The following is a 72,089-nucleotide window of genomic DNA, read 5'->3' as shown; positions in this document are numbered from 1 at the left end:
ATTTCAAGGCGAGGAAATCAACACAAAGAACAAAGCACGTTTGGGTCGCAAAGAGTTTGTGGCAAGCACAAGCGAAGCGGAAGCAGATTTGGATTGTGAAAAAGAACAACAAGGTAAAGAAGAATCCATCTACTGATTCTACTATCGAAGTGCCAGAACCAACCCAAAACCCGACCACCAATCCTTCAATCAAACAAAGAGCAGCTTTATTGGAAAGACTGTTGTATCATCGCTCTACAATTGCATTGGGAACTTATGACCAAAACAACTACAATGCTTCGCCCCCAGACACTTCATAGTCTTCCGGGAGGACTCAGACTAGGAGGGGGGGAGGTATACAGGTATACAGGAGCTACAAAGCAGCTACAAGCGACAAAAACAAAGAAAAACAAAAATTATATTACAAGGGCAGTGTCTTACATGATTTTGCAATTTTTATGTTTGATTGTGGATATTGATAATATTTATGCCCTTATATACCTTGTTTTGCAACAAGAATAGATCAAATGATGAATTTGGGTCTCTAGACATGTAAATATCACGAAATAAGAGTGTTTTTGGAGCTAAAAAGTGGTAATCCAAGTCCAAAAATCACAAAAAAGTGTATATTCATATACACAGGGTTACCAACTATTTATTGTGTATGTTTGGAATTTTTTGGTTTCAATTTGCTGTTTTTATTTATTTTTTATGATTTTCTTAATAAAAGTAAAAGAAAAACAAAAAAAAAGCAGGTGAAATGAGATCGAAAAAAAGAAAAGAATAGACGGTGATGGTCCTAATGACAAGGGCAACCCATGGTAAAAATTGGGTACAATTCTGAAAAAGTTGCGGAAAGTCCGAAACGGCAGAATTTTGGCAAGTGGACGGAATTCTAAGAAAACAGGTCAAACGGAGTCCGATTTGAAAAATTTCAGATCCTAAAGCACATCTCACAACAAGATAGGAGCACATGACAAATTTGGTGGCAAGTGAACTAGGAAGTCCGAAGTCAAGTCTTTTTCACATCACTTTCAAACTCATTCACGCTATTACCTTCTTGGAGAAGAGCAGAGAGCCACAAGAGCACAGATCTTCTACGACCTTCTACGACTTCCACGAGAGCTCAGAGGACACCAGACAAGAGAGGTAGACTCGTTGCCATAAGCTTTTGATGCTTATCATTAACTTTTGTCGCGAAAACTGACCAAAACTAAGAAACAAGAGCAGACGGGGAATGGGGTAGAATGCTAGGTAGTGGCACAACCGCCTAACCAAACCTTGCAAGAACTTATAGGTGGGTTACCCTAGTATAGAAGATGGGTTTCTAACACTCAAAGCTCGAGAAAGAACGACTGGAAAAACCCTAGGTCAACAGAGCCTGCAAGAGGCAAACAGGAAAAAGTTGTCGAAACAACACGAAACTTCACAGAAGTTCAACCACATCAAGGACAATGCAACCATAGAATATCTCCAAGTTTGAATCACAAAAAGTAGGTCGGAACAACCGATTTGACTGTGGACACACAAAGCGTCATTTTGACATAACGGCTGAAATTGACGATCGAATGAAATGAAACTTCACAAGCAGCTTCAAGTAACTATCGATGACTTATGTTTGCAAGAAAAACCCAAAAGAAAGCTGATTCACTTACCGATGGTGAAAAAGACGCTTTCGGGAAACCAAAGGGAGAAAGATGGAGAACGGGGAGCCAAAGTCAAGTTCAACCAAATAGATGGCTTCACAACATATCCAATGAGCTGGAAATGCAACTCTCGAGAAAAAAAGTTGAAGAAATTCAACTCCAAGGCAAAAAGACGACTTCGGAGAGTGAAATGCCTATAAGGGGGCTTTTTAGCTAAACTGATGACTTTTTAAGTTGAAAACTAGTTAGCAGGGCTTAGGGCACTAGCACAAAGCATTCTTTGCACAAAAAGACCAACATTTCAAGAAAAAACATCATACGCGTATGATGTCTCACAGCATGAATTTCACATCCATTTCAACATTTGAGTGCATAGCCTCATTCCACATGTTAATCACATCCTATGAATCAAGTATCATGAGAATTGGAGTTAGAAAACCCAAGGAAAACCAAAAATACGCAAAGTAGGCCATAAAATTAATTTTTGGTTCTACTTTTGTCAAAATAACTCCAAACTCATTGAAACTTTGTAGGATTGTTGTTAAACACATCTACAAGCTATCTGGAACCAAAAAGCACCATTTTGACACAAAAGACATCATACGCGTATGATGTCTATTTGCACTTACAGAGCCAAAACTGCTCATTTGTCATCATACATCCATTATATATATCTAATACATGCTACATATGAAATTTGGAACCATTTGGTCAAGAGGATCACCCCATTAGCCCAATTGAGGGAAAATCCTTCACCTAAAGCCTATTTTTGGCCCAAATCCAACATACTCAAGTCCAAACCAAGATTTGAGTAGGAACAGTCCTTCACTAGTACATGGGGAGTCCACAGAACCAATCCCGTGCAAAATTGATGAAAAATACATCATACGCGTATGATGTCTCCAGAGCCATTTTTAGCCCAAAATCTATCCAAACTTCATAAATCCACTGAATAAGCCTATCTAAAGCCAAATCCAAGCTTATAGAGAAATTTGGTCCAAAAATACACTAAAAGACATCATACGCGTATGATGTCTCACTATGTGATTTTGGCACTTCAGGGCTTCAACCACCAAACAGAAGTGATCTACATGCCATTTGAAAGTGAACCACCAAGTTTTATCCAATTTGGATCATAAAATCCAATTCCCTTTCAAAAATTTTCCAAGAGCCGGAACTGGACTAAATTGGCCAAAACTTGACCAAATGGGATCCAAACTCAAATCCAAGCATATGATAATCATGTATACACTATCAGCTACAAGCACAACCAATATGAATTCATTTTGACACAAAAGACATCATACGCGTATGATGTCTCCAGCATGATTTTGAGCCCATTTTGCATATTTTTTCACCTACCTTGCATCCTTAGGCCCTGAATAGCTCATGTTTCAATTTTCAAGTCATTTGGATAGTTAAAAGCTTCATTTCGGCTTTCAGTACTAAAAAGACGCTAACTTCTGAAATTGGAGTTACAGGATCCATGGATTCCACCAAGTCATCGGCAACGAAGAGAAAAAGACCGACAATCAAAGATGCTATTGCAGAAGCGGAACCATTTGGCATTCCAGCAGAAACCCTCAAGCCAACCAAAACTTGGGTGGAGGAAGCAGTATTGGAGAAAGAGGGAATAAAGATCTACCAGGGGACTTTCAGAGATCCTCAAGGGCAAGCGGTGGATGTACCGATGATCCCACAGGAATTGGTAGATTATAGCAGGTCAGAAGACATCAGCAAGTACCTCGAAAGGACAGACTTGCACAGTTTCTTCACCTCGAGACCATCAGGTGTGGATACAAGAAGAGTGTACGAGTTGGCAACATCCATTCAGAAGGATGGAAAAGCCACATTGACAGCCATGGATGGAGGGAAGGTAGAAGTATAGATCACTCCACAGCTAATTGCAGACGCATTGAAGCTACACAACAAAGGGAGCTCGGTCAGGGAAAGAAGGGAGGCCATAGAGGTCTATGGGCCCAAGAAACAGAATGCAACCTATGGAGATATGAAGGACCCAAGAGCGGCAACCCTTTGCCGATTGTACAACCAATTTCTTCATGTTTGCAGTAAAAGACCGCAAAAGTATATGACACCACCCCATGCCATTGCGACCACCATCACATGGGCATTAAAGAGCAATATGCCAAAAGAGGTGAATTACGCTCAACACATCCACGAGCAAGTAATTGCCATGCACAACGAGAAGCGAAAATACATAGGAGGAGCGGAAATTCTGACAAGAATAGCTTATGAAGCTATTGGAGCTAGAGATCAGTGGCCAAAGGCTCCCTCCCAGAATGAGTGGCTTAGAGAAGCCGACGAGGAGGAAGAACAGCCCGAAGTATCCAAGAGGGCATCCACAAGAGCACGCCGGAAACTAGAAGTAGTTTCAGAGCCTGAAGAGGATGTGGATGAGCCACTTAAGAAGAAAGTAAAGAAGAAGGTTGCTCCCAAGCAAACCAAAAGTCAGAAAGCGGCAAGAATGAAAAGATTAGTGGAGCAGTTTAGAGCGGAAAGAGCTCTAAAGGGTGACTTTGAAGAAAAGTGGTTGCCAGACCCCACTAAAGTCGGAACTAGCTCGGCCAGGCCACACATTGATGAATACGATCAATATATTAAAGCTTATGAGGAGTCAGAGGCTATTTTGGAGCAGCAACCTGTCGAGCCATACACTGAAGAGGAGGTACAGCAATTAAAAGCTGAGCTGAAAAAGGACAACAAGGGGAAAAGGAAATTAGATGGGTCTACTAAGCCTCAAGAGAAAGATGGGCAAGCCGACAAAGGGAAAGCCAAGGAAGCTGAGGAAAAAGGGAAAGCCAAGGAAGCTGAGGACAAACATCCCTCTATGGCTGATGTACCAAGCCCGAAGAAGACGGAAAAAATTGTGGAAGAGACCACAGTAGAGGTGGACACAGATGTTTTGGAAAAGCCAGAAGCCGAGACCAAAGAAAAGAAGATAGATCCAGTTCAGCTAAAGAGAAATGATTATGAGGATCTGGTAGAGATAGGATACACCGAAGAAGAGGCCCTTGAGGCAGTTTATGGGATCACCTTACAAAAACAAGATGAACGGAGAGGGACGGAGAAAAAGACAAAGAGTAAAAAAGAAAGTGAAGAGAAACTGGACGAACCGAAAATACTAGAAGAGCCAAAGCCAGTGGAGGTGGTGGCGGAAAGAGCTTTAGAGTTGACAGATGATGATGAAAAAGACATGCACATGGTGCATGAACTGCTCAACAAGATAAAAGAAAGGTCCAAGGCAAAGGAAGTAGAGATTGAGACAGCCAAACAAAGGGAAGCGGAGTTGCAGAGAAATTTAGAGAATGCTATGACTGAATCTGAAAGTCATAAATCATCACTCTATGACGCGGAAAACGAGAGAGACGGCTTGATACTCCAACTAGCGGAGGCTTCAAGAGAAGTAACAAGTGCACAGGAAGCAAGGGAGTGGATAGAGGATGAGTTGGAGGCGGCTAAGGATGAGCTCATTGAGCTAAGGGAAAGAGTCGAGCTCCAAGAAAGAACAATCACTAGACTCAGGTCTACCCCTAGAGCTAGCAAAGCAGGAACCGAACAAGAGGGAGCTATCGTACAAGTTTTGGAAGACCAGGTCTGAACCTTACAAAGAGAGATAAGATTAGAGCAAGTGCAAAGGTTGCACATTGCGGAGGGATCATTGGCCACAGAAGAGAGGCTCACATTAGAAAATCAAACACTACGGACAGAGAATGAGGCCCTCCGCAAACAGCTCCAAGATCTACAAGAGCAACAAAGAAGAGAGACAGAGACACCACACGAAGAATCAGGTGGAGCAGCCATAGAAACTGGCGACGCAACCACAATTGAAGATCCAGCCCCAGCTCAAGAGGTGGCATCGACTTCAAGAATCTCTGAAGAAGAAGAACAAAGGCTCCATGACCAAATAGAAAAGTCAGCAGAGGAGAGTGCCAAGGCGGAAATGGAATGGGAGAGGAGACTCCTAATCTCCATTAGACTTCAGGGACTAGACACAAAAGTGCTCCATGAACAGTGGATGCAACCCAGCCTGCCTTTCCCTTTGATGAAATTTGAACGAAAAAGAGACTAGAAGGAGAGCAGTATGTCGCTCTTTACGAAGGCGACATCACAAAGGAGGAACAATCAAAGAAGATAGTAGATTCACAACCTAGATGGAGGAAAGGTTGGCTGAACAAATACCCAAACTACCTCATCTACTTGGTGGAGGCACCAAAGGAGATCTGGGAGGATGCAACCTTCTGTCCGGTGCCAAGAGTCAGAAACTGGAAAGAGCATGGCAGGATTGCAGAAAAGAAGCCAAATTGGCTTAATTGTCCCAGGATGCCAGGACCAAAGGAAGGAGAGAGAATAGGTAAAGCCTACATGGTGAAAACCCTAACAGGCACCATCAAGCTCTTTACTGGCTCTCCTGACCTTTCATGTCAGATGCTCAAGAAAATCTGTAGGACTCTCTTAGCTTGCATTGAAGTGTTCGCGCCAGATAAAGCCACGACCTCGAGTCTACTATCGACGGCCGACACGGTGTCTGATATGATGTACGATCTTTCATTGCAGCCTTCTCCAAAAGTGTTACACCTCCTATACCAAAGGATTATGTTTTTGCCTAGCTTCCACATGCAAACATTCGAAGAAGCTTTCTACACCGGCTTTTTCACCCACGAAAGCAAAATATTCAGCCCAACCTTGACCATCGGCAACCTACGATACAAATCACATTTGAAGATGCTCAAGACGATAGGACTGTATTGACGAAGCATAAAAGTCATGTCAGGGACGACATGAACGCGGGGGGAGGAGTGTTGAGCCAGCAGAGGATCACACCCACATTTTTGCTCACACTCATCATTTTGTAACCATTGATTATAATAAATGTCTTTCCGACATTAATTTTGATTTGAGCCATTCATTAAGTAACGGGACTCAATTGAGTTTCCAGCTTGTAATCCCGAAGTAATTTCACTTGCTGATGTAATTAGTTAGAGATGTTCTCACCTCCAAGGCTGAGGTATATAAGCCAAAGTTTTTGTAACCTAAAGGGGGAGATTATTAATCAAAGTGAGTTTTTGAGCGCCGTGACTGTGTCTGAGAGAGAGAGAGAGAGAGAGAGAGAGAGAGAGTCTTATCTACTTGCTACGTGAGCTACGGAGCCGCCATTGGAGAAGCGACACCGCCATTGTGTTAGCAACGGTGAGAGCTACGCACAGATACCAAGAGTGCGCGCTATCGGCTTCTATGTGTGGTAAGTTCCTACGAGCTTCGGTGTGAGTTTTCTTCCAGCTCGTGTGTCGGAATTGAGCATGCAGCATATCTATAGAACCACAACGAGTAGAGCTACACATTAGTACCATCGGGGTCAAGTTTCGGTCACCTGTATATTTCGGCCTGTCTTCATACGCGTTTACCGCACGGAGTGGTTATAGGTTGAGTTTGCAGTTCAAGTCTTTAGGGTGTTGTTCTTACCTAGTGTATAGACTTCCCCTTGAGTTTGAGACTGATTCAATGATTCTAGATCTTGTTTCGTATAGCATTCGTTTGTAGTACGGATTTCACTCACTTGCGTATTTTAGAACTTAGATTTGATTTCCTTAGTAGTGATTGTCATTAGAAGGTCGAGTAGGTGATTTGACACCCACCTAGTTGTTTCCATGTGCCTGCGGGTCAAGCTCCGTCCTCGTCTGACAAATTCTGTTGTTGGTTGAGTTCTCGCTATTTAGCTTCCGCTAGCGGCGTAACCGCCTTAACAGGAGGGGCCATTTGTCATTAGAAATTGCTACAACAATGGTAGTTATCGATTGATGGATGCAAGTGGTAGGCTCCACCAAAACACGTGTCAATGGATGGAGGTTGAGGCAGTACTGTTTTAGGTTTGATCAAGCACCTATGATGGAAATTCCTGAGGAGGGAGACTCCTCCACCTCAACTGAAGAAGAATCAAGTACAAAGCTAGAGACATGAAAGCCTCTAGCTTTAGGGGGAGGGCTAATGAGGGCCGTTTTTTAAATTTTGCTCCACCTCTCTCTTGGTATGCACTTGATGCATGAATATCACAAAAAAACTATGTATTTATTTTGTACATAGCTATGGTTTGGACACATCTGGATCTTGAAATAAGAAGAGGTAGGAACACTGAAAACAAAAAAATCATTGGATGTTGATTCTACCCGACGGTCACTACCTGACAATCACTATAGGTGAAGAGAAAAAGTTAATAGTGGAAGGGAGGAGAATATTATGCATTATGGAGTTGAGGCAACAAAATATTATCAAATTCAAGCATAATTCACTTGTGGACACAAGGCTTGCACATGAAGTCAAGAGGGGACCACCTGGAAGACTTTTGGAAGGAAAAAGACGGACACATATTTTTGTGGGATTTTTCTCTATTTTTTCCATTCCGAACTCGAAAAAGTTTTCAACAACAAAATTGTATCCATTCAGCTGATCTTTTGGACTATATTCGTTTTATAATTTTTGGAGCTACCGTTTGGGTGGTATGACCGAAATAGTGAAGCGTATTTGTCTACATGGGAAGACGTCGTGATTATCCAACTCCACACACACACTTTCCTATAGGTTTCTCACCATTATTGCTCTATTTTCTCTTATTTTATCAAGATTCTCTCAAATGTTATAAACAAGCTCTTGACTCCCCGGAGGATTCACTGTGTTTTTTCGTACGGTACCACGTGAGTGTACAATAGGGGGGTTTTTGGATTTTGTGCATAAGCGTATACAATAGGGGTAGCCCCTCATTATTTCATACTCATACTGTACACATAAGGAAGAGGGAGGGGGAGGGAGGGGGGTTACATTGGGGCTACATTCAACTACCTGAGCCACCTTAAATACATTAATAAGTCTGTGTGTGTGTGTGTGTGTGTGTGTGTGTGCATCGAAAAGTACTTTCATGGCATGGTAAAAATAAGGGCAAACTTGAAATTGTCTTGGTTTTTGGGTCAAAATTAGAAGCTTCTGTTGCTAAATACACTAAAACTTATGTAAGTATCCTCATTTACTTAAAGCCAAGCTCAAACCCCTCTAACTTGTCGAAATTCCCAAAATACCCTTCACATTTTTAAAATTCCCAAAGTACCCATGTATTTACTTTGGTCAGATTGTTCAAGATTTTCTACTTTTTATTCCTTTTTGACAATTGAGATGCATTTTTGAGTGCTTGGCATGTAATTTGTCACATATTACCTCACAAAAAAGGCGATTATGTCCAAAATAGTGTTAGAAAAAACCCGGGGTCCAATGTATTTTAACCAGCTGAAATCCTAAAATCCCTGTTAGATTTTGACCTTGCCTTGAAGAAAACCAAGAAGTTTTCACAAATTTTAGTGTAATTACCGGCAAAAGATTTAAATTTTGACCTAAAATCCAGGACAATGTCAAGCTTGCCCTTATTTTCTTCGGTTAGGAAAATTGCATTTTTCTAGCCTTGGTCCAAAAATAATGAAGTGATTCATCTCCAAAGCCTACATAACCAATTCAAATTATGGTTTGAGCATCTTGTATTGATAGACAATCATTCTTCTTATGAAAAGAAAGAAACTTTTTTATCTTTACAGAAATTTAATCTCACGACCAGCGATATTTGGGGAATTTTGGGAAATTGAAAGGCATTTAATCTCATGACCAAGGTATTTTAAATTTTGGGAATTTTTGAAAATTTAATCTCACGATCAGGGGTATTGGGGATATTTTGAGAATTTTTGAAATTTGAGAGGTATTTACTTGTTTGCTTATCGCGATTCAAGATTGATGTTTGAAGTGTGGGGCACTGTGGGCGTTTGTCCAAACTCTATAGCCGTGTGAGGTTTGAAGTTCCAGAGTTAGAAAAAAACCGGGGTCCAATGTATTTTAACCAAATAAAATCCTACAATCCCGGTTAGATTTTGAGCTTGCCTTGAAGAAAATCGGGAAGTTTTCACAAATTTTAGTGTAATTATCGACAAAAGCTTTAAATTTTGACCTAAAAACTGGGAGAATATAAAGCTTGTCCTTATTTTCTTTGATTAGGAAAAATGTATTTTTCTAGCCCATTGAACGCATATACCCTAAAAAGTTATCACTGCCCTTCCTCAGTGCTCAACTCCCGCCTACGTGCATCTCTTTCACTGCTTTTTGCTATGGAGCCGCAATCTGTTGGAGCCGACCTTGGATGGTTTCGAATGCTATGGCAGTGGGAGTGACTGGAAATCCTTTTTCACGAGCCTTGCTGCTCTACCCTTTGGTGATGATGGCGCCTTACGCCACATGATTGAGGCAGAATTGCATCGGGTTGCTGTGCCAGTTACGTTGCAGCCTGCTGCGCCTACTGCAAGAGCTCCTGAGTCGGTTCTGAGCTGCTCGATGCTGCATCTTGGAGGCTTGGATCTTGTTGCACGTGCTGCAGCCAAAGACACAAGAGATTTCAAGCTCTGCCCGAATCCCGAAGAGTGATATATAATAGCATTGTGAGTAATTAAATTATATCATGCCTTTGAGCTTCTCCATTCTAATCAATCATCTTGGTCTTCGTGAATTCACCGAGTGATTCATCTAGCATCAATGAAATTGTCATTTGTGAGCAGCATGCTACCATGACAAATGCTAATCCTAATGGCTTTTTCAAAAAAAAAAAGCTAATCCTAATGGATTAAAAAAAAAAAGCCTCATTGGAGATAGGAGATGCTCTATTGCCCAACTTACGACCTCAAAAAATTGCACGAGCATCCTATGCTGACTCAACATGATTAATGCTCCCTCACTCCGGCCTGCACAAACTTGGCAGGAGTCGCGCAGCTTGGTTGGTTGTTCAAAGGGAGGTTGGGCTTGGAGGTGGAGTGAATCCCTTGGTCTGAATAGAGAGTGACTTCAATTGCAACAAATGGTGTGGCATTGGTGTCATGGTGGAAAGGGTTGGGGATGGCTGGCACCTGGTAGGAGCAAACAACAATAATGAGAAAGCAAGGATCGCTTGATTTCGCCCTACGAGCTTCCCCTTCAATAGCCTAAAAATCTCTCCTCCCATGCTTCCTACAAAACTGCCAGCAACCGACCACTACCTCGATCATAGCCATTACAACCTCTTGGTCATTAGGGATGATTGGTCAGGAAAGAGTTGGGGCTACCTCATTGGTGGGGGAGTGAGAGAGAAAGAGAGAGAAGCGAGAGAAAATAAAGACTTAAAATCGCTCCAACCTTTTAGATTTTAGACTTTTCAATTTCACCTCTCATTGTTTCTTCCCATCATTTAGATTTCATTTGGAATCTCAATAATTATGCACGAATATTTTCCTTTTTCTGAGATCGGGGGAACCTACTCCCATGATTGTGTGGAATTTGGTAGAGCAAGCAACACTTGCATTGATCAATAGTGCCCTTTGCCAATTGAGCTTCAAGTAGACAAGTAGGAAAGCTATGTGTAAGGACTGATAGGACAAAAGACACCCTAGATTTATAAAAGCCTGGTACTCTTCAATCTTATCTTCAATCTTATCACACTGACAACTCAAATTTATTTTAAACAAATTAACCTAGAATGATGCATTATGCAACTGAATTGAGTCTAATCTTCAAACTTCTCAATTTGCAACCTTTCCTCCTCCCCAATGGATGCTTCGCAAGAGCTAGTTGAATAGGATTGCGCCCACAAGCCCACCCACATCTACATTTTGTAGGGGTTGAACCATAACCCCTTGTCATTACCACAACCTAAACAATTGGTTTTCCAAAGAGGAACAATAAGATGCAACTTAGAAAAGTTTGCCATTGGGGAAAAGTTTATCTCAGCTTAGCCTTGAGTACATTACGTAGCGACAGAGAGAAACGCAAAGAGGGGAAGGCGGACAAAGATCAACAGGGGTATTCCTTCAGCCCTTCAAAGGCATTTAAAAGTTTCGGATGTGTAGTATGCGTTTTTATCATAATGCATGATGGCCCAAAGTAAGCCACATCCGCATCCTAGATATTTCAAGCATCGACAAGTGTGGGCATGAGATGTTGGTTCGATGCTCATATTGGAGGTTAACTCACCTAAGAAGGTTGCCAACATGAAAGCCTTGAGCTAGGCCTTAATGGATTAACATTCAATACCCACACATACTAGATCACATGCTTTACCTAGCCATTTGGCTAGGCCTTCAGCTCGACCACCTTAGTCGGTCTCGTAATTTCATGACCACTTTATCGTGAGATTGATTTCTTGATAGGGCATGCAAGAGATAGTCACATTAGCTTCAACATCGTACTATATATATATTAATAATCCTTTAAATAATTTATAAGAGGAAAGATAATTGTAGCTAAACTATTTGTGATGCGCTCTAACTAAGATACACTTTTAGCAATCTCCAAAATGGTATAATGGTAGGTACTTCAAAGAAGCCAGCACTTATTTTCTCTTGTGTGTTACATCACCGACGTACCTATGCGTTTGATCTACGTCTTGATTATGGCCCCAATGCAGGTGTCACGCCCTAGGGGTTTTGAAGGATCAGACCTCGGGGGGTTCATTATGTGTAAAACTACCATATCACGTCGGAGAGGGGGAATGGGGAACACACCCGACACATAAACAGCTGCCCCTATATAGCTCAGGGTATTCACAGCACCCCTAACCTCTTGAAAACACCTTCAAAAAAAGAAACTCACACTAGCCAGGCCTCGTCTGCACTTTGCCCAATGCACAAACACTTTGCACAATCCTCAGACAGGTACCACACCGATCTTTCCCGCTTCCAGCTCTTCCACAACTTGACACCTCTCTCTCTTTCTCTCTCACACACACAGGGGGGCCGGGGGATGCACACGCTCACACACACCGGCACCACACACCTTGAAGACGAGCAAAGAAGAAAGAGGGGAAGGGGGAAAAAGACAACACCAAAAAATCGGCAATGACTGCTTCTTTATACACCATGTACAAAACTCATGTGGCCTGCTCTAGGTCGCAACAAATCCATCACCTGCTTCATACAGAGGGGCACACATCTCCCTCGACCAAACCAAAACCTGTCGGCACACACATCGACGAGAAAAATTCATCACTCGCTTCGCATCTAACGACAACTCCTCCTCTGGGTAGCCTTCCTTGGCTACTTCGTCTGTTAGGCCCTCACCCTTTCGATCGCTTCATGGACAAATCCTACGTGCTAGCTTTGGTCACCAAGCGCACGAAACTTCTTTTTCTTTCCAAGCCTAAAAAAAATTCCTCCCTCCTCCCTAGAAAACGGCTGCCCCTTGGCTCACCTCTTTCTCTTCTTTTTTTTAAGGCCAAGAAAGAGTTTCTTTTTTTGGCAATGGCGCCTCTCCTCAAGCCTTCCCTTCCTTTTTTTTTTTTTGCCCCTCCTCCTTATGTTCTTGTGAGGTTACCCTCTTTGCCCTTTTCCCAAGTCCAGCCAAGCTTTTTCTTTTCCTTTTCAATTCGCAACCAAAGGCTTTTTAGCCCTCATTTCCCATGCAATGGGTGCTCCATGAGTTCGAGTTCAGCGAGTCTCCTTCTCCCCAGCCACACCAAGGACAGCTCCAAACCTCGAAAACTTTTTCTCTTTCAATCAATTCACACCCTCAAACATCAAGCCGCCAAACTGGACAAAAAAACTAATTCACCTCCATTCCGATTGTTCACCAATCTAAATTGGGCGTACCATGATGCGTTCGACTCTGATCGACGATCCACAGATTTCAGCTAACTCCCCACATTGCATGCAATCTTCCAGAATCTTGGTGAGCTCAAAAATATCCTTGTCAACATACCTATCAATGCGGCCCGGTGAGCACGTATCCGACCCCCTGCAAATATTCCACGGGCCATAATTTGTTCGTTTGAGTCCCAAATGGCAAATCGAAAAGACCGGCATGATCGACAGCTTGAGCTTTACATGCATATCCACTGATCCCAGTTTTGGGCACCGCACCTTTGGCATCACCAAAATCATCGCTTTGTCTTCAAACAGGAGCATCAGTGTGCTCCTCAGTGGGGGCACCAGAAGATGGAGAGGGGGAATGGGGAACACACCCGACACACAAACAGCTGCCCCTATATAGCTCAGGGTTTTCACAACACCCCTAACCTCTCGAAAACACCTTCAAAAAAAGCAACTCACACTAGCCAAGCCTCGCCTGCACTTTGCCCAACGCACAAACACTCTGCACCATGCTGAGACAGCTACCACAGCGATCTTTCCCGCTTCCAGCTCTTCCACAACTCGACACCTCTCTCTCTTTCTCTCTCACACACACAGGGGGCCCGGGGGACGCACACGCTCACACACACCGGCACCACAAACCTTGGAGACGAGCAAAGAAGAAAGGGGGGAAGGGGAGGAAAGACAACACCAAAAAATTTGGCAATGATAGCTTCTTTACACACCATGTACCAAACTCATGTGGCCTGCTCTAGGTTGCAACAAGTCGATAACCTGCTTCATACAGAGGGGCACACACCTCCCTCGACCAAACCGAAACCCGTCGACACACACATCGACGAAAAAAATTCATCACTCGCTTCGCATCGGCAACAACTCCTCCTCTAGGTAGCCTTCGCTAGCTACTTCATCTGTCAAGCCCTCGCCCTTTCGATCGCTTCACGAACAAACCCTCCGTGCTGGCTTCGGTCGCTAAGCACACGAAACTTCTTTTCCAAGCCTAAGAAAAATTCCTCCCTCCTCCCTCGTCGAAAACGGCTGCCCCTTGCCTCACCTCTTTCTCTTCTTTTCTTTGAGGCCAAGAAAGAGTTTCTTTTTTCTGGCAATAGCGCCTCTCCTCAAGCCTTCCCTTCCTTTTTTTTTTTTTTCTTTGGCTCTCCTCCTTATGTTCTTGTGAGGTTACCCTCTTTGCCCTTTTTCGAAGTCCAGCCAAGCTTTTTCTTTTCCTTTTCAATTCACAACCAAAGGCTTTTTAGCCCTCATTTCCCATGCAATGGCTGCTCCATGAGTTCGAGTTCAACGAGCCCCCTTCTCCACAGCCACACCAAGGCCAACTCCAAACCTTGGAAACTTTTTCGCTTTCGATCAATTCACACCCTCAAACATCAAGCCGGCAAACTGGATAAAAAAACTGATTCACCTCCATTTCGATTGTTCGCCAATCTAAATTGGGCGTACCATGATGCGTTCGACTCTGATCGACGATCCATAGATTTTGGCTAACTCCAAACATCGCACGCAATCTTTCAGAATCTTGGTGAGCTCAAAAATATCCTTATCAACATACCTATCAACGAAGCCCGGTGAGCACGTATCCGAGCCCCTGCAAATATTCCACAGGCCATAACTTGTCCGTATGAGCTCCGAATGGCAAACCGAAAAGACCAGCATGATCGACATCTTGAGCTTTACATGCGTATCCACTGATTCTAGTTTTGGCCACCTGTCTGTACCTGCCCTGTCGGTCGGGACCTGCTAGGCCTTCTAACTTCTGACTGGCATATCTTTCACACCGAAGCCCGTTTGACGAACCGTCTGGACGGACTTCTAGCATCTCGAATACCACACTTCGGGGCACATTCCCAGTATCTCGGACAGTTTGACCTATTGTCCCTATTGACCCACTTTGGAGGCCCCCTTGGCCTAAAAAACCACTTCAAGCACGCATTTTCGTTGCCACTGTCCTGCTGAGGTCTCCCACACTGGCTTTAGCCCTTTGCCATGTACCTACCAGCATACAAATCATTGCATTGCAAACTTCCTAGCACATACCAACTTTTGTTGCACCAACGTGCGTTCAAGAAAGGTTTGTAAAATCCCTTATCTGTGAATTTTGTTAAGAATATAATGTACCCTTTTCTTTTACAATCTGTGAGTTTTTTGAAAATTTGAAAAGGTAATGCCCTTCTGTATATATATTTCTATAAGTTTCAAGAACTTTAAATACCCTTCTATTGAACTCACGTGATAGGTTACATTTTTATTAGGTGACCCCTCCGGGGATCAGACTAGCATCTCCTTACCTGCCAAGGTAGCAAGTGCAGGTTTTGGATCACCTTGAAGTAGCTATGGTGAAGCCTACGAGCCATGATGACACTCTGATGGAGGAAAAATACGTGCAAGGGGTTCTCCACATGACGTCCTATTCAAGGTCTTATGTGAGTTCATGCGTCCAGGCAATTTCCAAGCGTCTGAGTAAGACTCATGACTGGATTGTCGCCATCAAAGCCCTAATGCTTTCCCATCGCCTGTTGAGAGATGGAGATTCTGCTTTTGAACAAGAGCTTACACTCTCTGGAAACGGGGTCTGCGTGTCTTGAATGCTTCATATTTTTTAGATGAGGCTCATTCAAATGGTTGGGATTTTTTTGCATTTCTTCATGCTTATGGCCTCTACTTAGATGAATGTCTGGATTGCAACTCGATTGTTTCATTTTCATCTTGGCAAAAGACACGTCTAGCATACCTTGGGTCTATGTGTCACACATACACAATGTCTTTAGTTTGTTTTATAATTACAAATATAGTCTCAATTTGTCACATCGTCATATGGCTTGACCGGGTGTGCCATCTTGAGCTATGGATTTTTACCTTCAGCTCTTCTAGCTATCCATATGGCTTGACCGAGTCTCTTGAGCTATCCATTCTTACCAAATGTGTAGTTGTGTCTCTTTTTACAATAAAAAGATTTAAAGTTTTTAAGACTGTTAGCTTTTTTCCCATGTAGTTACAAATTCTATAGTCTCAATTTCCCACATGGTCATATGGCTTGATTGGGTGTGTTATCTTGAGCTATAGTTTCTTGCCAAGACACGTCTAGCATACCTTGGGTCTATGTGTCACAAATACACAATGTCTTTATTTTGTATATAATTACAAATATAGTCTCAATTTGTCACATGGTCATATGGCTTGACCGGGTGTGCCATCTTGAGCTATGGATTTTTACCTTCAGTTCTTCTAGTTTTCAAAGTGAAATATGGTACACCAATGTGTCACATTAGGTTCATGCAGGAGCTTTGATGCAGATATAGTCTCAATTTGTCACATGGTCGTATGGCTTGACCGCGTGTGCCATCTTGAGCTATCGATTTCACCTTTAGTTCTTCTAGTTTTTAAAGTAAAATATGGTATACCAATGTGTCACATTAGATTAATGCAGGAGCTTTGATGCAAATATAGTCTCAATTTGTCACATGGTCATATGGCTTGACCGGGTGTGCCATCTTGAGCTATCGATTTTCACCTTCAGTTCTTCTAGTTTTCAAAGTGAAATATGGTATACCAATGTCTCACATTAGGTTAATGCAGGAGCTTTGATGCAAATATAGTCCCAATTTGTCACATGGTCATATGGCTTGACCGGGTGTGCCATCTTGAGCTATCGATTTTCACCTTTAGTTCTTCTAGTTTTCAAAGTGAAATATGGTATACCAATGTGTCACATTAGGTTAATGCAAGAGCTTTCATGTGATAGTTTGACGTTAGTGGGGATGTCTTGGTATTTAGTCAATGCTATGCATGATGGAGTTGATGGTTATATTGTCTTGTGGGTGACCACTATGGGTCTATACTTTGCACTTTCCTTTAAGGGTGAATTTGGGCTTATCCTGAATTCATTTACGTATATTTTTTAGTCGCATAGCAGACATGAAGACTTCACATTGTGAAGTTTTCATCCGAGTTACGACCAATTGATATTGTGCTAATTCTATCTATCTTTTGTGGTGTGTATGTTCTATCAACTACCTCATTTTTGTGCTAATTTTTTTGATTTAATGCTTCTTTTAGTGCTATGCTTCATTATGATTGAGTCTACCCTTGATCTCCGGAGTCATGACAGAAAGTCAGTACGCTGAACTTTGTGTTTATGTATGCTCATGTGCGTCTGCGTGTGGTGTATGTTGTGTTTGGGAGCATTTGTTAGTACCTAGTTCTACACCCACTATTGGGCACTGACGACGTTAGTGGGGATGTCATGGTATTTAGTCAATACTATGCATGATGGAGTTGATGGCTATATTGTCTTGTGGTTGATTATTATGGGTCTATACCTTGCACTTTCCTTTAAGGGTGAATTTGGGCTTGTCCGGGATTCATCTAGGTATATATGTATATGTAGGTTGACTTGAATGCTTCTTCTTTGTAATAGTATATCTATATAGTCATTATGGCAGAGGGTAAGAAGAAGGCATTTCTTTAGTCTCTAAGGTCAACTCTCTCCAAGGTGATTCGTGAATTACCGAAGAAGCAGGTACAAAGTATTGTGCAAAATGAGACGCTCATAGACAAAATGCACATCCAACCAAAGGGGATATCGATCAAGCTGCGGCACTAGCCAACAATGCAAGTATGATTTGGGGGGAACATGGTTTTTGCACCCTACATGAGTGTGCATCCTTCGAATAACACATGGAGGCTTGGGTAGAAGTGTGGATGGCACACATTGTTGGGTATGGAATAGCCAAAGTATCCAACAATAACAACAACTAGATCTCACCTTTCCTCACTAATGTTGGAGAAATAACGCCTTGACACCATATTAGCATATTGTGCTGCTTTTTTCTCCATATCTATCTCCCCAAGTCTCTTTGGCCCAGCCTAAGAACCTCAACACACAATTGCAAGCGAGCAAGCCAATAAGAGAGATTGACGTAGGAAAGAAATATCTTCAACTAGTGATGGAGTGACAAGTTGCATGGAGCACACAAGAGACTAGAGAGGGGAAGAAGGCCGTTGCATTTACGGGGGGGGAGAGAGAGAGAGAGAGAGAGAGAGAGAGAGAGAGAGAGAGAGAGAGAGAGAGATAGAGACATCCATCATACACCTTTTGGGATTGCTCTAGCCATGAAGTGCTATGGGAATACTCTCTCCCTCTATGAGATGATGATCACACACTTCCATGAGGCATCCATGACAACATGAAATACATCCATGACAAATGAAAACTGTATTAAATAAAGTCCAAAGACTGCACTTAATAATATCCATGATCTCTAGTGTAAGGGGGCCAATAAAAAACCAGGGCCCTTTAATGGGACACACATGGTGAACTCAATATATGTTACAATATTGTCTATTAAAAGGAAAACCATAATTCACAACCAACCCATGATGGGCTCCTAAATGCATGCGGACGGTGATATTTTGGTACTCATCCCTTCTACTCAAGGTCCACAATCTGCTCCATGATTGCACACCCTGTAGATCAATACACATGCTCATTAGCAATGATGGTCTCAACAATATAAAATAGAAACGAATAGATAAATGATTTATAGAATCCATCACGTTCACAAAACATAAGCAGTTAAGCCACCCAAACTCAAGACAAGTCCATCAAACCTACATAGCTCTCTACACATCCAACTCTCTACACATCACCCTAAAGAGAGCTTACTTCCTCTTTCTCAATGATACAGATCATATAGCTAGTTTTTAATAAGCTATCATACACACTGAATCAACAACACTCCAAAAGATTTGTCCATGGATTCAAGTGCGCCATGTGAATGCAAAGCTTGTCTCATAGGCAAGCATCCAAAATTAGAAGGACTTATATGCACATCTCTACTTTTGCATAAGAATGATAGAAGAGTTTGTTGTTGTGTTAAAGTGCATAACTTGCTTGTGTTTATGTGCAAGCACCCTCTGTTAGGACAACAACAAGTCCGGACTAGATAAGGGCAAGGCCGGGCTAGACACTTTGGAAAGGGAGCCCAACTAGGACAAAGGGCTAAGAGCCATGCTATATAGTGGGTGGTTGGGAGGTGGACTCTTAGGTTTCTAGTTCCCCTTGTTTAACATTGGTATAAAGACCAAGGTTCCTTTTTCGGGAAAGGCACAGCCGTGGAGAAGGGGGAGGCACACAATTTTGCATGCTTTTTTTCATGTCGGGATCAAGGGGGTGTGGAGCTCACCCCCTGTGAGGAGGACGACAAGCCAGAAGGCGTGGGCAACAGCCCTTGCAAGGAGAAGCTGCCTGTCGACGACCTGCACCAAATTATACCCTTGCGGGCTCTACGGCATTGCGTCAGCGTGGGGACCTTTTCTTGTGCTTGTAGTAGGCAGATAAGAACATCCTACGAGGTGGGGGGAGCTTTGCTCAACCCCTCGCACTATCTGCAGGCGCCATAGCCGGTGAGAAACTCCAAGTACACACCCGACGGCGCCCAACCCCTTAGGGGTTAGTGGCGAAAGTTTTTTTTCAGCAAACTAGGGACGGTACCCATAGTGGGGTACGCCCCCTCCCTCTTGTGAAGCTTCGGCAAGGCTTGGCATATCGACACGGCCGACAAGTACTGCGTATTATCAACAGAGAAGTTTAGAAATTTAATAAAAGCATCTCAAGGGGAGTTCAAAGCTAATGGCTTTAAAAAAACAAAAATGCCTCATTGGAGATAGAAGATGCTCTGGCTAAATCCTACTGCCCAACTTACGACCTCAAAAAATTGCACGAGCATCCTATGTTGACTGAGAATGATTAATGCTCCCTCACTCCGGCCTGCACAAACTTGGCAGGAGTCGCACAGCTTCGTTGGTTGTTCAAAGGGAGGTTGGACTTGGAGGTGGAGTGAAGCCCTTGGTCTGAATAGAGAGTGACTTCAATTGCAACAAATGGTGCAGCATTGGTGTCATGGTGGAAAGGGTTGGGGCCCTGGCTGGCACCTGGTAGGAACAAACAACCTTAATGAGAAAGCAAGGATCGCTTGATTTTGCCCGACGAGCTTCCCCTTCAATAGCCTAAAAAGCTCTCCTCCCATGCTTCCTACAGAACCGCCAACAACCGACCACTACCTTGATCATAGCCATTACAACCTCTTGGTCATTAGGGATGATTGGTCGGGAAAGAGTTGGGGCTACCTCATTGGTGGGGGAGAGAGAGAGAGAGAGATAAAGGGAGAGAAGTGAGAGAAAATGAAGACTTAAAATTTCTCCAACCTTTCAGATTTTAGACTTTTCAATTCCACCTCTCATTGTTTCTTCCCATCATTTAGATTTCATTTGGAGTCTCAATAATTATGCACGAAGATTTTCCTTTTTCTGAGATTGGGGGAACCTACTCCCATGATTGTGTGGAATTTGGTAGAGCAAGAAGCACTTGCATTGATCAATAGTCCCGGGGGATTCAATCTATATATAAAACAGGATGCCACCTACGAGCAGACAACTTTTATAAACCCCTCTATATGACTCATCCTAGGGAATATGACCCCCCTTTCTACGCTTATACAACAATCAATGCAAAAAATTATCATACCCCTATCTTACATATAAAATTTAGGTCTCACATGATCTAACTGAGTAAAATTATTCAAAGAGAGTTTAGCATAGTGACTGGCAACGTACTAAGGAACCACTTATGTTGATAACTAGTTGTACCCTCAATGTGTTTTAGTTTGACTTTAAAACTATGTACCCGCTCAGCTTGAACTCTAGCTACTCGTCCAATTCTACCCCATATAAGTTACTCAAAAAATGTGGTCATATATTGTGATAGGTTCTTTGTGTTAGCTTTTATCCCTCAACAAATGAACTGTAATCACAAAACAAGCAATTGATACAAAGAAGTGTTAGTTCTTGCATGGATATTTGTAGCTATTTACTCAAAAGTTCAAGGGGAAACTCTCTTGGGAAGCCATGATTTTGAAACACAAAATCTTCCTCTCATTTTTCCCTTTTCTCACTTCTCCCCTACCCTCGCCCCAACCAATAAATATTATACCCCCTCCCTTATTTTTTGGCTTGAGAGATAACTTATTGCGGGCCTTCCCCTAACTTATACGCTTATGTAACTTGTAAAAAAAAACCCTTCCCTTGCACTTACGTGGTACGGTAAGTTTTCCATGGTGAATCCCCCGGGTCAATAGTGCCCTTTGCCAATTGAGCTTCCAATAGACAAGTAGGAAAGCTATGTGTAAGGACTGATAGGACAAAAGACACCCTAGATTTATAAAAGCCGGGTACTCTTCAATCTTATCACACTAACGACTCAAATTTATTTTAAACAAATTAACCTAGAATGATGCATTATGCAACTGAATTGAGTCTAATCTTCAAACTTCTCAATTTGCAACCTTTTCCCCCCCCCAAAGGATGCTTCGCAACAGCTAGTTGAATAGGATTGCGCCCACAAGCCCACCCACATCTACATTTTGTAGGGGTTGAACCATAACCCCTTGTCATTACCACAACCTAAACAATTGGTTTTCCAAAGAGGAACAATAAGATGCAACTTAGAAAAGTTTGCCATTGGGAAAAAGTTTGTCTCAGCGTAGCCTTGAGTACATTACGTAGCGAGCGAGAGAAACGCAAAGAGGGGAAGGCGGACAAAGATCAACAGGGGTAGCCCTTCAGCCCTTCAAAGGCATTTAAAAGTTTCGGGTGTGTATCATGCATTTTTATCATAATGCATGATGGCCCAAAGTAAGCCACATCCGCATCCTATATATTTCAAGCATCCACAAGTGTGGGCATGCAATGTTGGTTTGATGCTCATATTGGAGGTTAACTCACCTAAGAAGGTTGCCAACATGAAACCCTTGAGCTAGGCCTTAATGGATTAACATTCGATACCCACACATACTAGATCAGATGCTTTACCTAGCCATTTGGCCAGGCCTTCAGCTTGACCACCTTAGTCGGTCTCGTAATTTCATGACCACTTAATCGTGAGATTGATTTCTCGATAGGGCATGCAAGAGATAGTCACATTAGCTTCAACATTGTACTATATATAGATTAATAATCCTTTAAATAGTTTATACGAGGAAAGATAATTGTAGCTAAACTATTTGTGATGCGCTCTAACTAAGATACAGTTTTAGCAATCTCCAAAATGGTATAATGGTAGGTACTTGAAAGAAGCCAGCACTTATTTTCTCTTGTGTGTTACATCACCGGTGCACCTGTGCGTTTGATCTACGTCTTGATGATGGCGCCAATGCAGGTGTCACTTTGCAGTGCCTTGGGGGTTTTGAAGGATCAGACTAGCATTTCCTTAGCCAAGGTAGCAAGTGCTGGTTTTGGTTGACCTTGAAGTAGCTATTGTGAACGCTACGAGCCATGATGACACTCCCATGGAGGAAAAGTACGTGCAAGAGCTTCTCCACTTGATGTCCTATTCAAGGTATTATGTGAGTTCATGCGTCCAGGCTATTTCCAGGTGTCTGAGTAAGACTCATGGCTGGATTGTCGCCATCAAAGCCCTAATGCTTTCCCATCGCCTGTTGAGAGATGGAGATTCTGCTTTTCAACAAGAGCTTACACTCTCTGGAAACGGGGTCTGCGTGTCCTGAATGCTTTAGATTTTTGAGATGAGGCTCATTCAAATGGTTGGGATTGTTTTGCATTTATTCATGCTTATGGCCTCTACTTACATGAACGTCTTGATTGCAACTCGATCGGTTCATTTTCATCTTGGCAAAAGACACGTCTAGCATACCTTGGGTCTATCTGTCACACAAACACAATGTATTTATTTTGTATATAATTACAAATATAGTCTCAATTTGTCACATTGTCATATGGCTTGACCAGGTGTGCCATCTTGAGCTATCAATTTTTACCTTCAGCTCTTCTAGCTATCCATATGGCTTGACCGGGTCTCTTGAGCTATCCATTCTTACCAAATGTGTAGTTGTGTCTCTTTTTACGATAAAAAGAGTTAAAGTTTTTAAGACTGTTAGCTTTTTTCCCATGTAGTTACAAATTCTATAGTCTCAATTTCCCACATGGTCATATGGCCTGATTGGCTGTGTTATCATGAGCTATACTTTCTTGCCAAGACACGTCTAGCATACCTTAGGTCTATGTGTCGCAGATACACAATGTCTTTATTTTGTATATAGTTACAAATATAGTCTCAATTTGTCACATGGTCATATGGCTTGACCGGGTGTTCCATCTTGAGCTATCGATTTTCACCTTCAGTTCTTCTAGTTTTTAAAGTGAAATATGGTATACCAATGTGTCACATTAGGTTAATGCAGGAGCTTTGATGCAAATATACTCTCAATTTGTCACATGGTCATATGGCTTGACCGGTTGTGCCATCTTGAGCTATCGATTTTCACCTTCAGTTCTTCTAGTTTTTAAAGTGAAATATGGTATACCAATGTGTCACATTAGGTTAATGCAGGAGCTTTGATGAAAATATAGTCTCAATTTGTCACATGGTCATATGGCTTGACCGGGTGTGCCATCTTGAGCTATCGATTTTCACCTTCAGTTCTTCTAGTTTTCAAAGTGAAATATGGTATGCCAATGTGTCACATTAGGTTAATGTAGGAGCTTTGATGCAAATATAGTCTCAATTTGTCACATGGTCATATGGCTTGACCGGGTGTGCCATCTTGAGCTATCAATTTCACCTTTAGTTCTTCTAGTTTTCAAAGTGAAATATGGTATACTAATGTGTCACATTAGGTTAATGCAGGAGCTTTCATGTGATAGTTTGATGTTAGTGGGGATGTCATGGTATTTAGTCAATACTATGCATGATGGAGTTGATGGTTATATTGTCTTGTGGGTGACTAATATGGGTCTATACCTTGCACTTTCCTTTAAGGGTGAATTTGGGCTTATTATGGATTCATCTAGGTATATTTTTTAGTCGTATAGCGGACATGCAGACTTCACATTGTGAAGTTTTTGTCCGAGTTAAAACCAGGTAATATTGTGCTAATTCTTTCTATCTCTTGTGGTGCGTATGTCCTATCAACTACCTCCTTTTTGTGCTATTTTTCTTAATTTATTGCTTCTTTTAGTGCTAGGCTTAACTATGGCTGAGTCTACCCTTGATCTCCGGAGTCATGACAGAAACTCACTACACTGAACTTTGTGTTTATGTATGCTCATGTGTGTGTGCGTGTGGTGCGTGTTGTGTTTGGGAGCATTTGTTAGTACCTAGTTCTACACCCACTGTTGGGCACTGAAGACGTTAGTGGGGATGTCGTGGTATTTAGTCAATACTATGCATGATGGAGTTGATGGTTATATTGTCTTGTGGGTGACTACCATGGGTCTATACCTTGCACTTTCCTTTAAGGGTGAATCTGGGCTTATCTTGGATTCATCTAGGTATATATATATATATATATATATATATATATATATATATATATATATATATATATATATATATGTAGGTTGACTTGAATGCTTCTTCTTTTTAATAGTATATCTATATAGTCATTATGGCAGAGGGTAAAAAGAAGGCATTTCTTTAGTCTCTAAGGTCAACTCTCTGCAATGTGATTAGTGAATTAACAGAGAAGCAAGTACAAAGTATTGTGCAAAATGAGACGCTCATAGACAAAATGCTTGAAAAAGAAATTGTAAGTGCAGTCTCCAAGGAAAGCTTTGCTATAAGCAAAGAAAAATCTTGTCAGTCTGCTTATAGTAAGATTGATAACATGGATAAGTAAGTCCATGATTTATATGAGGCTCTTTATGAAGGTGTTCAGTCGATAAATCTCAAAGGCTTGGGATTTGGCTTGGTGTGTCGAAAGAGAGAAGAGTAAGCATGCCAAAGATATAGATACACAATATGTATTATCTGGAAAGCTACAAAGGGAGCAAGTAAACCAATCAAGTGGCAAAGATGAGCGATGACTACGCTTTGAAAATATTGACTTAGAATTGTGCTCAGTGTCTAGATAAAAGTAATTGCATAAAAATATGATGTGCTATATGAAAGATGTTTGTCCGACATGGCATGTGGACCAGTGAAATGTTGATTAAGGGATGCGCACTTCTTTTAGGAAACTCTATTTAGACATTTCATTTTGATGTTTTGCTTTATGTATTTTATGTACACGGTAGCCATATGACATGGACATACCATTTGTTGATTGTGTAGTATGAGAAGCATGAAATACTAATAGTTGGAATGTAGTTTGATTTTGAGGGTTCTTAAGTTAATTTGGTAGGCTACTTTTATGTTTTCATTTTGTGTTTGTTTTGTACATGATCGCCTATCGATGTGGACATGGTCTTTTGGTAATCATGTGATTAGACTTTTGATTGGAGGTTTCCTATGTACTATGATATGCAGGTCATACCACCACTTTGAAGTTAGATTACTTTGACTCTATTGAAAATGTGCTTGATTTTAATGTGTAAAATAATCCTTAAATCCCACGTGGGAGCCCCATATGAGGTGGGAGCCCAAGAAAAGGGTGTACTGGTTTTTTTTGAGAAATAGGTCTCCATACAAAGAAGACTCAGGCAAAATTTTTAAGATTTATATTTTATGTACAAACTCAAAATTAAATACAGATGGTGCTTTTTTAAAAGTTTCACTTTGCTTAAGCATAGACATGCATTCATATCGCATATAAATTTTTTTGTTCAAAAAGATTAATCTTTTAATGGGTTGTTTTGTAATGTGTTTTGATTTGATGAGTGAAGTTTTTCATGGTTGTTTAAGAGTATGCATTATTTGTTATTTAAAGAACAATCCATTTCATATGTGTGCCTTAAATCCCATGTGGGAAGCCTACTAAGTTGGTGGCTACTATCATATGTTTTGAGATTGAGATTTGTATCAATTTACAAGGTAAATGCTATTCGTTTTTTGACAAATTACATTGAAACGATTGGTTTATTTTAATTTAGTATTCATTATATTTGTTGCTTTTCATGGTTTGTTCTCTTAACATCTATTGCAAATGAAAACACACTACACTGTACACTTGCTGTTCATTTGTAGTTCATCATGTATTTTTACACGAGCATGTGCTTCTAGATTGTTATGTTACTAGTATACATAAAATAGTGGGTCATTACATTCTGTACAAAATCCGTATGAGGGGGGATGGCTCATTGCGAGAACGTTCGTATCTTGTATGTATGTAGGGGGGTAGGTTAGCATGTAAGATACCGTACATAGGGGGGTTTCTCTAATTTTGATGCACGCAAGTGACATCCCCCCATTACTAATAGTGAATCCCCCGGGTTTGACTCAAGCTATGGAAGGTGACATGGAGACAAAGCTCGCCATGATGAAGACGTTTAGGTGGAAATTGGTCAATAATCAGGGCACACGGAGCTCTCTCATTGAGTGAATGCCTCTAACTGAGGTTACTCTGTAATAAATTGTCTTGCTCATAATCTCTTTCTTAGTCAATCTCTTGGCCTATAAAATGAGGCCTTCTCTTTTGTAAACGACGACTACAGTCTACACACACACACACACACACACACACACTACCGCATATGCACACTATCCCATACCCACATACACACCCTTGTGCTACATGCTAGTAGCATGAACCCTAATCACATAACCACAACACCATCACCATCACCATGCACAAAATGACCATTTTATCTCCACACACTTTTATGAAGGATTGAAGACACAATTTCAAGAAGAAGAATGATGGCTACACTCATGATATACCTCGCCAGCAACTCCCATCCCTCCATTATGCTTCATATGGTCTTGTCCCCTTCTCATCTTCTTTCCCTATGCTACCTATTGTATTCATATTTTGCAAGCAATCAACACACTCCATCTTAGTGCCATACCTTGTGTCGTTTGGGATACACTTCATTGTGAATAGTAGAGCACAGTCACATCCACCCGTCTCCTTTACGACATTGACAAGAGTCGGTTGTGCCATCTACTTCTCCTCCAAGTAGACCTCCAACCATAGTTCCTCGTTGGCCAAAGCTATGCTCAACTACTCTATCGGCCACTATTTCCCACACTGCCCATGGGGGCCCCACCTGCACACGCACTAGTAGCGCAACCACCATAGGATTTGAGGCCATCAAGAACCTAATTTGCGACTTGTATTGATTACTCTATATTAACTTATTTCTATGGAACGACACATTTGAACTTAGTGGTTGGTCATACTATATTTTAATTTTTGCACAATCTAATATGTGTTTGCTCTATGTTGATTTTTATTTTTGTAACTATGTTTAATTTTTGAAGGCAAGTCAATTGATGGTAGTTAATCTTTCAAAGTCTTCATAATATTTTAACTGAAAATATTACGAAGGACATGGTGTGAATGACCCTTGAAGTAGAGACACTTGGATTTTTTCTATAAATAGCCAGAAGAACACAATGTTTCATTCATTCATTCATGCACAAGTCTCTCCACTAAGTATCTATTTTCTAAAGTTATTCCTTGAGTTTTCTCTCATTCACATATTTACCATGCCTAGGAGAAATCGCAGACAACGTGATCAACATGGTCAACCCCCTCCCCGTGTTAAGCCCATCAAAAATGTACATGCCACTTATATTCTCAATAGTGTATATGATATGAATGCAATATGCACAACATAGAGTGCACACAACTACATGGACTCTCTTCGTGTAGTCAACGAGGCCACAAGATCTATATTCAATGCCATGCAAAACCTTGTTTTCAAAGCACATCCAGCAAAAGGGAATATCGACCAAACAATGCAAGTATGATTTCGGGGGAACATGGTTTTTGCACCCTACAGGAGTGTGCATCCTTCGAATGACACATGGAGGCTTGGGTAGAAGTGTGGATGGCATACATTGTCGGGCATGGAATAGTCAAAGGATCCAACAATAACAACAACTAGATCTCACCTTTCCTCACTAATGTTGGATAAATAACGCCTTGACACCATATTAGCATATTGTACTGTTTTTTTCTCCATATCTATCTCCCCAAGTCTCTTCGGCCCAGCCTAACAACCTCAACACACAATTGCAAGAGAGCAAGCCAGTAAGAGAGATTGACGTAGGGAAGAAATATCTTCAACTAATGATGGAGTGACAAGTTGCATGGAGCACACAAGAAACTAGAGAGGGGAAGAAGGACGTTGCATTTGGGGAGGGGGCAGAGAGAGAGAGAGAGAGAGAGAGAGAGAGAGAGAGAGAGAGAGAGAGAGAGAGAGAGAGACAGCATACACCTTTTGGGATTGCTCTAGCCATGAAGTGCTATGGGAATACTCTCTCCCTCTATGAGATGATGATCACACACTTCCATGAGGCATCCATGACAACATGAAATACATCCATGACAAATGAAAACTGCATTAAATAAAGTCCAAAGACTGCACTAAATAATATCCATGATCTCTAGTGTAAGGGGGCCAATAAAACACTAGGGCCCTTTAATGGGACACACATGGTGAACACAATTGGCCAAAAAGGAGACAATGTTTACCATTCATAAGACTCCTTTGAAACATGGGCAAAAAATAAACCTACACATACTTTTGTCGCAATATAGGTTACAATATTGTCCATTAAAAGGAAAACCATAATTCACAACCAACCCACGATGGGCTCCTAAATGCATGCGGACGGTGATATTTTGTCGCTCGTCTCTTCTACTCAAGGTCCACAATCTGCTCCATGATTGCACACCCTGCACATCAATACACATGCTCATCAGCAATGATGGTCTCAACAATACAGAATAGAAACGAATAGATAAATGATTTATAGAATCCATCACATTCACAAAACATAAGCAGTTAAGCCACCCAAACTCAAGACAAGTCCAACAAACCTGCATAGCTCTCTACACATCCAACTCTCTACCCATCACCCTAAAGAGAGCTTACTTCCTCTTTCTCAATGATACATATCATATAGCTAGTTTTCAATAATGCAATCATACACACTGAATCAAAAACGCTCCAAAAGACCATGGATTCAAGTGCGCCATGTGAATGCAAAGCTTGTCTCATAGGCAGGCATCCAAAATTAGAAGGACTTATATGCACATCTCTACTTTTGTGTAAGAATGACAAAAGAATTTGTTGCTGTGGTAAAGTGCACGTCTTGCCTGTGTTTATGTGCAAGAACCCTCTGTTAGGACAATGGCAAGGCCCAACTAGACAAGGGCAAGGCCAGGCTAGATAGTGTGGAAAGGGAGTCCAACTAGGGCAAAGGGCTAGGAGCCATGCTATATAGTGGGTGGTTGGGAGGTGGACTCCTAGGTTCTAGTTCCCCTTGTCTAACATTGGTATGAAGAGCAAGGTTCCTTTTTTGGGAAAGGTAGAGCCGTGGAGGGGAGGCACACAATTTTGCATGATTTTTTGCATGTAGGGATCAAGGAGGTGTGGAGCACACCCCCTGTGAGGAGGAGGACAAGCTCGAAGGCGTGGGCAACAACCCTTGCAAGGAGAAGCCGCCTGTCGGTGACCTACACCAAACTACACCCTTGCGGGCTCTACGGCATCACGTCGGCGTGGGGACCTTTTACCGTGCTTGGAGCAGGCAGAGGCAAACATCCTACGAGGCAGGGGGAGCTTTGCTCAACCCCTCGCGCTTTCTGCAGGCGGCCATAGCTAGTGAGCAACTCCAAGTACACACCCGACGGTGCCCAACCCCTTAGGGGTTAGTGGCCAAAGTTTTTTTCAACAAACTAGGGACGGTACCCACAGTGGGTTACGCCCCCTCCCTCTTGTGAAGCTTCGGCGAGGCTTGGCATATCGACACGGCCGTCAAGTACTTCAACACACACATTCTCTCCGTATTATCGACAGATAATCAAAAATTTAATAAAAGCATCTCAAGGGGAGTTCAAAGTGATGTTTTTTTTCAGAATCAATTACGGTTGAACGCATAATCGATTTGGCTATAAGGGATTAAAGAATTCCCTACATGGAGGACATTTTGGATCGATTTCCACTTGGATAATATTGACTTTGACAGGATTAGCAAGGCTAATTAAACTTTGCAAGTGCTCTCAATCTCAAATATTTTTTTGACTATTCCTTGCACCGCACTTTGTTGCCATGGGTTCAGATATCAATATGACTTTTGATTTTGAGCAAAGTACACCTGATCGTGCCCCTGATGGCTCACGTCGGTCGGATACTCTCAAGGAGAGTACCCGCGATGCTACGGCAGGTGATGACACTTATGAATTGCTTGACATTCAAGAATTTCGTGCACTTCAGACACGCATATTAGTTATGAAAGGAAATTAGTGATTCAATTAATGCAACAATAATCCAAGGGTCCTGGTGACACGCACATGCATGAGCACGTTGCTACACAGGGGAAGGCCAGACTAGACAAGGACAAGGTCCAACTGCCGATACTTTGCACACTCTCACTACAAAAGAGGTGTATGAGTTGTTAAAAAATACCAAACCACCGACTTTTAAGGGCGAAGGCCGAGCCCGCAATAAGGATGCAGTGAATATCTTTCTCAGCAAGTGGGATGGAATTCACACCTTACGGTGTACTCCGGACGCAGCCAGAGCACTGCAAACGAGCCTTACTCTAGAAGGCAAGGCCTACAAATGGTGGATGTCTCTCAAGGAGAAGAATATTATACCACAAAGTTGGCCAGCTTTTTTCGCAAAGAATTTTTGCCTACAAATGAGGCAAATCGGAATTGGACGGCTTGGGACACATGTTCCATGGACCAATACCCATCATTACTTAAATATATATCTCACTATCGGGATGGTATCCTCAAGTTGGAAGGCTTAGATAACTTTCAACAAGTATGGGGATTTATACGAGGTCCCACACAAGAGCTTAAGAAGCACGTCAAGACCCAAGACCCTAAAACACTTGAGGAATCCATAGTGAAAGCACATATTCACGATGATCTAGATGAAAAGAAAGCACATAATACTCACATGTCTGCTAATACACATGGTAATACATGCACACAGTATGGGCCTAATAAAAGGAATTTATAATAGCCAATTCAGAAGCATCTAAAAAACCCAAGGGGTCTAGAGATCCTCTCTCTCCTGAGGACTTTAATAAAGCTAAGAAAGAGAAATTATGTTTTCAATGTTTAGGAAGTGGTCATGGCAAAAAGGATTGTCCCCTGGGGAGGTCACCTAATAAAAATGTAACCTATCACATGAGTTCAACAGAAGGGTATTTAAAGTTCTTGAAACTTATAAAAATATATATACAGAAGGACATTATTTTTTCAAATTTGAAAAAAACTTATAGATTTTAAAAGAAAAGGGTACACTATATTCCTAACAAAATTCATAGATAAGGGGTTTTACAAACATGTCTTGAACGCACGTGATATGGTAGTTTTACACATAGTGAACCCCCCGAGGATTGTCCTGAGGGAAAATCTGATGCACATGGCAAGGAGAAAGTAGTGCACATGGTGCAACTGCTGCCTCTTGAGTCTTCTGTTGGGGTAGAAACCCCAATGTGGTCGCCCAGGTAAGTGGGCGGGCCGCCAGGTATGTACACATATTCTTTTGTTAAAACATAATACGAACTCACTATGCTCTACACATTACAGTAGAGCGAGTTCACCATATCGTCGTGCTCTTCTTCTCGCACTCTCTCTCGCATCGCACTTCTGCTCGTACTCCTTCAACTGGTATCAGAGCTCAGATCGAGGCTCGGGGCAGCACTGCAGGAGGCTAGAGTCACCAGCTCAGATTGGAGTGAAATTCGACAGGCGAAGACACTGCCCTAAATCCTGTGGGTAGGCCCGAAGGACTTGGTGTTCTCAGAATTTCATTCTGAGGTCATCTCGGTCACCGTTTGGCTTCGATAAAGGTCTGCGCAGGCCATTTTCGACTACGTGGTCTCGGCGAGTGCAGATCCGACTGCAAATTTGGGGTTTTCGGCCTACGACTGCAGGTGCTGAGGATATCGACACTCCCAGAGTGTTGATTTGTGGCTGTCTACACATCGAAGGACGGCTCACAGTTCTTGGAGGCGTGTCACATACGACACGGGCGCATCTACACACAGTCTGTAGGCGACATCCACTAGTTCATCAGGTAGCTTGTGTTTGCTGCTTGATATTCTAGATTTCATCCTGACATTGCAGGTACTTCCACATGGGATGTATTGTCAGAGATGATGTATGTCTGTTGAGGGTTTGCTGGCTGTGAGTCACGCAGTAAACAACCGCCGCAGCGGTTACAGCATACAGTGGGAAATTTGTGGAAGTATGACTTTGTGGGAAGTCTATGTACTGTCAGATTTACTGCAGCCTTTGTTGAGGGTCGAGTGAGGTTTTATTGAGCTGGGGGATTCTCGAATGTTGAGATCATTTCGGTGATACAAGTCTTGGAGCGATCCCTCGAGTACCCTTAGATAGGCAGCTAGGATGTATTGACTGTGAGTTAGACAGTTGGGATTGCATCTTTGCTTTACTGCCGTTGAGGCATTGTCGCAGTCTATGCTTATAGGACAGTGACAAGATAGTGAGAGACAGTACAGGTGCAGGACAGGTTTACCCGCATCTTACAGTGTCAGAGAGATAGTGTTTTTTGAGCTGTTTTTTGGTCTGTTTTTGAGTACACCAGAGCCATTTTACAAAGGAGACTCTGCCGAAATTTATGCAGAATCTGAAGCTTTTTTGGTTCATTTGACAGGTTGATATTGGTTCAGAGGTCAGTTTACAGGGGAAACTCTGCCGAATTTTTCCCAAGAAAGTAAACCATTGTGAAGCGTAGCTATGGCTGGATATCATAGGACACTGCTCTTTACAATATCAAGAAGTTGGATGGAACCAGTTTCCCATTGTGGAAGAAGCAGATTTGGCACGTGTTGGTACAAAAGAAGCAGATAAAACCTATAAAGCTCAAGGGGATAAAACCAGAAGATATGGACGAAGATGAATGGAGCGAAATGGATGAATTGGCACTTTCTACCATTATGCTGACTTTGGAAGAAAGCGTTTACTTCAATGTAGCAGACGAGATGTTGGCTTATCAAGCATGGTTAAAGCTCAGTGATCTTTATGAGAAACAGAGTGCAGCTTCACAGGTATACTGGCTTAAGAAGCTTGTTGACTTGAAGATGAAAGAAGGGACCCCTATGTCCAATCATCTAAATGAATTCAACACAATCTATAGTCAGTTGTCAGCTCAAGGTGTCAAGTTTGATGAGCCTGTTAGAGCTATGTTCCTGTTGATCACATTGCCGAAAAGTTGGGACACTTTTCGCACAGCTTTGAGTAATTATGCACCTCCAGATGGTTTGAACATAACAGGTGTAGAAGGAAGTCTGCTTACTGAAGAAACCAATAGAAAGACAATGGACAAAGGCAAAGGAACAGCTTTAGTTGTCAGGGGAAGGACCAAAGAAAAGTACAAAGGTGGAAAGAGGAATCAGTCTCGTAGCAATTCCCGCAGTGCTAAAGGCAAGAGTGACATAGAATGCTACCATTGTGGCAAGAAGGGTCACATGAAAAGAGACTGCAGAGAATGGAAAGCAGAAAAAGGCAAAGAGAAAGCTGAAGACCATGGTGAGAAGAACAAGTCCTCAGTGAATATTCAAGAAATAAATGTGACAAACACTGTTGCAGAGGATGACAGTCTAGTGTCAAGAGACATCTACTTCTTGAAGAATACAATGGACTCAGCTCTTCTTACGGCATCTGATGGAAATGCACTGAGTGACTGGATTATAGACTGAGGGGCATCACTTCATGTGTCTCCAAACAAGGAGTGGTTTACCTATTATGTGACCAATAAAGATCATGTTCGGCTTGGCAATGGGTAGACATGTGAGATCTTAGGTGTTGAAGATGTTCAATTGAAGTTTCAGAATGGCTCTTCTTTCACGCTGAAGAATGTGAGACATGTTCCCGCAATTACAAAGAGCTTGATCAGCACAGGTTTACTTGATGATGCTGGCTACGCCATCAATTTTGGACAAAACATGTGGAAGATATCCAAGGGTTCTATGACAGTAGCACATGGAGTAAAGTCTGGAGGACTTTACATGATTTATGTATCAAATGTCTCTAAAAATGTAATCAATGTAACCGAGCAACCGAACGTTTCTTTGTGGCATAGCCGGTTAGGACATATGTCCAAGAAGGGAATGGAAATCTTGTCTCGTTCTGGTTATTTTCCTGGCTTTTCATTTAATGATTTTGAATTATGTGAACATTGTCTGTATGGTAAGCAAACACAGCATCCACATAAGCATAGAAGCAGTAGAAGAGATACACAGTTGGCACTTGTTCATAGTGATTTTTGTGGACCTATGCCTAACCTATCTCTAGGGGGAGCTTCTTACTTTATGACATTTATAGATGATTACTCGAGGAAAGTATGGGTTTACTTTCTCAAGCACAAGGATGAAGCGTTTAGTGTTTTCAAAACGTTTGTGACACTTGTGGAGAATCAGAGTGGCAAGAAGCTTAAATGCTTACGCACTGACAATGGTGGAGAGTACGTTTCAAAGGCCTTTCAGGACTTTTGTGAGTCAAAAGGTATAAAACGTGAACTTAAGGCTCCTTGCAATCCTCCTCAAAATGGTGTTGCTGAGAGGATGAATAGGACCATACAAGACAAGGTTAGAAGTATGTTGTCTAATGCACAACTGCCAAATGGGTTTTGGGCTGAAGCTGTATCAATAGCCGTTCATCTTGTAAATAGATCTCCTAGCAAGGTTTTGCAGAAGGATTCAGTGCCAGAGATGGTATGGTCAGGCAAAATGCCCTCATACAAGCATCTCAAAGTCTTTGGCTGTGAGGCATATACTCATGTTCCAAAGGAATTTAGGAACAAACTTGAGCCAAAGAGTAGAAAGTGCATCTTTCTAGGCTATGGTAATTCTGGTGAGATGGGGTACAGACTTTGGGATCCCGAATCCAGAAAGGTTGTCCGCAGCAATGATGTTCACTTTAATGAATCCAAATATCATTCTAAACCAAAGAGGGTTGAGGAGATTAGAAGATTTGTATTCCAAGAAGATGGACCTGCACGTGCAAGACAAAATGCCAGGGCTCAAGAGGAGCAAGGACACGATAGAGTGGAACCACAGGTTGTGGCTGAGCCTGAGCCACCTATTGTGCGTAGATCTGGACGTGTCACGCGACCTCCTGATAGGTTTGTTCCATCTATGAACTACGTCATGTTGACTGATTGCAATGAGCCTTCATGTTACAAGGAAGCAATGCAAATGAAGGACTCCGGGAATTGGCAATTGGCCATGCAGTCAGAGATGACGGCTCTGCATAAAAAGCAGACATGGAAGCTAGTTAAATTACCACGGGGCAAAAAGGCTCTACCTTGTAAATGGGTTTACAGGTATAAGATCACCGCTCATGATAGTCAGCCAAAGTACAAAGCAAGGCTTGTTGCCAAGGGCTTTAAGCAAGAACAAGTCATTGACTTTGATGAAGTCTTCTCTTCGGTGGTCAAGATGACTACATTGAGATGCTTTCTTGCATTGGTTGCCATATTAGATTTGGTGTTGCACCAAATAGATGTCAAGACAGCGTTCTTGCATGGTGATTTAGATGTGGAAATTTACATGCAGCAGCCAAAAGGGTTTGTTGAGAAAGGCAAGGAAGATTGGGTATGCCAGTTGTTAAAGAGTCTTTATGGCTTAAAACAATCACCGAGGGCATGGTACCATAAATTCCACAAGTTTATGCTTTCTCAAGGCTACAAACGTAGTGAGTTCGATCACTGTCTATATACAAAGAAGGCTAAGGATGGCAGTTGGCTGATCCTTATTTTGTATGTGGATGACATGTTGATTGCTGGCAAGCACTTGGAAGAAATTTCAGCTTTGAAGTCAAAGATGGCAAAATCGTTTGACAGGAAAGACATGGGTGAGGCAAGTCATATACTTGGTATGCGCATTGAGAGAGACACATCAAAGAAGTTGATTTGGTTATCTCAAACAGAGTATATTGTCAAGGTTTTGCAATGTTTCAATATGGAGAAGGGAAAGGCACTGAGTGTTCCATTGCCACCATATGTGAAACTTAGCAAAAAAGATTGTCCTGTGTCTAAGGAAGAACAGGCTGAAATGGATAAGATTCCATATGCGTCTGCAGTGGGTAGTTTGATGTATGCAATGATTGCTACTCGCCCAGACATTGCATTTGCAGTGGGAGTAGTAAGTCGATACATGTCAAACCCAGGCAAGAAACATTGGGAGGCAGTGAAAGGAATATTGAGATACCTGAAAGCTACAAAGAGTATGTGTATATGCTATGGGAGTCAGGAGCTAAGTGTAAATGGTTTTACAGACTCAGATTATGCAGGTGACTTAGACAACCGAAGGTCTACGTCAGGGTATGTCTTTACATTGGCTGGTGGAGCAGTATCATGGCGTTCTAGATTACAAGATTGTGTTACTCAGTCTACTACAGAGACTGAATATGTTGCAACATCAGAGGCATGTAAAGAATCAATTTGGCTTAATCGACTAGTAACAGATTTGGGAATCAAAGAAGAGATGCCTGTGTTATATTGTGATAGTCAAAGTGCTATACAATTGGCTCGCAATCCAGTTTATCACTCAAAGACAAAGCATGTGGATGTGAAGTATCATTTCATCAGGAAAATGCTCGAGGATAAGCAAATTCAGCTTGTCAAAGTTCACACCACAGAAAATCCTGCTGATCTACTTACAAAAGGACTTCCCTCAGAGAGCTTTGCGCATTTTCGCAAGCAGATAGGTGTAGGGTAGTACATCACTTCTCTACATCTCTTGTATATTAGCTTGTATAGTAGCTTCTCTCACACTTAAAGTACCACATTGGACTTTAAGTGGGAGTTTGTTGGGGTATAAAGCCCAATGTGGTGGCCCAGGTAAGTGGGCGGGCCGCCAGGTATGTACACATACTCTTTTGTTAAAACCTAATAAGAACTCACTATGCTCTACACATTACAGTAGAGCAAGTTCACCATATCGTCGTGCTCTTCTTCTCGCACTCTCTCTCGCGTCGCACTTCCGCTCGTACTCCTTCATCTTCCTCACGATTCTCTACAGTGGAAGTAACACACATCGAGGTGGTGGATGAATGTTGTCTCGTAGCTTCCATGTGGCAACACACCTTCGGACCACATGAGTTAGTATGTATGCATGGATCTCTACAAGGGCACAAGGTGCACATCTTGGTAGATGATGGTGCTACTTATGCACAGATCTCTACAAGGGCACAAGGTGCACATCTTGGTAAGATGACGGTGCTACTCACAATTTCATCAATTACGGATTGGTGAAAAAACTCAAATTGCCTCAAACTCTGAGTACCCAGTGCTACAAGGTAGAAATGATGAATGGACATGATACCGAAATCTGGGATACTCAAGTCCTAGCTGTTCCGTTCGAAGTAGAAGGTTACTCCACATCCTTGGATTTTAGGGTTATGAACATGGAGAGGGCAGACGTTGGAAAGGGGAAAATGGGAAAACCACCAGCACATAAACTCGATGCCTCTATATAGCTCAGTGATCTCACAACACCCCTATCCCCTAGCAAACACACTTTCAGATACACAATCTGCAGACAACTAATGTCCAAGCCCAATCCTGACCAACCCTAACTAGATAGATCCGATTGCAAAGTAAGTTCAGATAGCCTCCCTCTATAATACTCTAGAGCACCATGTAACAAATTGGCAATTCAACAGCAATCGATACTAAAAAACCCCAACCCAATCTTCAACATACACTTGTTTGCTCTCAAGCTTGCAGACTTGTACACACCAACATCCGTATAGAAAGCATTTATACAACCATCACCCTTGGAGATATACATAGACACGATAACATTAGGCAAGATAGCGAAAGACAAAATAATATGATCCAGAATGATCTCTCTCCTCACAAGCAACAAGCATGTGGGCGTGTCAAGTTGATTCGATTAGCGAAACAGGTACAATCCCTCCTTGATGCAGCATCCGATGAGTCCCTTCTCATGTAATCCCCAAGTCGCACCTGGTTTCAATATGCAGCCTTGCCTCCTCAACTGGTATGGCAGCCCCCCCTTGGATAACTTGTGGTGCTCCTCCCTCTGGCGGCCGTCTGCTTATCCTCCTTCAAAAGCTAGTGCAGTCTGCTCTCGACCCTTGGCTCCTCTTGCAATGGCACCCACCTCCTCTTGATCACGCTGCCCTGCATCTCCTCCCTTTAGCTTCAACTACAGCGCCTCTTTAAGCTCTCTCTGGCGGCCCTACTACAGCGCCTTCCCTCAACAATGCTGCCTGCTCGGCTCTCCCTATCTCCTGCACACATGCAAGGCCTCAGGCTCATTCCATACAACCCATGGCGGCCGCCGGCTCTTCCTCTGCAACCCTACCCTCTCTGTTGATGGCGCCCCCGCTTCCTACTGTCAGCCAGCTCCTCGTCTTCAAATGCAGCCCAATGGCCTCCCATACACTGGCCTTCCGCCGCGCCACTGGCGGACTCTCGGCCCTCTTCCTCTACAGCGCCTTCCTTCAGCACCTCCCTCTCACGCCCTCACTGGAAACTTGCGCCACCTCGTGGCCTTCCCCTTCTCCCCACCTTGTAGCGTTGCCCTGCATCCTTCTCCTGATCAATAGCTCGGCCACCCTGCCGTCCAATGCTCAGGCCCGCCACCGCTGGCCCAGCCCGTTCCCTTGTCAGATGTACCAATAGCGACCTCGCTATTACTTGTCTCCTCCCCCTCAAAACTGCCCCCCCCCCTTTGAATCCCTCTCGTCCTCATGCACGCCCAAGTGGCGGTCCCTCTGGCCCTTCTCCCTTGCAACTCCTTTCACCTGTCAACCTTCCAAATAGTGCTACTCGTCGACTGCAGTATGACAGCAATATTTTTTTTAAATATATTAGTAGCTTTTTTTTAAAAAATTCGGGCTTAGCCCTCTTGCACACGCCAATATCTCCAATCCATCAAAGCCTTCGTAGTCGGTAGTGTGGACAATCCCCCGGCGATGCAATTGGGTTACAATCAATACCGTCCACCACTCAGAGAAAAGCACGACAGCTACAACTGTCGGAAACCTTCGAACATCATCTGCTTGAGCGGGCTTCATGCATCTAGCGAGCCTCGAGATTGCTAAGATAGTGAAAGCATCCAATCATATTACATACCATGGTGCTAGCTGATGATTGCACCCGACCCATACGGTGGAAATTCATCCTCACTCTCGGCAAATAGTCTCTTGTAGACACCTCGATCAAAATCCCATAGCATAAACTTCATGGCACCTGCAATGGTGCATCTGCTGCACCACCATGGCACATTCCACTGCTACTTTCATCAGCACAACCATTAGCATGGCACCGCACACTACCTTCACCTACATTCCATCATCTGTAGGTCTAGACCGCTCCTTTTGGCTTTCATCAAGCATCTCGGCTTGCTCTGTTCCCTGCTCTTCTTGCACCTGTGCTATCACCATATCATCAAACATATATGAGGGAAAATTTACCTTTGCCAGCTTGGGTTCATAAGATTCCGTCTCTTCGTCATAGGATGTGGACTCATCCGCTCTATCCTCCTCGCTTGTCTCCCAGCTAATCGAGCTTATCTCCTCATCAGCATCGGCATCATATACCGACTCCCTATCAACATCTGCATCCACTTGCTGCTCCACAAAAGCTTGACCATCTTCACCGCTTTGCTCACTTTCTTCATCATCTTTTGAACCCTCGGTATCTGCATCTCGATCACATTCTGCTACCTTTTCATGCAAACTTTCAACAAGCATATGCTTTACCTCTTCAATCCGTACTGGAACCTCCACATCTGCTACCACTTTTGCATCTTGGTTCACCTCTACATGGAGCTTCTCCTCGTTGACAAGCTCTTCCACCCTCGGCACATGCACATCACAAACTGAAAACCTCCAAGGAACATAACCAATAGTAGGTCTTACCTCCACAGGCCTTGCATTTTGCACAATTGGAATCACCTTTGGCTGGACCCAAGAGCAGTTCGCTACCTCCGCAACAGGCATATAATCTGTTGGCTTTAGCATTCCCAACTCCAACTTTCGCTTCACCTTTCTGCTCTTTATCTTTGCCAGGTAGACCATGTCTCCATAGGTATCTGCACCATCTTCGACCTTTTCTATAATCCTCTGATGCAAGCACTCTAACAGCTTTGACAGCGTCAAAGATTGGTTGCTTTTGACCCCAGTAGCAATCTCTAACTGCTTCCAACAAGCTTCAAACTGCTCAATGAAAAGAGAGAAATCTTTACTTACATCCTGGCATACCGCCTTCTACCTTGCACCAGCCTGTTATGCCGTAACCACCTCTCGAAACCGCTCCAGAAATTGACTCTGAAACCTTTGTCATGTTTCTCGATCACTGCTCTCTAAGCCATCAAACCAAACTTTTGCTCTACCTCGCAGCACCAAAGGTAGAGTTTGGAGCTTTGCTACATCACCTGGCATCTGCAGTACTGTCAGCATCAACAGCTAAAAATCGGCAAGCCAATCGTCAGCATCCTCATCCCCTTTGAACACTGCCCAAACTCCTGCTTTATCTTGACTCAAGAACACCTTGTTAGGAAGCAATCAGTGGATCCTCAGTGGGGGCACCACAAGATGAAAAGGGGGAAATGGGAAAACCACCAGCACATAAACTCGATGCCTCTATATAGCTCAGTGATCTCACAACACCCCTATCCCCTAGCAAACACACTTTCAAATACACAATCTGCAGACAACTAATGTCCAAGCCCAATCCCGACCAACCCTGACTAGATAGATCCGATTGCAAAGTAGGTTCAGATAGCCTCCCTCTATAAAACTCTAGAGCACCATGTAACAAATAGGCAATTCAATAGCAATCGATACTAAAAAACCCCGACCCAATCTTCGACATACACTTGTTTGCCCGCAGGCTTGCAGACTAGTACACACCAACATCCGTATAGAAAGCATTTATACAACCATCACCCTTGGAGATATACATAGAGACGATAACATTAGGCAAGATAGCGAAAGACAAAATAATATGATCGAGAATGATCTCTCCTCACAAGCAACAAGCATGTGGGCATGTCAAGTTGATTCGATTAGCAAAACAGGTACAATCCCGCCTTGATGCAGCATCCGATGAGTCCCTTCTCATGTAATCCCCAAGTCGGACCTCGTTTCAATATGCAGCCTTGCCTCCTCAACTGGTATGGCAGCCCCTCCTTGGATAGCTTGTGGTGCTCCTCCCTTTGGCGGCCTTCTCCTTATCCTCCTTCAAAAGCTAAGCTACTGCAGTATTCCACCACTTGTTGCTACTCTCGACCCTTGGCTCCTCTTGCAATGGCGCCCACCTCCTCTTGATCACGCTGCCCTGCAGCTCCTCCCTTCAGCTTCAACTGCAGCGCCTCTTTAGGCTCTCTCTGGCGGCCCTACTGCAGCGCCTTCCCTCAACAATGCTGCCTGCTCGGCTCTCCCTATCTCCTGCACACATGCAAGGCCTCAGGCTCTTTCCATACAACCCATGGCGGCTGCCGGCTCTTCCTCTGCAACCCTGTCCTCTCTGTTGATGGCGCCCCCGCTGCCTACTGTCCGCCAGCTCCTCGTCTTCAAATGCAGCCCAACGGCCTCCCATACACTGGCCTTCCTCCATGCCACTGGCCGACTCTCGGCCCTCTTCCTCTACAGCGTCTTCCTTCAGCACCTCCCTCTCACGCCCTCACTGGAAACCTGCGCCACCTCGTGGCCTTACCCTTCTCCCCACCTTGTAGCGCTGCCCTGCAGCCTTCTCCTGATCAGTAGCTCGGCCACCCTGCCGTCCAATCCTCAGGCCCGCCACCGCTGGCCCACCCCGTTCCCTTGTCAGATGCACCAATAGCGACCTCGCTATTGGTTGTCTCCTCCCCCTCAAAACGGGCCCCCCCTTTGTATCCTTCTCGTCCTCATGCACGCCCAAGTGGCGGTCCCTCTGGCCCTTCTCCCTTGCAACTCCTTCCACCTCTCGACCTTCCAAATAGTGCTACTCATCGGCTGCAGCATGACAGCAATAATTTTTTTAAATATATTAATAGCTTTTTTTAAAAAAATCGGGCTTAGCCCACTTGCACACGCCAATATCTCCAATCCATCAAAGCCTTCGTAGTCGATAGTGTGGACAATCCCCTGGCGATGCAATTGGGTTACAATCAATACCGTCCACCACTCAGAGAAAAGCACGACTGCTACAAGTGCCGGAAACCTTCGAACATTATCTGCTTGAGCGGGCTTCATGCATCTAGCGAGCCTCGAGATTGCAAAGACAGTGAAAGCATCCAATCATATTACATACCATGGTGCTAGCTGACGATTGCACCCAACCCATACGGTGGAAATTCATCCTCACTCTCGGCAAATAGAGTCTCTTGTAGACACCTTGATCAAAATCCCATAGCATAAACTTCATGGCACCTGCATCCAGCACCCCTTGCCTCGTTCCCAACCTTGTGATATAAACATATACTCCTGCCACATGTGATAGAAAAAAACACTTGCAGCTCCTGCTAGCAAATGCTCCATCCCGATGTACCTAGCCCGTAGCACCATCAAATATCTTCTCAAGGTCTTTGCCACTTGCCTGCAAAGTGCTATGCTTCGACTTCCTGCATTTCCATAGAGCGACACAATTTGGTTGTACAATCATTGCCCACCCCCTCGTTGAGCATTTATGCTCAACCAGAAAAAAGCTTTATTCCGCTATAAACTGCAAAACCTGGCATACACTATGAGAAAACTCAAACCATATGTACAATGTTTTATTGCACCCTACTACCAAACCTTCAAGTGGGTTGCCCCACCCCCTGCATAACATAGCTTCCACCAGGATCAAACACCTGGCTCTGTTCACTTTCATCCATCTGCAACAACCTCCAATAGTGACCTACCCAAGCACGTAGCCATCCATGCACACTAAAGGCCCATAGCACTTTATCACCTCTTCGAACATCATCTTGCCTCATCAGCCTATATGGCTCTGCAAACACATCATCTGTATGAACCAACACTTCTGACCGTCTGTCCCAGCCATGTAAAGGAGAGCTCCTCTCAAAGGACCCCCGTATCTGACGGATAACATACTACACTGTTGCACTAACAAGCATACCTTTTAACCATGGATTGCATACCTCTTTTGAAAGCTTGGACACATCCTAGGACCCTCCTCCATATGCCATAGAACGCATCTCTTGCACTGGCTTCATGCTCTCTTGTACCTCCTCTTCGAAATCACTTATACTGTCATCCAACCCTTCATCATCGATTGGCCCTTCAAGATCGCTCCGCACTTTCTTTTGTCCAGCTTCAGTCTCCTGCCCTTCAATCACCTCTTCGACCGTTGCATCATGCTCCTCCATGGAAGAGAGAAACTCGTCCTCTACCGCATTCATCTCGAGTTCTGCCATAGACACGGCCGCTTTATGTCTCTAGGAAATATGGTGCATCTGCTGCACCACCATGGCACATTCCACTTCTACTTTCATCAGCACAGCCAATAGCATGGCACCGCACACTACCTTCACCTGCATTCCATCATCTGTAGGTCTAGACCGCTCCTTTTGGCTTTCATCAAGCATCTCGGCTTGCTCTGTTCCCTACTCTTCTTGCACCTATGTTATCACCATATCGGTGCACACTACCTTCACCTGCATTCCATCATCTGTAGGTCTAGACCGCTCCTTTTGGCTTTCATCAAGCATCTCGGCTTGCTCTGTTCCCTACTCTTCTTGCACCTATGTTATCACCATATCATCAAACATATATGAGGGCAGTTTTACCTTTGCCAGTTTGGGTTCATGAGATTCCATCTCTTCGTCATAGGATGTGGACTCATCCGCTCTATCCTCCTCGCTTGTCTCCCAGCTAATCGAGCTTGTATCCTCATCAGCATCGCCATCATATACCGACTCCGTATCAGCATCTGTATCCACTTGCTGCTCCACAAAAGCTTGACCATCTTCACCGCTTTGCTCACTTTCTCCATCAACTTTTGAACCCTTGGTATCTGCATCTCGATCACATTCTGCTACATTTTCATGCAAACTTTCAACATGCATATGCTTTACCTCTTCAATCCGTACTGGAATCTCCACATCTGCTACCACTTTTGCATCTTGGTTCACCTCTACGTGGAGCTTCTCCTCGTTGACAAGCTCTTCCACCCTCGGCACATGCACATAACAAACTGGAAACCTACAAGGAACATAACCAATAGTAGGTCTTACCTCCACAGGACTTGCATTTTGCACAATTCGAATCACCTTTGGCTGGACCCAAGGCAAATGCACATAAAAAACTGGAAACCTCTAAGGAACATAACCAATAGTAGGTTTACCTCCACAGGCCTTGCATTTTGCAAAATTGGAATCACCTTTGGCTGGACCCAAGAGCACTTCGCTACCTCCGCAACAGGCATATAATCCACTGGCTTTAGCATTCCTAACTCCAACTTTCGCTTCATCTTTCTGCTCTTTATCTTTGCCAGGTAGACCATGTCTCCATAGGTATCTGCACCATCTTTGACCTTTTCTCTAATCCTCAGATGCAAGCACTCTAACAGCTTTGACAGCTTCAAAGATTGGTTGCTTTTGACCCCAGTAGCAATCTCTAACTGCTTCCAACAAGCTTTAAACTGCTCAATGAAAAGAGAGAAATCTTTACTTACATCCTGGCGTACCGCCTTCAGCCTTGCACCAGCCTTTTCCGCCGTAACCACCCCTCAAAACCACTCCAAAAATTGACTCTGAAACCTTTGCCATGTTTCTCAATCAGTGCTCTCTAAGCCATCAAATCAAACTTTTGCTTTACCTCGCAGCACCAAAGGTAGAGTTTGGAGCTTTGCTTCATCACCTGGCATCCACAGTACTGTCAGCATCAACAACTCAAAATCGGCAAGCCAATCGTCAGCATCCTCATCTTGACTCAAGAACACCTTGTTAGGAAGCAATCAATGGATCCTCAGTGGGGGCACCACAAGATGGAAAGGGGGAAATGGGAAAACCACCAGCACATAAACTCGATGCCTCTATATAGCGCAGTGATCTCACAACACCCCTATCCCCTAGCAAACACACTTTTAGATACACAATCTGCAGACAACTAAAGTCCAAGCCCAATCTCGACCAACCCTGACTAGATAGATCCGATTGCAAGGTAGGTTCAGATAGCCTCCCTCTATAACACTCTAGAGCATCATGTAACAAATAGGCAATTCAATAGCAATCGATACTAAAAAACCCGACCCAATCTTCGACATACACTTGTTTGCCCTCAGGCTTGCAGACTTGTACACACCAACATCCGTATAGAAAGCATTTATACAACCATCACCCTTGGAGATATACATAGACACGATAACATTAGGCAAGATAGAGAAAGACAACATAATATGATCAGGAATGATCTCTCCTCACAAGCAACAAGCATGTGGGCGTGTCAAGTTGATTCGATTAGCAAAACAGGTACAATCCCGCCTTGATGCAGCATCTCATGAGTCCCTTCTCATGTAATCCCCAAGTCGGACCTGGTTTCAATATGCAGCCTTGCCTCCTCAACTGGTATGGCACCCCCCCCTTGGATAGCTTGTGGTGCTCCTCCCTTTGGCGGCCTTCTCCTTATCCTCCTTCAAAAGCTACTGCAGTCTGCCACAACTTGTTGCTACTCTCGACCCTTGGCTCCTCTAGCAATGGCGCCCACCTCCTCTTGATCACGCTGCCCTGCAGCTCCTCCCTTCAGCCTCAACTGCAGCGCCTCTTTAGGCTCTCTCTGGCGGCCCTACTGCAGCGCCTTCCCTCAACAATGCTGCCTGCTCGGCTCTCCCTATCTCCTGCACACATGCAAGGCCTCAGGCTATTTCCATACAACCCATGGCGGCTGCCGGCTCTTCCTCTGCAACCCTGTCCTCTCTGTTGATGGCACCCCCGCTGCCTACTGTCCGCCAGCTCCTCGTCTTCAAATGCAGCCCAACGGCCTCCCATACACTGGCCCTCCTCCACGCCACTGGCCGACTCTCGGCCCTCTTTCTCTACAGCGCCTTCCTTCAGCATCTTCCTCTCTCGCCCTCATTGGAAACCTGCGCCACCTCGTGGTTTTCCCCTTCTCCCCACCTTGTAGCGCTACCCTGCAGCTTTCTCCTGATCAGTACCTCGGCTACCCCGCCGTCCAATGCTCAGGCCCGCCACCGCTAGCCCAGCCCGTTCCCTTGTCAGATGTACCAATAGCGACCTCGCTATTGGTTGTCTCCCCCCCCTCAAAACGGGCCCCCCCTTTGTATCCCTCTCGTCCTCATGCACGCCCAAGTGGCGGTCCCTCTGGCCCTTCTCCCTTGCAACTCCTTCCACCTGTCGACCTTCCAAATAGTGCTACTCGTCGACTGCAGCATGACAGCAATATTTATATATATAATATATTAATCGCTTTTTTAAAAAAAATTCGGGCTTAGCCCCCATGCACACGCCAATATCTCCAATCCATCAAAGCCTTCGTAGTCGTAGTGTGGACAATCCCCCGGCGATGCAATTGGGTTACAATCAATACCGTCCACCACTCAGAGAAAAGCACGACTGCTACAAGTGTCGGAAACCTTCAAATATCATCTGCTTGAGCGGGCTTCATGCATCTAGTGAGCCTCGAGATTGCTAAGATAGTGAAAGCATCCAATCATATTACATACCATGGTGCTAGCTGACGATTGCACCCAATCCATATGGTGGAAATTCATCCTCACTCTCGGCAAATAGAGTCTCTTGTAGACACCTCGATCAAAATCCCATAGCATAAACTTCATGGCACCTGCATCTAGCACCCCTTGCCTCGTTCCGAACCTTGTGATATAAACATATGCTCCTGCCACCTGTGATAGCAAAAAACACTTGCAGCCCCTGCTAGCAAATGCTCTATCCCGATGTACCTGGCCCCTAGCACCATCAAATATCTGCTCAAGGTCTTTGCCACTTGCCTGCAAAGTGCTATGCTTCGACTTCCTGCATTTCCATAGAGCGACACAGTTTGGCTGTACGAACGTGGTCCTTGGTAGGGAGTGGTTGCATAGCCTAGGACCATCACTGAAGTGTAGCTATGAGCACAGTAGCTTGATGTTCAAATCCCATGGCGCACATGTGTTGTTGTTAGGAGAGAAGGATGTACCTTCTTCACGATTGATATGTACAACTTAGCTTATGCAGCTCCTTTTTTATAATGAAATAGATCAAGTTTTTTTGTGTTACTCATTGCCTCATTTTCTCTTTAGCATTGAATCTGTTGAACATTCCTCAACGCCGCATGCTTCTCTCTCATCTCTTTCACCAAGGGCTACTTCCAAACAAGCAAATGTTGCTAGTGAGTTACAAAATTTATTCAAGGAGTTTCAAGATGTTTTTCCAATGATTTTCCACCAGGATTACCGCCGACACGATCGATGCAACATAGCATCGATGTGGTTGCAGACTGTAAACTTGTCAGTAAACCACCCTATCGTATGAGTTACGCTGAAGCTGCTTACGTGGAACGTCAGCTTGCTAACTACCTTTGCAGAGGGTTTATACAACCCATTTCTTCACCATGGGCTTCTCCTATCCTATTAGTAAAGAAAAAAGACGCCAGTATGCGCATGTGCATAGACTACCATAGCTTAAATGCGGTTATGGTTAAGAACAAGTACCCATTGCCACGAGTGGATGAGTTGTTCGACAAACTCACTCATGATCACATTTTTACGAAAACAGACTTGCGGTCAGGTTATCACCAAGTCCGTATTTGACTTGCTGATATACCCAAAATTGCATTGCGAACAAGGTTTGGACACTACGAGTTCTTTGTGATGCCCTTTGGGTTAATCAATGCACCCGCAACATTCATGACACTTATGCATAGTGTCTTGAAGCCATACTTGGGCAAATTTTTCATCGTTTTCCTCGATGACATTCTAGTCTGTAGTGCTTCTGAAGAAGAACACTTACAACATCTCAGGCAGGTGTTTGAGTTGTTACGAACAAATAAATTATATGTCAAGGAATCTAAGTGTGATTTTCTGAAAGAAGAAATTCATTATCTGGGGAATTTTATTTCAGCTAATGGGCTATATATGGATCAATCCAAAGTAGATACAATCCGGCAATGGCCTTGTCCTAAAAATCTGGAAGGGTTATAGATTTTTCTAGGATTTTGCAGGTTTTTACCACAGGTTCGTTAAAAACTATGCTAAATATTGTTGTTCCCATAAGGATCAATTGAAGCCAAAGCTTTTCAGTGGGGACCCGCTCAACATCACAGTTTCAATACGCTCAAGGATACATTACCTACAGCTCCCATACTAGCTATTGTAGATCCTTTGAAACCATTTGTTTTGGAAACTGATGCCAGTAACCGTGCTATTAGAGCAGTCCTGTTACAATTAGACGGATCGCCAATTGCATTTGAAAGCAAGAAGGGTGATGCACCTCAGCAGAACTACTCTGCTTATGAGCGTGAACTCTATGCAATAGTGTCTGCCTTGAAAAATGGTGGCATTATCTGTATGGTGCTCAATTTGAGATTGTGTTTGACCATGAAAGCATCAAATGGTTTACACAACAAATGGATTTGAAGGGTTGGAAATCAAGGTGGGCCAAGATTCTTCAGGAATATGACGCCAAGCTCCGGTATCATAAAGGTCAATACAATGTGGTGGCTGACGCTCTAAGTCATTTGCCGGAGATCAATTCTCTCTTGTTCACGGAACTTCGTGGTGAATTTTTAGATTCTCTCAAAGGCAAATATGAGCATGATAAGGCATATTCCAAAGTGTGGAGCCATGTACAAATGAGGGATCCTTCTCACTCCAATGATGGTAGTGTAACGTTAACCTCCACACCTAGTTCGCCTCTATCAAGTGATGAACTACAACGATGGAAGCATTTCACCATCGACAATGGGTACCTACTCCATAAGGGGAGAGTTTGTGTACCGACGGACACAGACATTTGGTGCCAAATTCTTTATGAATGTCATGATAGTCCAAGTGAAGGGCACCCGGGTATTAGAAAAACTTATGCTCTCGTCCGACGATAGTTTTACTGGCCAGGTATACATGGCTTTGTTCAAGCTTATATCTTGCATTGCCAAAAATGTCAAGTTAGCAAAGCAGAGCGCCTAAAAGCAGGAGGACTCTTACATCCTTTGGAGAATCCCAATGGAAAATGGGAAAGTATCTCTATGGACTTTGTTGTAGTTTACCAGCCAAACTATATGAGGTCATGACTCGGTATGGGTGGTAGTAGACTGGTTGACTAAACTATGTAAGTTCATTCCGACATAGTCAACAGTTAAGACACAAGAACTAGCCAAGTTATTTGTGGACAATCTATATAAGTTGTATGGTTTGCCAAGTAACATTGTTAGTGATCATGATCCCAAGTTTAACAACAACTTTTGGAGAGCTGTGTTTAAACGATTGGGTATACAACTAAACCTCAGTACAGTCGATCATCCAGAAACAGATGGTCAGACTGAACGAGTTAACCAAGTGCTAGAGGATATTTTAAAAGCATACGTCAGCAAAAAGAAATCAAACTAGGAAGAATACTTACCTATTCTCCAGTTTGCCTACAATAGTGCTAAGCATGTCACAACTGGATTTAGTCCTTTCATGCTCATGTATGGATTTCAACCTAGGTCACCTCTTACGGTGGGGTTGGCAACCGAAAAGCTCCAACAGGTTAAGGATTTTCTCCAAGACCACACGGATATGCTGAAACTCGCTCGTCAGAATGTCTGACAAGCTTAGGATTGGTATAAAAAGTATGCTTATGAGAAACGACGACAAGTTACCTCCGAGGAAGGGGAGAAAGTACTTTTACGTGTGCCAGAACTTTCAAAAAGTCTGAAAACTAGGCCAACACCTAAATTATCTCCCTGATATTATGGGCCCTTCAAAATCCTCAAGCGAGTAGATGATCGTGCCTACAAATTATTGCTACCTACACATTCTCGTATTCATCCCGGTTTCATATAAGCCGTTTACGTAAGCGTTACATGGGGACGACAATGTCATTCACCAGCAGATTTTGGTTGATTTCATTGAGCCCCCTACCTTACTGCATGAACCTGAATGTGTTCTATGATTATCATGAGTTATGTACACGTCATCATGTGCGTCAACAAGCCTTAATCAAGTGGAAAGATCAAACGAAGGCGCCACTTGGGAAAACATTAGTGTTCTTAAGAAGAAATTTCCCACTTTTGTTTTCAAGGATGAAAATTCTTCTTTAAGGGGGGAGTAATGTCAGGACAACGCCAAGGTCGGACTAGACAAGGGCAATGCCAGACTAGGCAGTGTGGAAAGGGAGTACAACTAGGGCAAAGGGCTAGAATCCATGCTATATAGTGGGTGGTTGGGAGGTGGACTCCTAGGTTCTAGTTCCCCTTATCTAACACCCTTGCAGCAAAGCCCCATTTATTTCTCCCAAACTTCCCATTCCAACCACACATGAATAACCAATTGAAGACCTGAAACACTAGATCTACCAAGCTTCAAAAAGAACATTTTTAGTGAAGGAGTATTCCAAACTTCTAGAGAATACATCAGATTAACACTATCTTGGAATAAAACATTGGTAAGTACTCTTTGTTCAAATCATTCATCAAGGTTTTCTATTTATAATTCTAGTTTCAGTGATAAATATATGCCTCGTGTATGCTTAATTAATAGTAAGTTTTGTCAGATTGCAAATCTAAAATCGGTAAGAGAAATCAAGAAAACCCTACATCAACGTCATCGAAAATAAGCCATCTATATGCAAACCATTTTTCGTAGTTTCCTGAAATCACATTGCCAAACAAGTGCAAGAAAAGAGTGTGTTTCACCCCTGCAAGAAACAGTATCCACAACACCGACAAGGGAGAGAGTCCAAATGTCAAGACCACACAAGAATCCCATTCAAGATTCACCAAAACAGTATCCAAGAAGCCATCGTGCAACCCTAACTTCACCCCCTAAAGTAGCAAACATGCAAAATCACATTGCTAACAAATTACCACCACTGGTTAAGCAACGGCATCATCAAATACCCGCACACAACCAACACTTATTGAGAGCCCATGTCAAGTCACCCAAGAAGATGAGGAAGGACCAACCAAACCCATCAAAAAGCCAACTTGGCGCACAATTTTAACTTGGACAAAAAAGGACATGGCAACAGCATTGCAAGCCTGAGAAGAGGGTCTTTCATTAAGGAAATGCTCTTTGCAATTTGGAATCAACAGATGTACTATAACAAACTGGGAGGAAGGCAAGACTCAAAAAAAGAAAAAAGGCCTGCCAACTCAATTAAGTTCTCAAGAAGAAGAAGCACTCTTGCAATGAGTTTTCTTGAAGTGTGAATTAGGCCATGTGTATCAGTTTTTGATGTGAAGCTAAAAGTCGTTGAAATATGCTAAACCAGGCATACAATGTTCTCCAACGGAATCCCTAGAGAGAGCTAGTGGGATGGGCTTTGAAGAAGATATCCTAACCTCGTGTTTAGAGTGTCTAAAGGACTAGATCAATCAAGAGAAATCAGGTTTTGGCCAGAGATCGTAATATCACTTCACGTTAACCTTCAAAAGCTCTATGCAAAGAAAAATTACCCTCCTACCAACATATGGAATGCAGATGAGATGGGATTGTAGGGTTAAAGGGACAAAGGGATAAAGGTTTGAGCAACATGGCACATCAATGGGGCGTAGATACATTACTTGAACAAGAAGGGTTTGGTCAAGCTCTTTCAATCACTCAGTTACTGGAAGAAGAAGACGTCTCTAACTTTAAAGGTGCTTCACATGAAATCTTTTATACAGTTGCGAAAGTTCATGTAGTAAATAAAAACTTTCAGCGATGCCATGATGTAAACACTCTAGCAATGGATCAAGCAGCAACACATATTTCTGGAACCCAATCAAGGCAAGTGAATGAAAGCTCGCGTATTATAGATATTTTAAGAATTCCAACCAGTGATGTTTGTGTGAAGCAAGTACATTGAGAGGCTTTTGTGGATTACCCAAACCGTCTTATACTTACATCGACGCAGTACATGGAGAGTATCAAGGCCAAAACAACAAAGAAGGAAAAAGTTGCAAAGGCAAGAGAGACAAAACGGTTGGAGAAAGAGAAAAAGAAGGAACATACAATAGCAGAAAGAAAATCAGCCAAGAAAAAGAGGCTTAAGGCATAGGAGGCAAAACAGTCTCGAAAAAAATGGGAGTTACAAGCAACAAGCTTCTGAAGCAAGGATGCAGTCGATTTTGTGGAACGGTGGTCCTACTAATGGTCTTTACTTGAGACCATTGCATTTTTAACAACCATACACGCCTTTGCGCGAAGGCAAAGATTGGAGAAAATGTGCCAACATCAACAAGCTACTTCTTGACATGAAATCTACACTGGTTATCTTTTTTGGTGTTAACCCACTGTAACAAACTCTATATCCTTTTGATGTATCTTATCTTTTTGGTAACAACCCATCTTTTTGGTAACATCCCAATGTAACAAACTCTATATCCTTTTGATGTATCTTATCTTTTTGGTAACATCCCAATGTAACAGGCTCTTATTTCCTACATTATTCTAATTAACTCGGGCAAGCAAAGATTAGCAAGATTTTGACTTATCTAAACTTCCATTGTTCTATGCGTCAAGAACTTGCAAGACTCTAGTGACCTTACCCAAATCACCAATTCTATTTAGCAAAATACTAGATGTTGAAAGTGCCTTGTATCTTCCATATGTGAATCTTCATACTAGGTATACTTAACCATAACCACCAGTAAAGCGATTTTCTCAGTTTGTCTACTCACTTAACACAAAACCTCCAAGACATGCAAGAGACATACAAGAGAATATTTCCAGTGTGACCAACAATATCCGGATTTGTAAATCACAACCGAGAGTAGCCAAAATCTAGCAGACCTTACCCAAATTTAGTGACCTTACCCAAATCACCAATCTTATCAACAGAACACGCGATGTTGAAAGTGAACTACAACATTTAATTCAATTTTCAAACCATGATTTTTGCACACACATAAATTGAGAAACCACAATTGTTGCGTGAGTGACAATTGTGCCTTCTATTCTACCAGCAGCAGTGACCTCTTCCTACGTGCCATCGCTATCATCTTGGAGCCTTCTCTACATGATCACATTGCTCAAAAGAAATATCCTTTGCCTTGCTCTGGGGTCTATCCTTTGGCTTCCATAAGAGCATATTTACCCTAGGCGTCAGCCACAACCGGGCTTGGTAGGTTGTTGATATTCAACCCCAACATTTCTCTCCTTTGCTACCTGCAACTCAGAGTCATCTTCATCCCTGTTTCGTAATAGAACACAGACAAGGACGTTCTTAGTTTTTAACCAAGCGATTCACCTCACATCAAGCTTAAATTTCCCCCGAGCATCCCCTTTTTTGTAGCCCACCTGCATTTTGTTGATGCAGTAGTGATGGAGGAACGGGGGTTGTGGCTGGATGAGGAAAGAGGGGTTTGCTTGATGCAGAGTAGTCATGCTACGTGAAGGTATGCATTCATCCTATCCATGAGAAATCAACGGGCCATCCTTCACAGATCCTAGCTAACGCTTAGATTACTACAATTGTCTACTATTCCTTACCTCTTAGAAGCCTATACAGATGCCCACAGATGTTTCCATTTACTTGCTCTGTGCTGTCGATCGTCCTTTTTATCATGAATGTGCGATGTCTGCATGGGTTATCTTGTCGTTGGTGCAACCAAAATGTGTCAACCATAGAAAGTTGTACATGTAGGTATATAGAGGCTATCATGTGCATGGGAAAGGGCTCAAAAAACTACAAAGAGACTGGGTAGACACGTAGTAGCTGATATGTATGCTTTATGTGGTTTATAGGCCAAGCTGGACTCCAGAAGGCAGCGGGTGGAATATGAAAGAGGTTCAATGTGCAGTCTTTTTTCATGGAAGTAGAGCTCCAAGTGCTGAACAGGTAGGCCCAGACAGCTCCTCAAACAGAGTTATAGAACCCAGGATATGGAGCTTTGAAGTTAGAGAGGATTGCAGATCTGAGACGGATAGGGGCAAGTGGAGCTAGGTAGTCCGAGCCAGTTTGGCGCTACAAATGTGTAGTGCTTGATTTATAAATCTTGCTGGTCTATTCAGATTGGAAATTGAAGCTAAGATGAGAGAGATATTAGCATATGACAGGGCCAATTCTGGGCCAGCGTAGTGCTTTGGAGAGTGTGCAATGTGGTGTTTTCTGAGGCTCGGCTAGGTTGTGGATTGTGCTATGCAGTGTATGGAGTTAACAAGAGAAAATTGCAAGTCAATTGGTGCTCAGAGCGTCAAGTTATTGTAGGTTGAAATATGACAATCGTGTCGACCACAAGTTATTTGATGATTATCGTTCGAGGCCATACATTGGTTGGAGTGCAGAGAGAATAGGTGAATTCAAAGGAGGATATGCCAAGTTTATGATGACTTGATGGCTTCGCAATTGGAGAATTGTGAAACATTTGACAGGTAGAGCAAGAAGGACCAAAAAAAGGGTGTCTGGGGTTTTATTTAAGGGGGAAAATGAAGTTTTTGGGGTTCTTGGAGGGAGGCCACCCAAGGTGATGACACATGGAAGGGCCTAAGCCCCACATGTGGGAGCTAGGAAGTTTGACACAAAGAATAAATCTTGGGAGGTGCACCCTCTTGAGGCATCCGAAGAAGGAGAGAGCTTGGAGCTTTATGGGCGATGGTGATTGTCCTTGAGGCGCTGCGTTGGCTGCCCTTTGGGCACTCGGGCATGGTTTTGGGTCGTGAAGGAGACCCGTGGTGGTGTGGACGGTGGTGTTGGCCACTCGACGGTGTCTTCAGGCAATTGGTGACATGGCACCCCATGGGGTTGTATTCCACGCCCAATTTTTTGAAGCGGAGGTGGTGAATAATGACGGCGTCATTGTTGCCCCCTCATGGCTATTGTTCATATCCTAAGGGGAGAGAGATATCTTGAGACCTAGTCAGGAGGTGGTTTCCATACAGTGAAAGAGACAGAGAAAATGGAAAGTTGGCCAACAGTGCAGAGCATGCATAAGATACCAAATAGGAAGTGTGACATGTGTGAAATGCAAGCAAAATACTCATTAGCTCCACGAGCCAGAGAAAAAATTTTTCTTTTGTTTTTTTAGAGCTTGGTAAAATCCCTATAAGAGGGGGTGCTCACGAAGCGAAGAGGGTTCTTTTCGGAGGCAAGCAAACCGGGAGGACCAAGTTTGTGGAGCCGAGGTGGGGCTATGGTGATGAAGCGGGGCGAGGAGGGCTGTAAATTGGGATGCAAGCTCTTTGATGCTTGGAGCTAGAGTTGTAATTGGTCGCGTTTTGGAAAAGTGAAGCTATGATTCTTGTAATCTTTGTCAATTCCTCCTTGTCCCTTCTCTTCGAAAGTGATTTTTTGGCGAGCATTTTTTGATAAGCGCTTTTTTGGAATCCGATGAGAAAATTCCAAGAAGATTCTTTCTCCCTTCTCAATTTTGTTCTCTCTCTCTCTCTCTCTCTCTCAAATATGTGTGTGCTTTGACGATGTTTTTGTTAAAAAATAGTGGTAAATTCTATCACTATACCACCCAGACTTCTTGTTCTCCATCATCATCTTCTCTCTCTCTCTCTCTCTCTCTCTCTCTCTCTCTCTCTCTCTCTCTCTCTCTCTCTCTCTTTTGGAAACTATGATTTTCTCATATTGAACAGATCATTAATGTGGGACAATAAATGGGAACAAGGGCTAGAATATACACATGTGCTTACGAATCTATCTCAACACGGGGCCAATGGTAAAGGGGTCCAAATGAGAGATGGTCTATCAAAGAGCAGGTTAACCAATGGAGATTAAAAGACCTTAGGGTTAGCTTCATTAAAGACCTCCAATGGTTAGTGTTAAAAGTCCTTTGACCTTAGGCAAGCTAGGGTTGAGCTTGAGGTGGGAACGTGACCTAATCTTGAGGTGCCTGTCGTGCTTGAGGTGCTTATCGTGCTTGATGACTAGGGTGCTTGAGGTGCTTTTCATTCTTGATAACTAACTTACTTGAGGTGCTTGCCATACTTAGTGAGGAAGGTGCTTGAGAAGTTTCCCATGCATGGGGGGTAAGGTGCTTGAGTCAAAAAGAGACCGTACAAACTTAATGAGGAAGGTTCTTGAGAAGCTTCCTATGCATGAAAGTCCCAAAGTTAGGGGAATCTTTGACCTAACCTTCCACTCACCCAAAGGGCACCCCTTTTCTCAAAGGGCACAAGGAAACATGTCAAGTTCCATCCAACAAATATCTAGATATTTTCAAGCTCTCTCTCTATGTCTCTCTCTGTCTCTCTCTCTCTAAGGGGTAACGAGGACACTTCTCCAAAGACTACCCATGTACTTGAATGCATGTTGCATGTGATTGGCTAGGGGGGAGAGGGTTCCAATGAGACTGAAACATGTGTAAAAGCTACAACTCACCCCAAGCAAGAAAGGGGGGTGCTAGGGGATATATACCACACTCACTCATTTGGTGGATCATTCTCACTTGGTGAAAGTTGCAGAACTCCACCTCCTTCTCCAAGCTTGTGAGAAGTGAGAGCCTACACCAACACTCTTGGCTATGGAATGCAAATCCAACCAAGAGTCATGCTTCAATTCTTAGGCTTTCCATCTTCCACATATTCATTACTATGCTATTACGTACGCATACTAAGAATCATGTTTGTGATGACGGCGTCTCTCAAACACTATGTAGAATTTGTCATTCTACTTGGGAGGATGAAATGGACTAAAGGGCATACATGCTTGCGGTAGCTATGTCTCCCAAGCACCAAATGGATTAGTCATCCATGTTGGAATGATGTCGTAGGGTAAAAAGGGATCCACTACCCGCTAAGATAAATTGACTAATGACTATGGATTTATCTCTTTTACCTCATATTCGAGGACGACTATGATTTCAAGAGAGAGGTAATGTCATTAAATCTAATATCTAAATAACCCAAATGATTTTCTCATATTAAACTAATCATTTAATGTGGAATAATAAATGGGAACGAGGGTTAGAATATACACATGTGCTTACGGATCTATCTCAACACGGGGCCAATGGTAAAGGGGTCCAAATGAGAGATGGTATGTCAAAGAGCAAGGTTAACTAATGGAGCTTAAAAGACCTTAGGGTTAGCTTCATTAAAGACCTCCAATGGTTAGTGTTAAAAGTCCTTTGACCTTAAGCAAGCTAGTGCTGAGCTTGAGGTAGGAACCCGACCTAAGCTTGAGGTGCTTGTCGTGCTTGAGTGCTTGTGGTGCTTGATGACTAAGGTTCTTGAGGTGCTTGTCATGCTTGATGACTAAGGTACTTGAGATGCTTGTCATAATTAATGAGGAAGGTTCTTGAGAAGCTTCCCATGCATGGGGAGTAAGGTGCTTGAGTCAAAAAGAGGCCCTACAAACTTAATGAGGAAGGTACTTGAGAAGATTCCCATGCATGGAGGATAAGGTGCTTGATTCAAAAAGAGACCCTACAAACTTAATGTGGAAGGCTCTTGAGAAGCTTCTGATGCATGAAAGTCCCAAAGTTAGGGGAACCTTTGACCTAACCTTCCACTCACTCAAAGGGCACCCCTTTTCCCAAAGGGAACATGGGACACATGTCACACTGTCTCTAAGCTTAACCACATGGTGTGATTGAATGCTATTGGTTGGGCTAAAGAGGGGTCCAATAAGCTTCAAGTTCTATCCAACAAATATCTAGATATTTTCAAGCTCTCTCTCTTTAAGGGGTAAGGAGTACACTTGTCCAAAGACTATCCATGTACTTGAATGCATGCTGCATGTGATTGGCTAGGGGGACAGGGGTCCGATGATCTTGAAACATGTGTAAAAGCTACAACTCACCCCAAGCAAGCAAGGGGGGTGATGGGGGGATATACACCACAAACACACTCATTTGGTGGATAATTCTCACTTGGTGAAAGTTGAGGAACTCCACCTCCTTCTCCAAGCTTGTGAGAAGTGAGAGCCTACACCAACACTCTTGGCTATGGAATGAAAATCCAACCAAGAGCCATGCTTCAATGCTTAAGCTTGCCATCTTCTCCATCTTCATTACTAGATATTATTTAAGCTTGCCACCTTCTCCATTTTCATTACTATGATATTATTTATGCTAGCAAGAAGAGTGATGATAAGTGAGGAACTATTTCTTTCTCCTATGGAATGTTTCTTTTTCCTCTTCCCTATCCTCATTCCCTGCTATCTCTCTCCACCTTCGAAGGTATTTGAGGCCTTGGGAGTGAGGCTTGGGATAGTTAATGGTTTCTACAAATTTTATGTTATGCTTGTGATGCATGAAGCTTTCCATCTTCATTGCATCACCTAGGTCACAAGGAACACAAAGATTGTATTGTACCAAGTCTCTCTTGATGGGAGAAACTATAATACAAATCCCTACTGGAGGGGGGACACAGCTCTGTATGAAGTCAATCCTCAACTATTCTCATGTTCTCTAAATTGTCTCTCTTGCAAAAGTATTATTCATGCCAAGCTAACTAAGTACCGTGTTTAGGTTTCTACCATCAATTAAGTTCACCCGCTATGCTCACAAAGTAATCTCACAGAAGTGCTTCATCTATTTCCTTAATTTCGCTACTCTCAAAGTTCATAGGCCATTTCCATTACAGTTTAGATATTAGGAATCAGTTTGAGTGGCAGACCTATAGGCTCTCTCTCTCTCTCTCTCTCTCTCTCTCTCTCTCTCTCTCTCTCTCTCTCTCTCTCTCTCTCTCTCTCTCTCTCTCTCTCTCTCTCTCTCTCTCTCTCTCTCTCTCTCTCTCTCTCTCTCTCTCTCTCTCTCTCTCTCTCTCTCTCTCTCTCTCTCTCTCTCTCTCGCTCTCTCTCTCTCTTTTCCAACTCTCCTCGTCCGATAGATCTTTAAGGTCTCTTGGGATAGTTTCATATCCTCGTCACTATATGGCACGGCCATATGGCTAAGAGGGGACCACAGAGACAGGTCCCTCCCCAATGGAGGTGCACAAGGACAACAAGACGCACAACTTGGTGATGTAGGCGTCTCCTCATACCGAGAGCAAAAATGGCAATGATGGTCGTAATGATAGATGAAAGCTCTATCTTTGAACATCAAAGGGCTGGCTGACCCTAACAAATCCAAGAAAATTAAGGCATGGCTAGGTAACTACCTGGTCGAGGTTATAGGCCTCCAAGAGATCAGGACAATGGGGGTAGAACTAGACCAGAGGCATTTCTAGGGATCACAGTTGGTTCCATTCTTCGCACACTAGAGGCTCTAGGGGCACTGCCCTTGGGGTCCCTCAAAATTGGAAGGTCAATACTTTACTCTCCTTAGAAGGTGAATACTGGGTGACCTTGGCGATTCAAGCCCCTCTCCATTGTCTTTTGGTCTCAGTGTATGCAGGAGGATCTCTCAAAGACATGACTCACCTATGGAGCCACCTCAGTCACGTGCAAGGGCAGGTCATTCTCTTTGGGGACTTCAACATGGTAGAAGACACAGAAGATAGATACCAACCAAAAGGGAAAGCTATAGCAGCCACAAAACGTAAAGAATGGGAGTTCCTCAAATTCAAGCTTGAACTTTGGGATGCAGGGATACTTGGGGAGTTTATGTGCTAGAACTACTCAAAAGAGGAAAATGCCAGAAAGGCTAGGCTGGTCAGATTCTACATTAGTGTTCCTCTGGCTAGGAATTTCAACCGGACTAAAGTCAAACCTAGGCTTGTGCGTGTCTGACCATTATCCATTAGTCATCACAATGGATGAAAAGTGTAGAAAAATTTGAAACCTCTGGTTCCACATAGACTCCTCCCTCTTTCAGCTAGGGGAAGTTCAAGAAAGTCTTAAATCTATCTGGGTTCAAGAGTTCTCTAAAGGATTCACCCCATCCAAAGCCTGGGTGGCTGCAATTTTGAACACCCAACATATCCTTATAAGGTATAGGAAAAGTCATGGAGATTAGAAGGAGAAGAAAACACATCTACAATGACCTCATCGATCAAGAATCCTCCAAGAGAGGGGACACTAACACCCAGGACAAAATCTCCACACTACGCTACCAGCTTCAGGTGGAGGAAGACCTTACCATGAAACACACTGCAGATTTCTTTAGGGAGTGGTGGGTAGGGAAAGTGGATAAACCCACTAAGGAGATGTGCAGACACTTCAAAAGAAAGAACCAAAGGGAAACCATTCCTCTATTGGTTGGCCCCAATGGTAAAGCATCCTCAGAGATGGAAAACCTGGAAATAGCCGAAGCCCACTTCTCTGACCTGTTGAGACCGCTTGAAAAGCACGAAGATGTTGTCTCCTCTACTAGAGAGACCATCAAAAGATACAGGAACAAAGTTATTCCCCCTCAAGTGGTCGCCGAGCTTGACTTTGACCTATCTATAGGGGAAATTGAACAGGCTATCCACTCCCTCAAAACTAAGAGAACCCCAAGGTTGGATGGGCTCCCGCGAGAATTCTACCAAACCTTCAAGGGAGGTGATTGTCCCCACTTCTAGTAATAGTCTAGAAAGAATCATTTAAGTACGACGCACTCCCTGTCCAGATGAACATTGGTGTCATCAAATTGCTGCATAAAACAATTCCAAAAGAAGAATTATCCAATTGGAGACCCCTAACTATGCTTAACTCGGCGTACAAAATATTTGCAAAAGCAATTGCACTAAGGATATCGCCAACACTCGTCGTTTCCTCATAACAAAAGGGCTTCATCAAAGGCTGAAGAATCATAGAAGCAGTCATTGCAATGTGGGAAGGGATTGAATATGCTGAGGAGTCAGGGCAAGACTTTGTGTTTGTCAAAGTAGACTTCGATAAGGCTTATGACATGTTGGAATGTTCCTATCTACTTGATTGTCTAGTACTGATGGTTTTGGCCCCAAGGTGGTAAAATTCGTCCATACTCTTCTAGGGAATGCTAAAGCCAGAGTGGCACTCAATAACTCCCGCAAGGATGCCCTCTCGCTCCCCTCTTATTTTCCATAGCTGGTGACTCCCTCAACTGACTAGTCAAAGTCAAAATGACCAAAGGAACTATAAAGGGTATCTCTTTGCCTAATGGTAGACAATAGTTTCTCTCACAATTTGTAGACGACACCAATGGTTTTTTGACACAACAACGATCAATCCCTCTACGAGTTTCGGGAATGCTTAAGGATCTTCTGCATGGCATCAGGATCCAAAATGAACCGCACTAAATTAGGTATCAAGGCTTCATGCTCCCCTCTCCCTAGTTGGATCACTGAATGAGCAAGGATGCTCCATCCTTCAAGATGGATTCATATTCAGACTGCTAGGCATACCATTTGGTTTCAAAGTCACTATCAAGCAGAGATCGAATTGGGTCCTGGTGAAACGTTCTCCTACAAACTTAATTGATGGCTTGGATTCCAATCCAACCTAGCAGAAAGGGTGCTAGTTATCAAACACTTCATCTACTGCTATGTACTATACATCCTCTCCTGCTGGAGACCTCCTGATGAACACCTAAAGGACATCAATAGGGTATGCAGGATCTTTCTCTGGACAAAATACCCTCTTAAAAAAGGGTAAAAAAAGTCAAGTGGGAATTTTATTGTCTCCACAAAGAACAAGGGGGACTAGGGCTCACAAAAATTAACAATTCGACTCACAAGATGGCTGTTAAGCTCATCCTCAGAGCCCTGGACCAACCTGAGGAAGAATGGACCTCCCTTCTGTTTCGCAACCTGGATAAGCTCCAGCTAAAAGGAGTGCAAGGGGTAACTAATATCCCATGGATCACCATTTTCTTTTGGTCCTTTCGAATCATTAGCAAGTGGGTCTGATCTTCTTAAATTGCTTTGGAAACCTTGGAACAGATATAGAGCCTCCACCTTAGAGCCCAAGAATAACTATGGTGGACTTCCCCCCCATCCTCCCTCCTTCCCAAGATCAGTCTCGCACAACTAGACGTATTCATAAAAAAGGAATAGCTAGTTGGCGGGACTTGTGGCATTCAGCTGAGTCCACATGGCTCACTCACTCTCAACTTCTCTGTCATTACAAACTTCAACTGTGGGAATTTACTCTTCTAGATACAAGGAAGTCCTACTTCCTGAAAGAACCTGAATGGTCCATGTCTACCCTGCATGACCCCTCCCCTAATGCTCTCTACTGGGTAAATGACAACTCACTTCATAATCCCCCCAACTTACCACCTAAGCTTCAGTTACCCTTACACGCCACTCTCAACAAAAAATGGAATGTTTCTCTATCAAGGAAACAATGGCTTTTCAAGTTCCAAAACATTTGGACTAAAGGAATCCCTGCGAAACACTCAGTTCTTCTCTAGTTAATCCTTTACAAGGTGGCTTGGACAGGCTACAGAATGAGGTCTGCTGGACTAGGAACTGGTTCTTGTAGCAAGTTCCATCAAACTAAAGAGGACATCCCTCATCTTTTCATGAGTTGTCCCTCTAATTATAATGTTCTTTCCTCGTTAATTAGTTCTATGGGATTCACCCCCAACTGGAAACAATTTCTTCTTAGTGATTCAATTTAAATTTTCTCAGTTATTGGAGCAGGATGCGAGGAGAATTCTTCTAGAAAATTTGACTTGAAATAAACGAAAACATCTTTACCAACGCTTACGAGACTAAAAGTCTGAGGACTTTTTACTCACTTCTCCTTATAGGTTAACCAGCTTAAGCTCGACCAATGCACGATCTACGAGACCAATCAAAAAGTCCTTACTAAATGTATGGGCTACTATAACAGTGCTAACATCAAAAAACAACGGGAAGTCTTGATGGGTGGCTCATACACCCATCTCTAGCATATGATTGAAGACTGCAGGTCTGAAGAAGAAAACTTAGAAGGCAACACTTTGACGGTCTTCGCCTAATTGCGCATCTCCAAGACGTCCTTAGCTCACTGCCGAGTGGTAGCCGATGGTGATTACAAAGGTTTTTTGGAAAGCTATATTTGGTCGCGAAATGGTCTATGTAATCTCTTGGAAAAGCCTTTGTAATTTTTTTGGGAAACTTCTCTAAAAGTTGGTACAGTAAAGCCCTTGTAATCCCCATAGGAATATCAGGTTTTAACCTGTCCCCATCTCACGTTATATATGTAAGCTTGTTTCTTCTCTAATACAATCCTCCTTTACTTTTTATGGAAAAGAGAGAGAGAGAGAGAGAGAGAGAGAGAGAGAGAGAGAGAGAGAGAGAGAGAGAGAGAGAGAGAGAGAGAGAGAGAGAGAGAGAGAGAGATATGTCAAGGTGTTTAATTGCAGGCTGCGCAAGTCCACACCCTGCGAGGCGAGTAAACTAGGGGTGAACTCGGGGCACCATTTTTGCCCTGAGTTCACCCGTAGTTTACCCCTAGTTCACCCCCGAGTTCACCAAATATCGAACGGCTGAGATCAAAGCCGTTTCGCACCCCCAAATATAGGCTTTAGATCCCCCCTCATTGACCCCGTGTAAGATAAGTACGAGGGTTTCCTACCACATTAAAATTCACTTCTTCTTCTTCTTTTTGTCTCTCTTTCTTTTTCTTTTTTCTTCTGTGGCTATGGCTAAGTCTCCTTGTTTTTTCTGCACGCAATGCAGCTGCAGCTTTTTTTGTTCGCGTGAGGCTTGCCCAATGCCGCGTAAGGCCTCGGTGCATTATTAGTGAAGGGGTACGACAGCTGAAACTTGGCAGAAATTATATATAGCTTTTTTCTGTTGGCGTGAGGCTTGAAAATTGATCCTTGGTTATGGCAATTGCAATCTGGCAGAAATGATATATAGGGACCCACTTGCCGTGTGCGACCTAGTCATATGAGATGAAAAATTAAGCAGCTATATCCTATCTAGTGTATCTCTATGATCACTCGTAAGAGTCTCTCTCTCTCTCTCTCTCTCTCTCTCTCTCTCTCTCTCTCTCTCTCTCTCTCTCTCACACACACACACACACACACACACACACACACACACACACACACTATGGCTTTATCTCTTTTACCTCATAGTCGAGGACGACTATGATTTCAAGAGAGGTAATGTCATTAAATTGAATATCTAACCAACCCAAATGATTTTCTCATACTAAACCGATCATTCAATGTGGGATAATAAACGGGAACAAGGGTTATAATATACACATGTGCTTACGGATCTATCCCAAAACGGGGCCAATGGTAAAGGGGTCCAAATGAGAGATGGTCTATCCAAGAGAAAGGTTAACTAATGGAGCTTAAAAGACCTTAGGGTTAGCTTCATTAAAAACATCCAATGGTTAGTGTTAAAAGTCCTTTGACCTTAGGCAAGCTAGGGCTCAGCTTGAGGTGCAAACCCGACCAAAGCTTAAGGTGCTTTCCGTGCTTGATGACTAAGGTGCTTGTTGTGCTTGATGACTAAGGTGCTTGAGGTTCTTGTCATGCTTGATGACTAAGGTACTTGAGTTGCTTGTCATACTTAATGAGAAAGGTGCTGGAGAAGCTTCCCATGCATGGGGGGTAAGGTGCTTGAGTCAAAAAGAGACCCTACAAACTTAATGAGGAAGGTGCTTGAGAAGCTTATAACCATGCATGGGGGGTAAGGTGCTTGAGTCAAAAAGAGACCCTACAAACTTAATGAGGAAGGTGCTTGAGAAGCTTATAACCATGCATGGGGGGTAAGGTGCTTGAGTCAAAAAGAGACCCTACAAACTTAATGAGGAAGGTGCTTGAGAAGCTTCCTATGCATGAAACTCCCAAAGTTAGGGGAATGTTTGACCTAACCTTCCACTCACCCAAAGGGCTTTTCTCAAAGGGCACATAAGACACATGTCAGACTCTCCCTAAGCTTAACCACATGGTGTTCTTGAATGCTATTGGTTGGGCTAAAGAGGGGTCAAATGAGCTTCTAGTTCCATCCAACATATAGCTAGATATTTTCAATCTCTCTCTCTCTCTCTCTCTCTCTCTAAGGGGTAAGGAGGACACTTGTCCAAATACTATCCATGTACTTGAATGCATGTTGAATGTGATTGGCTAGGGGGAAGAGGGGTCCAGTGATCTTCAAACATGTGTAAAAGCTACAACTCGCCCCAAGAAATCAAGGGGGGTGCTGTGGGGATATACACCACACACACACTGATTTGGTGGATCGTTCTCACTTGGTGAAAGTTGAGGAACTCCACCTCCTTCTCCAAGCTTGTGAGAAGTGAGAGCCTACACCAACACTCTTGGCTATGGATGCAAATCCAACCAAGAGCCATGCTTCAATGCTTTAGCTTGACATCTTCTCCATCTTCATTACTATGTTATTATGTATGCTAGCAAGAAGAGTGATGATAAGTGAGGAACTATTTCTTTCTCCTATGGAATGTTTCTTCTTCCTCTTCCCTATCCTCATTCCCTGCTAGCTCTCTCCACCTTCGAAGATGTTTGAGGCCTTGGGAGTGAGGCTTGGGATAGTTAATGCTTTCTACAAAGTTTATATTATGCTTGAGATGCATGAAGCTTTCCATCTTCATTGCATCACCTATTTCACAAGGAACACAAAGATTGTATTGTACCAAGTCTCTCTTGATGGGAGAAACTATAATACAAATGCCTATTGGAAGGGGGAACGGCTCCGTATGATCTGGTCCTCAACGATTGTCATGTTCTCTAAACTCTCTCTCTTGCAAAAGTATTGTTCATGCCAAGTTAACTAAGTAACATGTTTATGTTGCTACCATCAATTAAGTTCATCCGCTATGCTCACAAAGTAATCTCAGAAAAGTGCTTCATCTAATTCCTTAATTCTGCTACTCTCAAAGTTCATAGGCATTTCCATTACAGTTTAGATGTTAGGAATCAATTTGAGTGGCAGACCTCTCTCTCTCTCTCTCTCTCTCTCTCTCTCTCTCTCTCTCTCTCTCTCTCTCCTCTCTCTCTCTCTCTCTCTCTCTCTTTTTTCCAACTCTCCTCGTCTGATAGATCTTTAAGGTCTCTTGGGATAGTTTCATACCCTCGTCACTATATGGCACGGCCATATGGCTCAGAGCCGAGGATCTAGAGCCCAACTTTGGGGGCGAGGCGGCTTTAATCTCAGCCGTCGGACCATGCAGTGAACTAGGATGAACTAGGGATGGGTGAACTAAGGGTGAACTAGGGGCGGGTAAACTAGCGTGTGATCATGTGCCATGCCCACATGGGCAACAACCCGTGCTAGCATGGTGGTAGGGCATTCGTGTGGCAACCGAAAGGTCTTGGGTTTGATCCACACCCCGCGAAGCGAGTGAACTAGGGGTGAACTCGGGGCGCCATTTTTGCCCCGAGTTCACCCTTAGTTCACCCTCGAGTTCACCAAAGATCGGGCGTCTCATATCAAAGCCGTTTTGTACCCCCAAATATAGGCCTTAGCCCTGTGTAATATAGTGACGAGGGTTTCCTACCACATTAAAATTCACTTCTTCTTCTTCTTTTTCTCTCTCTTTCTTCGTCTTTTTTCTTGTGTGGTTGTGGCTAAGTCTTCTGTTTTTTCTGCATGCGATGGAGCTGCAGCTTTTTTTTGCTGGCATGAGGCTTGCCCAATGCCACATAAGGCCTCGATGCATTATTAGTGAAGGGGTATGACAGTCAGAACTTGGCAAAAATGATATAAAGCTTTTTTTGTGGGAAAATTACCAAAATACCCCTCTAATTTGTGGAAATTCCCAAAATACCCTTCAAATTTTAAAATTCCTAATATACCCCTCATATTTTGTCAAAAATTCCCAGAATGCCCTTCAAATTTTCCAAAATTCCAAAAATACCCCTTGTTGTGGAAGTAAATTTATCCAAAAATGAAAAAAATTGTAGCTTTTCATAAGAAGACTGATTGTCTATGAATACAAAGGTACTGAAACTAAAATTTGAGCTGGTTATGTAGGCCCTAGATATGAATTGCTTCATTATTTTTAGACATAATTGTCTTTTTTTGAGAGGTAATTTGTGACAATTACATGATAAGCACTAAAAAATGGATATACATTGTCAAAAAATAAAAAAGATTAGGAAATCGTGAACAATCCAGCTAAAATAGATACAAGGGTATTTTGGGAATTTTTGAAATTTGAGGGGTATTTTGGGAATTTCCAAAAATTAGAGAAATATTTTGGTAATTTCCCTTTTTTTTGTTGGCGTGAGGCTTGAAAGTTGAGCCTTGGTTATGGTAGTCAGAATCTGGCAAAAATGATATACAGGAACCCACTTGCCGTGTGTGACCTAGTCATATGAGATGAACAATTCAACAGCTATATCCTATCTATATCTCTCCGATCACTCCCGATTTGGGGGCCGATGTGTTTGATTTCAGTCGTCGGATCATGTAGTGAACTAGGATGAACTAGGGATGGGTGAACTAAGGGTGAACTAGGGGCAGGTAAACTAGGGTGTGATCATGTGCCATGCCAACCTGGGCAACGACCCGCGCTAGCGTGGTGGTAGGGCCTCGTCACTATATAGCACGGCTCTTGGTGAGAGGGGATCTAAGGCCCAAATTTGGGGGCGGGAGGTAGCTTTAATCTCAGCCATTGGATCACGCAGTGAACTAGGGCTGAACTAGGGGTGGGTGAACTAAGGGTGAACTAGGGGCGCCAAAACTAGGGTATGATCATGGGCCATGCCAACATGGACAGCGACGCACGCTAGTGTGCTGGTAGGTCATTGTTGTGATCCACACCCTGCGAGGTGGGAGAACTAGGGGTGAACTAGGGGGGTGAACTAGGAGTGAACTCGAGGTGCCATTTTTGCCCCGAGTTCACCCCTAGTTCACCCCCAGTTCACTACGTGATCCGACGGTCGAGATTAAAGCCACCTCGCGCCCCCAAATTTGGCCCCTAGATCCCCCCTGGCCAAAGCCGTGCCATATAGTGATGAGGGTGGTAGGGCATTCATGTGGCAACTGAGACGTCTTGGGTTTGATGCACACCCCACGAGGCGAGTGAACTAGGGGTGAACTCGGGGCACCATTTTTTCCCTGAGTTCACCCCCGAGTTCACCAAATATTGGACGGCTAAGATCAAAGCTCTTTCGCACCCCCAAATATAGGCCTTAGATCCCCCCTCATTGACCTCGTGTAAGATAGTGACGAGGGTTTCCTACCACATTAAAATTCACTTCTTCTTCTTCTTTTTCTCTCTTGTTATTTTTCTTTTTTCTTGTGTGGCTGTGGCTGAGTCTTCTGTTTTTACTACATGCGATGCAGTTGCAGCTTTTTTTTGTTGGCGTGAGGCTTGCCCAATGCCGCGTAAGGCCTCGGTGCTTATTAGTGAAGGGGTACGATAGTCGGAATTCGGCTAACAAGCTGGCAATCAAGCTCATCCTCAGAGCCCTGGACCAACCTGAGGAAGAATGAGCCTCCCTTCTGTTTCGCAACCAGGATAAGTTCCAGCGAAAACGAGTGCAAGGGGTAACCAATGTCCCATGGATCACCATTTTCTTTGGTCCTTTCGAATCATCAGCAATTTGGTCGGATCTTCTTAAATCGCTTTGGAAAGCTTGGAATAGATATAGGGCCCTTCTAAGGTTAACTGTGGCTCTAAGTACAGCCTCCACCTCAGAGCCCAAGAATCACTATGGTAGACTTCCCCCCCCATCCCCCCTCCCTCCTAAGATCACTCTTGAACAGCTAGACGTATCCATAAAAAACGAATAACTGGTTGGAGGGACCTATGGCATTCAGCTGAGTCCAGATGACTCACTCACTTTGAACTTCTCAGTCATTACAAACTTCAACCATGGGAACTTACGCTTCTATATACAAGGAAGTCCTACTTCCTGAAACAACCTGAATGGTCCATGTCTACCCTGCATGACCCCTCCCCTAACGCTCTTTATTGGGTAAATGGCAACTCACTTCATAATCCCCCCAACCTGCCACCTAAGCTCCAGTTACCCTTACACGCCACTCTCAACAAAAACTGCAATGTTTCTCTGTCAAGGAAACAATGGCTTTTCAAGTTCCAAAACATTTGGAATAAAGGAATCCCTGCGGAACACTCAGTTCTTGGTTAATCCTTTACAAGGCTGTCTGGATAGGGTACATAATGAGGTATGCTGGACTAGGGGCTGGTTCTTGTAGCAGGTGCCATTAAACTGAAAAGGACATCCCTCATCTTTTCATGAATTTTTCCTCTAATTATACTATTTTGTCCCCGTTAATTAGTGATATGGGATTCACCCCCAACTGGAAACAGTTTCTTCTTGGTGATTCAATTTCAATTTTCTCAGTTATTTGAAACAGGACCGAGGAGAATTCTTTTGGATAGTTTGGCTTGAAAGGAACAAGAGCGTCTTTAACAATGCTTACTAGACTAAAAGTCTAAGGATTTTTACTAATTTTTTGGTTAGAGTTAGATGGAAAGGATGAGAAGAAGTGTAAGAGTACCACTTCTAACCAGCTCGACCAATGAAGGATCTAGGAGGCCAATCGAAAAATCCTTACCGACTCTATGGACTACTATAACAGTGCTAACATCAACAAACAACAGGAAGTCCTGTTGGATGGCTCATACACCCATCTCCAGCATATGATTGAAGACTGCAGGTCTGAAGAAGAAAAACTTAGAAGGCAACACTTCAACGGTCTTCGCCTAATTGCGCATCTCCAAGACGTCCTCAGCTCACTATCGAGTGGTAGCCGATGGTGATTGCAAAGGGTTTTTTAGAAAGCTATATCTGGTCCCGAAATGGTCAATGTAATCCCTTGAAAAAGCCTTTGTAATTTTTTTGGGAAACTTCTCTAAAAGTTGGTACCGTAAAGCCCTTGTTATCCCCATAGGAATATCAGGTTTTAACATGTCCCTATCTCACCTAATATATGTAAGTTTGTTTCTTTTCTAATACAATCCTCGTACGCCCCGCGAGGTGAGTGAACTAGGGGTGAACTCGGGGCGCCATTTTTGCCCGCGCCATTTTTGCCCCGAGTTTACCCTTAGTTTACCCCCGAGTTCACCCTTAGTTCACCCCCGAGTTCACCAAAGATCGGACGATTGAAATCAAAGCCGATTCGCACCCCCAACCTTAGATCCCCCCTCATTGACCCCGTGTAAGATAGTGATGAGGGTTTCCTACCACATCAAAATTCACTTCTTCTTCTTCTTCTTTTTCTCTCTCTTTCTTTTTCTTTTTTCTTGTGTGGCTGTGGCTGAGTCTTCTGTTTTTTCTACACGCGTGACGCGATGCAGCAGCAGCTTTTTTTTGTTGGCGTGAGGCTTGCCCAATGTCGCGTAAGGCCTCGGTGCATTATTAGTGAAGCGGTACGACGGTCGGAACTTGGCAGAAATGATATATAGCTTTTTTTTCTGTTGTCGTGAGGCTTGAAAGTTGAGCCTTGGTCATGCATGGCAGTCGGAATCTGGCAGAAATGATATACAGGGACCCACTTGCCGTGTGCGACCTAGTCATATGAGATGAACAGTTCAACAGCTATGTCCTATCTAGTATATCTCTCCGATCACTCCCCGAGAGTCTCTCTCTCTCTCTCTCGCTCGCACCCCAACTGTCGCAGTAGTACAGCAGATCAGCGTTCAGACAAGGGGCTTATACGACCGTTGATCAGACTAGCTGTGAGTTCTATCGCGAATGGCCAGCAGGCAAGTATTGATTAACCTGCATAATTATCTAACAATTATGTCTTTAGCTTTATAATTCTCTTCAAATGCTCTTCCAAGTTAATCGGTTTATAATTGCATGCACGCAGGGGTACTGAGTATGAGTTCGACGTGTTCTGGTCTCACAGTGGCGAACAGAAAGACTTCGTCATTGAGCTTGACAGCCGTCTCTGCTATCTGCGCGGTTCATGGAAGGCCGGATTCAACAACTTCCTGGATACAAAGCACAACAGCCTGCCTGCAGGACAAAACTTCCCCCCCAACATCGACAACGCCATCGAAAAGTCCCGCATAGCGGTGGTGATCATCTCCAAGAGCTTTCTTCGTCGTTGGGGCCCATGCAAGAACTCAGCGCCTTCCAGGAGACTCGCGCAATCATTCTTCCGGTGTTCTACGGTGTGAAGCCGTCTGAGCTGGCCTCGCACAACAGTGATACCAGAGTTGCAGAATGGAGGCAACTGCATCCCCACCTCACCGATAAAACCGCCATTAGATGGATCACTGCCTTGGATGATATCAGGTCGAAGAGTGGTTATGAAATTGCGAGTAGCATTGGTGATGTGAACTCACCGAAACTCCAACGTCGGCTTCTGTCGGACATTCGCCTCTTGCTGGTACCGACTAATTACATTGACCCAATATCACCTCTTTTCAAAGTCTGCTGTAGGATCACTAGTTAGGCCTACTCCGTAAACAAGTTATTTCACATTAGCAACCCCACAAGTACGTAATGCTTCCCTTATGGCTAAAGCGGAGAGAGAGAGAGAGAGAGAGAGATGCCAGGGTGTTTAATTGCAGGCTGCACAAGTGTTGAAGGAAGAGAGAGTAGACAGCGAAAATCTTGGATGGGCATGCGAAGATATCGATGAGGAACTCTCTGCTAAGAACCATACGGCTGAACACATGGAAAATAGCGCAGCTCTTCTTTTGAAATGGAATGTTATACCATACCTGGTGGCACATATGAAGTTCCTGCATTAGACAGATGACCCTGTGATAAAGTGTGCAGGATGGGCACTTGACCATATATTTTATCATTCTCCTAATGCCAATGTAAAGGCTGAGGCTGTGAGAGCCGGTGCTGTGGAAGTTTTGGCTGACATGTTAAGGAATGAAGACGGTGCGAAGCCTGCTGCCTTCTGCTTAAGGAGCATTTTGGGTTCCACAAGTACCTGTAATAAGGCTTGCCACAAGCTCAATGCGATAAATGAGTTGAGCAACGGAGCTATTGAAGCCAAATTGAAGGATCTCTCGAAGGAGCTGCTTTCGAGAGCATGCCATGATGCT

General features: G+C 43.4%; 2 protein-coding genes and 1 pseudogene across 2 annotated transcripts; 1 reads left to right on the top strand and 2 right to left on the bottom strand.

Moving 5' to 3' along the window:
• Nucleotides 1-28,665: 28,665 nt before the first annotated feature.
• Nucleotides 28,666-41,582, bottom strand: LOC147453964 (uncharacterized). Its single transcript, XM_086516005.1, has 2 exons — nucleotides 39,691-41,582; nucleotides 28,666-28,932 (listed from the first exon to the last, which is right to left on the bottom strand). Exons 1-2 carry the CDS (start codon nucleotides 40,294-40,296, stop codon nucleotides 28,732-28,734), a joined length of 807 nt encoding a protein of 268 aa, XP_086372131.1. The 5' UTR covers nucleotides 40,297-41,582; the 3' UTR covers nucleotides 28,666-28,731.
• A 172-nt stretch (nucleotides 41,583-41,754) lies between these two features.
• LOC147453963 (uncharacterized) lies at nucleotides 41,755-45,444 on the bottom strand. Its single transcript, XM_086516006.1, has 2 exons — nucleotides 44,549-45,444; nucleotides 41,755-44,406 (listed from the first exon to the last, which is right to left on the bottom strand). Exons 1-2 carry the CDS (start codon nucleotides 44,563-44,565, stop codon nucleotides 43,947-43,949), a joined length of 477 nt encoding a protein of 158 aa, XP_086372132.1. The 5' UTR covers nucleotides 44,566-45,444; the 3' UTR covers nucleotides 41,755-43,946.
• Nucleotides 45,445-70,645: 25,201 nt separating this feature from the next.
• LOC147453962 (disease resistance protein Roq1-like) overlaps nucleotides 70,646-72,089 on the top strand; it is a 1,627-nt pseudogene continuing 183 nt past the window's right edge.

Source organism: Adiantum capillus-veneris, chromosome 7, assembly GCF_014529385.1.
Source record: "Adiantum capillus-veneris isolate H3 chromosome 7, ASM1452938v2, whole genome shotgun sequence".
In the NCBI taxonomy this organism is placed as follows: Eukaryota; Viridiplantae; Streptophyta; class Polypodiopsida; order Polypodiales; family Pteridaceae; genus Adiantum; species Adiantum capillus-veneris.
The sequence above is the reverse complement of the archived record's forward strand: the minus strand, read 5'-3'. Positions and strand labels throughout refer to the sequence as shown.

Excerpts from the sequence above, each read along its gene's own strand:
- LOC147453964 (XM_086516005.1), bottom strand. The coding sequence starts at position 40,296 with ATGGTCTACCTGGCAAAGATAAAGAGCAGAAAGGTGAAGCGAAAGTTG. Across the intron at positions 28,933-39,690 it reads ATGAACCCAAGCTGGCAAAG|GGTGTGCAATCATGGAGCAG; the intron begins GTAAATTTTCCC and ends ATTGATGTGCAG.